Below are 67,180 nucleotides of genomic sequence, written 5' to 3' on the forward strand. Positions count from 1 at the left end.
CAGAGAGCAATAGAAAAAGTTGCCTTGAAACCTTAAAAACACCTTCCAAGCTTTAACATGTGTTCAATAATTACACAGATACTATAGTTTAATGATCACATGATATGTAAAAGATAGCCTATGCAGAGTTGCTAACCCATACTAGAAGAGGAGTTTAAAGCACCTGACAATTTCATGTTCTGTATACGTTTAGTCCACAGACATATTGGGGCAGACATTTTGTGAAGCATGTATTTCTTAAGCAGATGACAGTATCAGCAAAATTTTAAAAACTCCTCATATTCTGGGTGTCTTCACCTCAGAAAATCCTTCATTACTGGCAAAGCAAAAAGGCTTAAAGAGATCAAATGGCACCACAGCCACCTAAACTTCAAGCATTTCTCTTCCCAAGACAACTAGCTGTGACACTGTCCATAGGTCAAGAGTTACACACTCAATATACTCCAACACCAAAGGACTCAAACAGTACCTTTTCTTTTCTTGTTCTTCTTTCTCTATCTTGTGGGAAGTGACATACGTTGAAAACAAGTGGCAGCACCTATTCAGGAGCTTAACAAATTCTGTCATAGCTTTTTGCTTTGACATGTTTCCAAGGGCAGCCCATTCCTTCCTGAGAGAGAGAAATCAGCTGAAATAACAGAAGACTTGACTCTTTTCAAGTCAGTAGTGAACCCTGAGAACCCAGCAAAGAAAAAAGTTGGGAGACCAGGGACCAAACTTTATCACATGCAGTTTCAGAGAACCAACAACTTTTTCCCAAAGACAGTACAGTGCTCTCTTCTGCCTGCAACAGAAAAACTCTGTTTCAAACAGAAATAACCGAGTGCTTCTATGAAACCTCATACATCCTGTCGACCCTACTTCAAATTCTGAGCTATGTCCAAAAACTTCCTAGCTACAAATGAACCTGAAATATTTTTTACCCTTCTTCCACTCTAGTTTGTGGAAAAAAATGCATACATTTTCCTGGATGAACAAACATAGTAATGACCATCAATTATAGTACTTCTGTTAACTGAATGCAACAGCCTGGTTCTTCCTAAACGAAAGCTACATCCATCTGGGCAAAAGCAGCACACTGGGTCCAGCTCAGAGAAGCCAGTACTGTGTTGCACATTGCCTTCACACTAGGAGTCTCAGCAAGGAACATTAGAAGTGCAGCCTGAACTGCGAGCAATAAGAGACATGCCTGAGACTGCCCAGGTCGCATAAAAATTTACTGAGTTTGAATGTATCAGGTATCTGATTTCAGAAGTTCTTTGGTATTAGCGAAAGCTATGGTGAATGCTGCTGCCATTGGCCAAAGGCTTGGCCTGCTCTAACCATGGTGTGGTGTGGAGTTAGGATGAAACACGAGCCTGCACATTAATGCGCAGCTAACCAAGTCAAACTGCCAGGAGAAGCTGGACTGTCAGCACAGCAACTTTTCCTAATGTGGTTGAAAAACCCAGTAATCTTCTGTTAGTCTCCCCAAACCCAAAAGTCTCCTTTACTGAACTGTGACTCAGACTTCCAAGATGTATTTGAAGAGGCCACTCTCACTTTCCACTGCCATACACACATATTGAGGTAACCCACATACTTGTCTTCTTACTGCAGAAATTGGATGATGTTATCTTCAGACAGGAAAAGCAGAGTTAAGACCAACAAGAGCACCAGCCCTTTTACCTTCTGTCATTCCCCAGCACATCAAAGAATCCAACTTCAGGGCAAGTGTCAGGGTTGTAAGGTCCCAGCAGAACCTGCTTATGCAGTGCCACAAGTTTGAGTTTTTCTTCATATGTTGGATGAAAGGCTTTGCCATCTTTTTCTGTAGGGAAGAAAAAGAAAATAAAATCTCACTGTTGTGATTAACTGATTAAGTACAGGACAGCCAAGAGCATTTTGTATAACCACTACCATGATACGATTTCCTCAGTAAAAGAGGAATAAGATAGATAAGTCACAAAAGGTTAGACAAATTAAGTCAGTTCCATTCAAACAAAATAGAGATCTGTCCAGAAGAAACACACCTACTTCAGCTGCTGAAACTTAACTGTGAAGTATTTTTCATCATACCATCTCGAGTCAATCTTAGCTAGTAAGTTATCACATAAATATTTATGTTAATTAGTTGAACATCGTACCATATGGATCTATATCTCTGAAATATTTAAAAACTTCAACTTGAATTCGAAAGTGTCTGCCAAGTCTATTGCAGTGGATAGAAAGGATTTTCCCCAAAGAAATATGTGACGTTAACTTCATAGATTGCTCTCCTTTCATGCTCTTCATATTAATGAAAGTGGAACAAGCAAGGTTTAAGGCAAGAAAGACTGCAGAGAGGAAAAATTAGAATTAAGGGAGAATTTTCCCTGAGGGAATTTGATTGCTGCACTTTGTCAAGGCAGCTGGAATAACCCCTCACAATTAAAAGTCTCAGAGGTGACTCCAGCAGCACCAACATGTACAGAGAGCTCTGGATGTAAGACGTAGGCAACGTAAGCCTGGATACAATCGGAACTCCAACGGCTCCACACCAACATCTTCTGAAGCAGTCCCAGTTAGATCCTGCCACGCATTTACTGGTAAGCACTTGCACGGATTTAAAATTATATATGAATTAGCTAGGACTCATCTAAGCACATTTAAACTGTCAAAACAAATCAAAGACACAGGCTATATGTAATTACACTGCTAATTAAGAAAAGACCTTTTTCTTCAACAGGAAAACAAATAAGAATAATCCCCTTTTGGAAAGGCTGAAATGAGGAAGCTATTACCAGAGGTAAACAATAGCCATTTCACACGACTGTACTACTAACTGCTCTCCATGTAGTCAGGAACTGCAGGCAGAGCTGCCACTAGTTTCCAGCTCTCCTTTGGAGTAAGTTGTTTAAAGCCCCAAACTGAACAGTCCAATTCACACCCAAATTTTACGGCTAACATTTACATATTGCAAAATTTCTTGGCTGATGCTTCTTATTAACAGGAAAAGAAAGAAATGTCAGAACAAAAGAGGAGGGGATATACCTCTACCATGGCTTATTGAGAAACTCGGAACAAATTCTTCTGAAAACTGGAAACAACCCCAGAGGGAAAGCATTTGCAGGTCACAGCAAGAAGCTGTATTTTTGACAGACTAAGTTCAGTGTGTTACTGGCCACACTTAGTTACAACATCACAAGGAACCACTACGTGCATGCCATTTGTTTTGAAGCCAGAATCAAAGAATTATGAAGGTAAACATTTAATTACTTATTATCCATTCCTAGAGGTCCGTGTCACTCTTCCAGAATCTCAAATACTCGCTCTTCTCAGTCACACAGCGTTACAGCAAATACAGCTTCCAGCTTCAAAAAACAGAGCCTTTCTTCACAAAAATATCTATTTCCAAAAATACCTGGTGCAATGGAGAAGAGGGGAAATGTAAAGACGGAACCAGAGTCTACTCAGCAGCACCCAGTGAAAGGACAAGAGGCAGCAGACAAATCAAAATACAGGAAATTCCACTTAAGCATAAGAGGTGGCTTTTTTTTTTTCTTCAACTGTGAGAGTGATCAAGCACTAGAATCAGTTGCCCAGAGATGTTTTGAAGCCTCCATCCTTGGAGATATTCAAAACCCAAATGGACACAGTCCCAAGAAGCCTGCTCTGAACAGGAGGGCTAAACTTGACAATCCTCAGAGGTCCCTCCCCACCCCAACAAGTCTGTGTGTGATCCTTAAGAGATTCAAATCACCACATCCAGGTAAGCTCTCTCCCTGGGTCTCAAGTCTCCTGCTCTCAGGCCACCCAAGTAGCCCTTTGGCTCTTCCTCAACTCTTCACACTTCACATTTAACTCAGAATTTGTTTATTATGCAGCAAGTGCTTCCATTAGCCTCAATAAACGGTACACACTTTGAAATCATACTTAATATCCTGGGGCGGCATGCTTAAAAGCAAGTCAATTGATAAGGGTACTACACTGAAATTTTGCCAGGCTTCTGAGTGAAGTATGCTTCTCAAGGGGGCCCCTATGGCATAGTTTACCTTGCACAACCTGTGTACCTACAGTTGTCTGCCAAAAACCATAGCTATTTGCTGTACGAGACTCCTACTTAAGCCAGCCAACACCACCAGTATTTGAACTCACTTCTGAAGAGAGTTAAAGGGAAAATACATCATTTCCCATGCTATACACAGCACATCTGCATTTTCACAGAACAGAGATCAGACCTCAAGCCCTAACTATCAAGAGAAGCCAAAATCTGCTTTTACGAAGAATGGTGACCCAAGGGAAGAACAAACAAGCTAATTAAGAGAGGAAAACAGACAGATGAGAAAAATACAAGACAGGCATTCAGTGACTTGTAGATAATGCAGATTAGAAGCAAACTCTCAGCAAAATATTTGGAGCCAGTCAAGACAGTGAAGTTGTATACTAGCTATTTTTCAGCTGAGTTCTTCAGCATGAACCACACTGTATAATTATCCCAAAGATTTGGAACTGTTGCTGTTAAACTGAACCAGAGGACCTGAAGCCATCTGCAGAGTCAAATACGCCAAAAAATGAGCATTAGCAAGTCCAGACTAGCAGGAATGCCGAATTTGTCCAAGCATCCGTGAACGTACCATTTAAGTAGGTATTACCCACACATCTAATACAGCTGTCAGGAAGCTGAAGAACATCAAAGAGCTCTAGGAACACACTGAGAAGCCAAAGGATGCGCACAGCAGTAGTACAGCAACTACACAACCCTCCCTACGCCGCTGGTATGCCTGACCCAACAGGGACAGAGAAAGACTCAGCTTTCTTACAGAAGATTAAGAGATTTCTTTCCTGACAATACTTCAAACCATCATTAACCAGAAATGGCATCTTCTCCAGCTGACTAAACTCCATGCTCTAAGCAGCGGCCACTACCAGACCAAACTCAGGCAGTGATTAAGGGCATGGTTACGCGAACAAGGCAGGCTAGGCATCTACAGGCTTCGGGCATTCTGCAGTGAGGGCCCATTGCACACACACATACGCGTACTTCACTAATGACATAAAGTAGCTCACCCAGAACACAGAGGAAGCCTGGCTCCCACTTACTGCAAGCTCAGGCCTCACTGATGCATGCCATGAAACCCACCGTGCTGTTACTTGTCACGAAAGGGAAATCCCCGCATACCCAGTATCAGCCCTTCATACCACTGTCCTCCAAAGCAGCTACTCTGTTTAGATGCCTGCAAAACTGAGATCCACCGAGGGCAACTCAGCTGAATACTCCAGAAAACCAGTCCTTAAACCGCTAACGAACCTCCTTGCGTTACAGGCAATTAACCGTACACTTTGAAGACCACCGTTGGTGTCGGCATGCAAACACAACAGAAAGATGAGTATCACTAGTAATGAAAAGCAGGTAACAGAGGCTTATGGCACTGTACCATTGACTTGAACTGGTATAAAATCTCAAATTCAGACTCAAGGGAGTTTAAGAAATATGCTTCAGAGACTGCATCATGCAAGATACTGTTACTCCTATGTAACTTCAGGTTTATTTTTTCCTGTAAAAAACATGGCACAACACGCCACAGCTTCCACTCCTACCTCACCTACTGCACTCACTCTAAATGCCTGATTCCCACGAGATGGCATTTGGTTGAGTCATCTAGAAGCAGCTACAAACCACTAGTGAAGTGTGATTTTTTTCACCTCATAGCTTTTAAAAGCAGAAGTCACATACGTTAATGTTATTCATTTGCAAAGTTTTAATGAGTGAGACCAAAGCTGAGGAGCAAAAGACCTGAATTGCTGCCTGCAGATCCCAGTACACACTTGTACGCTCCTAACTCTCTCCTCCTGAAGATGTTCTGCATCGGAAGAGTTACCAACTGGCCCTTCCAATTAAACATGATGAAAGCTCAACTTCACATCAAATGTAGACACATTATAGGGGTTTTCATATTCTTGAAAATGAGAGTCTACCCCAAACTTATGAATTACAATCATTCCATTAAATTAGGCCACAAAAAAAACCAAACAGGTCAAACAATTAATTTAGAATGATGTATTGCTGAGGTTGAAGATGCATTCTTGTTAGAATAAGAGGAAATAACTTGGAGCAGTCAAACAAAACGAGAGTACTTAACATACCAGGAGAGCTTTTAGATACCAAAATGATATGGTTTGCATACTGTCTACTCAGATAGGCTGCGCTGCAAATCCCTTTAGACAGCGCATGAACACTTCAGGGACTGTCCTATATTGAAGGTTGGGTGCGATGGTATTTCAATGACAGGATGTGGAAAACCATAAAGCCAGGCTGATACTGGAAGAGATTCGGTGGCAGAGCTACTGCAGGACACAGCTTACACCTTGAACAAGTCACCCTCACTGGCATAGCTCGTACCAGCTCAACGAGCAGAAGTCGGTCAGAAACACTTCCACTCTGCCAGCTGCCCCAGGGCACACAATTATAGACAGCCCAATAAGTGTACCCATTCCAGTAACCCGACTGTGTTCTCCACTGTACACTGGATCCAGCACAGCGGAGCAGCTTCTTAATGGCAGCCAAAATACTGGTCGACCTGAACTAGGCTCGACAGAGCAGTAAGGGGAAGTGTGCATATTGTAAGGAAGGCTCTTGGTTCTCACAGAAAAATGGACCGGAACACTATTAACCATCTATTTTCTATGCCTCTGTTATTCTGAAAAGCTTTCTTCACAAGCCATTATGGATGCTAAAAAAAGGTAGCACACATCTCCTGCACAGCCTAAGGCCTGACAGTTGCAGTGACCCACGGTCAAGCATTTTACATCTGCTTCTGTCTTTTATCAGACAGAATAAAGTAGCTTTTGACTCTCTTGAATATCCTAGCCTAGTTTCAGTTGTGTTTTTCACATTGTTTATATGCACTCCCACCCTGTCTTATCTTCAAGCAATTCTGTTACATGCAATATGCCACCACAGACAAGTGTTAGCAGCCATTGTAATGAGCAAGTCTGAAGTATTTTGATCAGATTCAACTTTTCCAGGAAGAAAGTACATCACGAGTTACAATCAGACAACCCTGTCTGCACATTGAAGCAGCAAGGAAGCTGCTTAACTAGTGACTGCTGCCTACCCTTTGACCTCACACAGGGACTCCTCTAGCAACCCGACCCGAGCTCCTTCCCTCCCAGTCACCACAGTTAAGCCAGATACCATCATTCTACCAAACGAGTGCTGCCCCGAGTCACTTGTTTCTTCCACAGTAGCTGTGGGAGCCGGGAATATCATGCACCGAGGCATGGATAACAACCAGCTTTAAGACAAAGTTTTTCAAAGACACCACCCATCTCCAAATCAGTAGAGTTTTTAGAAGAATGATCAGAAACAGGATCTCAGCATTGACCTATTAACACGGGTCAACCTTCAGATCCCTCATGTCTTGCTTCTTGAAGGAGAAATCCGTATTTGTTCCTTGGCATCTACAAGGCTGCTAAACAACTCCCACCGTTGTTTTGACAGCGGATGCATGAAAAGCATTTGGAAACGAGACCAATTATTTTCGGAGCCACACAGATAGAGAACAAGCTGGCAGAATCGGTAATCCAAGTATTACAAGGTCCTGTAACTCACCATCACATCTATAAATAGAATTTCTTGTGTCATGTCACTTTCAGCAAAAAACTACAGGTGAAAATACAGGGAATGACTTCATGGGACTTATTCCAGCCGTAACGATAGAGGAACAAGGTCTTCATTCAGAAAGTCTGACAACTCCATACAATGTGGAAAATTTTCCTCTTATGAGCAAAACCAAATTGCAGAAGGTTAAAAAAAGAGCAGCAGTAAGTTAAACATGTTGAAATTAAGCTTTTAATAAGAGGAAGGCAACAAAAAATACACTGTTGAGACAACACAACACAAGGAACTGGAACCTAGACGCAAGTAACACTACACTGACTTTTCACCATCCAAGAGGAGATAAAGGTAGAACATAAATGTCATGAAAACATGAGATAACAGACGTAGGATAGCAATAATTTAGATAAGCTCATTCACAGTGTGTAATTTTCACACTGTAAATACAGGTTCCAGTAGAATATTAAATCCAAGACAAAGTAAGACCACAGTTGATTGAGACCAGAAATTTGCTACTACAGAGGCATTTCTTTCTGCATCTTGTTTTAAGAACAAAGCAGCTCGTTTTACAGAAAGGAGAAAGAGACAGAAGTCACAATGCTAAAGGAGGCCTACAGGAAAGGTGGGGAGGGACTCTTGATCAGGGAGGGTAGTGATAGGACAAGGGGTAACAGTTTCAAACTGAAAGAGGGGAGATTTAGGTTAGACATTAGGAAGAAGTTCTTCACTGTGAGGGTGGTGAGGCACTGGCACAGGTTGCCCAGAGAAGCTGTGGCTGCCCCTCCCTGGCAGTGTTCAAGGCCAGGTTGGATGTGGCTTGGAGCAACTTGGTCTGGTGGAAGGTGTCCCTGCCCATGGCGGTGGGGGGTGGAACTAGATGGTCTCTAAGGTCCCTTCCAAACCAAACTGTTCTGTGGTTCTATGATACCCAGTTGCAGCAGCTTCTAACACAGGAAAAAAGGAAAAGAAAAGAAAAAAATCAAAACCCTTATGATCTTTTATGGTTCTTACAGGGTTTTTTTTAAAAAAAAAGTATCTCCGTATGTTAGCATGCTAACAAAAACATTGCTTTATGGAAGGGCATCAGAACTGGGCCAACGAACCAGGGCTCAAGAAAACTGCTTAGAGCCTTACATGCTCCTAACAACTATCAGGGCACAGGTCAGCCAAAGTGAAGAAAACAGACAACTCTGTCCTTCTAGCACAGTCTCCACCTGCCAGCACGCTTGCCCTCAGAAGACACAGCTTTCCCAGGAGGTCATCTAACAACGGCCTGCCACAAGACTGACCTTTCCAAGAACAGTCGCACCTTCCCTAGCGCAGCCAGGCTACTAGACTCCCTGCTCTGTGCCCCACGTTAAGCAGCAGCCGCCTGAAAGCTAGCAGAGCGACACATTGCTGCGAGGTGCTCAAATGCTCTAGCACAACGTAACGCCACAGTGAAAGCGGCTCTTCCTCCAAAACCACAAAGTCCATTTCCTCCTCTTGACAAAAGCGAGCGTGGCAAGGTACCTCCAGCTTCCTGCAGAAGCAAACCTGGCTACAGAGGACCCTAAGACAAACGCTCCAGGTCTGCACCCGGGTATTTCATGGCTCCCTCACACAGCTGCCAGCTGAAATCACGACGGCACACGAAGCAGCAAAGCCAGACTTGAAGCTGGCATCCTGAGGAGACAGCATGACATCTCACACCAGGATCCGGGCTGTCAGCAGACCCAACACTCAAAGAGAGCACTCTTCGCCTACATTTGCAAGGTTTTTCTTCACACGCCACCAGCAAGGATTTTTTTTTTTTTTGCTCCGTTTTCAGGTCGGGTGGTGCAAACCCTCGGAAATGCCTTCCCGGCCCCGCGGAGCAGGCACACCGCAGCCCGGGATAACCTTCCAGCTCTTCTCCCGGCCCCCCGCCTCGGCTCACCGCTCGCACCAGGAAAAGCGCATCCCCACAAGCCATCTCCGACCGCCGTGATACGATGCCCGCCCCGGCTCACCGCCACGCCCGGCACACCGACCCCCGGGGGGCTGCGGACGGTGCCGCCCCCCGCGGCTCTCGGGGGATCTCCGCTGGCGCCCCGGAGCCCGGCTCGGCGGGGAAGCGGGCGATGCCGCCACCCGGGGGTTCCCGGGACGCGGCGGCTCCCGCCTCACCGCCCCGGTCCCGGCGGGGGGGCTATGCGGGCCACGTCGCCGGGCGGCCTCACCTTTGAAGAAGCGCAGCGCCAGGCCGTACAGCTCCTCCAGCGCGAAGCCCCATCGCCGCTCCGGGCTCAGCGCCGCCTCCTCCGCTGCCTCCCCGCCGGCCTCCGCCTGGCCCGGGGAACCGGGGCCCGCTCGGCTCCGCCCCGCCGCGGGCTCCCCCTGCCCCGGCCGCGCTTCGCAGTGCGGCACCTCGGCGTTGGGGCTCAACGTCAGCCCGTCCACCGAGACCTCGAGCCGATCCGAGCTCAGCACCACCGCCATCCTCCGCCGCCTCCCTCCCACCCGCCCTCCGCCTCCTGCTCCGCTGCGGCGGCCACGTCCCGACTTCCTGTCCCCTCCGACCCGGAACTTCCGGCCCCGCCCACGTCCCTCGCCACCGGCCGGCCCCGCCCCCTCGCCGGCGGGCGGCCCGGGCGTGGCGGCGGTCCCGGTGGGCGGGCGGGAGGGGGTCGTGGCGCCCTGACCCCGCCGGAGCCCGCGAGGTGCCCCGCAGCGTGCCCCGCAGCGCCCTCCTCCCGCCTTGCCTTCCGCCCGGGGCCTTGCGCTCGGCTCCCCGGGCGACGGGTTACGGCCGCCTGTGGCGGCCTGCCCCGGCCAGCCCCTCGGGGATGGGGCTGAATATAAACTCGGCCCCTTCCCCCGGACCGGGGGGGTACGGCCGGGGGAGCTGCCCCGGGGCAGCAGCGCTGCTTTGGCCGGAAGCGGTTGGGCTGCCCGCCCCCGAGCCCCCTCGGCAGCCCTCGGGTCCCAGGGTGCGGGAGGCTACAGTAGCGTTTGGGGGAGCTGCCCCTGCACGCTGCGCGTGTGCTTTTCGGTTGCTTTGTAGAAGGGAATAACGATTTTCCAACAGCTTTGTGTCACAGATTGAAAGCCTTTTGCTCCAGCTGGAAGGCACTGTGCGGTCTGCCACTGACCTCTCCTGCTCCTCTCTCAGGAAACGTGCTTCAGGCCTCACACGGGAAAGGAAAGAAATGAGCCAGAGAAAGAAAAAAAGAGTACAAGGCAATTACTTCTCCAAGAGCTATATCTGCAATCAGCTCACTCTCTTGTGACCATGAAACACCGTTCACAATAATGCTGTTATGTGCTACGCAAGGGGAGAGAGTCGCTCCGGCGCACGGCCGAGGAGGTTTATTTCCAGTGCAAGTGATCCTCCTCCAGCAATTCGGGAAGGCCTGCGTTAGCTTGAAGTGTTTTTGGCCACATTTCTCACCCAAACTGAGATGCAGACTGCCCGCCTGGGATGCGGGGTGTCCCTGTCTGGTGGGTCACAAAGACCAGGCAAAGGAAGAGAGCCACCCAGCTCTACAGCTTCCTGAAACTCAGGGGTGCGTCAGTCCCCCCGTCCCCAGTCCTTCGCTGAAGCCTGCTGCCCATTTCTGGGGTTGTCCCCTGAAGTCGGTCACACTGCCTAGGAGTTTTATCTACCATTTAAGGTAGTTTTAGATCCACCTGCTGATCTCTCAGCAATGCTGAAGAGATTTTATTGTCACACTTCCAAAGTGCTTTGAAGCCTTTGGGTGAAACGGAGGAGAAATGTAAAGCTTTAAATTGAAGTACTTCAATTACTTCCAGTTAGTATTTCTTGCGAGACTGAATGCCACACAGGGCACTGTTTACTGCAAATGGGGCAGAATTCGATTGAGATGATGAGTCATCTAAGCTTCAAAAGAAGTTTTACAACCAATTGGAAATCCTTTGTACCTTCAATAGCACTTTGGTTTTGGGTTTTTTGATTGAGGATCAAACGTAACACCATATTGTTTGCTTTTTCCTGACAAAGACTGCAGAATAAGGGTGTACCGTCTTCTTTTGACGGTTGGAGCTCTCCAGGGCACACAGTTCTCCATACTGACTATTTGGAGTCAGTATCTCATGGACAAGGCTAACAGCAGAACAGATGATTTTATCTCATCAAACAAGCCTGCACCCTGCTTTACAAATCTGTCACTTCAGCATCGGCTCCAAATTCACTTTAAGATTTGTTAGTTCATTTATAAAATCACTTGTATTAAAATGTCTGTTTTCAGACTTTTGATCTGACACATTTCTTGCTTGGCTTGGGGAGTTTGTGCTTCATAAATATTCTCTTATGGCATCAGTTCTACAGTTTAATCCATAGGGAGATTAATCTTCAAGTTCCCACTTTAAGAAACTCTAAATTCTTTATCCTAAAATGCATCCTTAGAGTATAGGAAACTGAAGTTTTGACTGATCCCTATGGATTTGCTATGTTTCACCCAAATGGAAGGAAATACTCACTTCATTTTATATACTAGCAAAACCAGATGTATTTCTGCTTCATGGTAGGAGACTGGCCCAAAACCAAGCAGCCCTTAGTTTGCCTTGTGTTTGGAAGCCAAGCTAAATCCAAGATGCTCCACAAGCATCTTGCTTGACAGGCTGATTTTGGGAATAATGACCGAAAACTGATTTATCTCCTGACAGGTTCTCTCCTGTAACAAATGTTTGGTATGTTTAGCAAATGTGAGACTATTCCTCTCTTCTCGTGCCAGCTTTGCTATGCCATGCAACAGGCATGTGAGCTGGCGCCAGCAGAGCAGGTTTCTCCACGAAGTGCAGCGTCGTCTCTTGGAGAGGCCCCAGCTGGAGAGTCGAAGCAAGACGTCTCTGGTAGCGCTGCGTCCGATCAAGGCACGGTGCCGCAGCCTGCTCCGCCTCCGTTTGGAGGGACACCGGGCAGCACTGGGCTGCCCTCAGTGGCTCTCTGCCTGCCTTCCCCACAGCACAGCTGTCTGGGGAGCACAGAATGGACATGTTACATCGACTCCTCCGTTTCACGGTGCTTCCAAGTTGGATTTATAGATACGGAAACTTGCTGTCACAGTGTGGTGTCAGTGAATGCTGTGATGTGCAACTGGTGGACAAGCTAGGTATAGGAAGAGGAATAACTGTGAGGTGATATTTTAGAAAAAAAAAAAGGAGGTTCAAATTTTGAGAGGAGTCAGGAAGTCCTGGTTTGGGATAATGTAATAACAAACAAAAACACATTTTTCCAGAAGAAAATTTTGAATTTGCAGAGATGGTTATTTAAGCTACAGCATGGAATCCTGGCTCATCTGGTATAAAATAAGAGATGAACCCCAAGCTACATGCCCAGGCAGGCGCAGGGCCCTAAGCACCCTCCCCACTGCTGGAGGTCTGGCTGCCGGGGCTCAGGGCCCGCTCGCGGCTCCCGGGCAGCATGGCAGGGAGGCCACTGCGGGCACCGAGCCCTGGCCCTCAGGAGCTGCTTCAGCTAAGGCTCCTTGGCCTTCATCTGGGCTATGGCCATGGGCCCCCAGATCCTCACCTGCACCCTGACCCGCTGGCTCACACTCCCGGCCCCCTTGGCTTCCCGGCCCTCAGGAAGCAGCTGGCCCTGCCTGTCCCCTGGCATGCAGCCAGCGTGACTTCTACACCTTCAGTGAATTGCTCGTGAATCCTGTAAATGAAGAAGTATTTCCCAAATGATTATGACAAAGAATTCCCAATAGTTTATGTATTTGAGAAAACCCTTAGCTTAATTCACAGGTAAGATGAAAATGCTAAGTTCAGCCAGTAAATTACTCATTTATGTATTGTAACAGCTGGTTCTAGATGGGAAAAGAAACATTGAAGAAATTCAAGTCCCGGAGAGTTAGTCCATTCCAGCAACAGTGCCCTCCACTAAGAAATGTAAACCTAGAAACATTATATAGAATAAATAAATTATTTAATTCAAGCTGGTGAATGTTTAACAGTTAAAAATACCAACCTACTCATTGCAATTATACAGTGAACCATTAAAATGTTCATAGAGCACTAGTCTCACTTAAAACAAACAGCTCTTCTACTCTTCCTGGTGTTTGCAGGTACCGGCCTGCCAGCCCTTCCACCCAGGCACCCATGGGTGAAACTCGCGTGCTTCTTGTGTTGGGGTCTGTCTGTCGGAAGAGTTCCACTTGCGCAGTGGTGGCTAACGGAGGAAGGAGCCTGGCTTTGTAAGATGTGGCCTAATGTGGTGTTTGCTGGAGCAACGGCTGCTAACTATTTGATTATCTCAAATGAACATCTCTGAGCAGCTGGGTCTGGCACTGTGCTATGGGCTCGGAAATCCAAATCATGCACTATGAAAATATTGCTGTCAGCTTCTTAGGAATGGCTACGTTGAACAAACCGGGTGTGAACATCACTCCCAGGCCTAGTGTTATCGTAACAGCCCAGAGCTCCTGGAGGTGGGAGAGAGGAGAGTGGACTGCCTGGAGGGAAAGGCTGTGTGTATCTCAGGGAGGGTGGCCAGTGTAATGGAAGAATTACGTTCCCCAAGGTTTGACAATTGAATTGCATTTGTGAGTAGTAACAGGATTTACTTTTTTTCCATAACATGACAGTTCTATTCCTCTTTTTACTGTCTTCATTTTGCATTCATGAGAGTTGTACTGACTGGAACAGACCAGGAGCAGAAGGAAGAAAGTGTTCAAGTTCTTTCACTTTAAATTACAGGTTTTCTCTTTGTCTGTCTGCCTTTCCTTAAAGGATGGATACGAGCTGTTTGGTTGGGAGCTGATCTTACACTGTAAAACCGCCCATGGAGGCACTGTTACAGTGTAGTGGACTCCCAGCTCTGCTAGCAACACGAAGGAAAACAAATTTGATTTGTGCTTATGTCTCTACATTGCTCTGGCTGATAGAATCTAGACTAAAGACTATATGTAAATATTTTTGTTTTCCCCTTATAGCTCTCGATCACAGTAATTTTCTAGAATTTGTTTTGTTTTGTTTTGTTTTTTGGAAGCCTGTTGGAAAATATCTTTGTCCCAGGAGCTATAGTGAATCTGCCAGTCTTGCCCATTTTGGTGACTGCTCGACCTCATCTACCACCAAACTGCTTTTTTTGTAGCTGCATATTGGTTTTCCTGAAGTTTAGGAGCTCAGGGTGACCCTACTGTAAGTATGACAAACAGCAGATCTTCTCAGTAACTCTTTAGATGTTCAGGACACATTAAACTCAAGGATCACACTCCCACTATTTGTGCATGTGCAGTAAATTGAGTTTGGACCTACTGGGATTGGCAGATCTGGGCCAACAAAGTGGATAATGGCACCACAGGATTCATTGAAAGTTCTCTTAAGTAATTTAAGTCTGTCCTTTTTCATTACCACTTGTTTATTCAAACGTTGTATGTCTGTGGAGAAAAATAAAAGAGCTCAAGAGTTTATGTTTCTACTTTCCAGTTAAGCAAGAGAGCACTTTGAATCCACTTCTGCAAGACCTCCATCGCAGTCTCCTCCGGATTGAATAGCTTCCGTTTTTCTAAGAACTAATGAAAGCTCCAAAAACCGAGAAAGGAGTGGGGGGAAAAAAAAGAGAGAAAGGTAATTTTCCAAGTAGAAACCTGTATGCAATTTGGGTCAGTGCCTGAAAATAACCACAATTCCATTTGCTCTTTCCTTCAAGAGGTCTCCTTTAAAGCATGGTCTAATCTTGCCTGGCAGCCAAGAGCAAATGCTGCCGCGTGCTTCACGTCCTGTTGGACAACTCTGAAAGACAGCAGTAGAGTTGCAATTTTGTAAACGACTTGCGGTAACTTCTGGGACCTCTCTATAGCGGGGCAGGTAATAGTTGTCTCTGCTTTGAAGCTAACACTGTTCACTGCGCCGCTGCCGTGTGTTTATGTCGTATTTTATGGTGACATTCACACTGACTTCTCTAAATTATTACACGAGGTGCAGAATAACAGTTAATCAGATGTAGGTTCTGGCAATACCTTTTTAGCCATGTCAGCAAACACTGCTGAAATAAGGTTTATTGACAGAGTGCTAGAGAGACTCCTGAGGAAACACACATGTGATAAAGTCCATCTTCACTAAATATTCCCATTTTGACATACAGCAAACATCCCATAGCGTGGATGCAGTTATACTAGCTACAGGTGATCATAAAAGAACAGTTCGGTCTAACAAAATAAGTGACACCAGTTTAGTTATCTCACACTGATAGGATTGCATCTGCAGCAGCGTAACTGTAAACAATCACGCCTTTTACAGACACATGAGCTGAGAGACGTAGTACAGCACTGTTATCAAGAAGTCTTTGCTAAACAAGATACGTCTGGGAATTTGAGCATTTCCTGAATTTAACCAACTCCTCTAATAAAGTGATTTTACGGAAGAAAGAACATGGAAATTGACGCAATTAGCAAGTGCATTTTTGGCTATCTGCCCAGAAAAAACTGTGAATCAACAGCCAGATGAATGATTTGCATCCATGTAAATTCAGAGCACCTATGGATGCTCTTTTAAAACACCTCCAGAAGGGAGTGGTACCTCTGGATCAGGGTCTGACCCCAACTAGCATATGTCCCCAAAGGGGACAGAGATGGCACACCCTTCCCCCTGAGCTGTGATGTTCCAGACACATCCTCCTCTGTGCTGTGCTACATACCAGCTTCTTCCCTCCTTTCCTTTTGGCTTTATTTTCAAATGATCTGTATCCACCTTTGGGCCTCCAAGCTGCCCAATGGCATGGGAAATGACAGGCAGGGAGGGGACTTTGCTGCAAAACTGTTTGCAGACCCTTGGGAAGAGCAAGGCTCTGTGTGCAATATCTGGTGCTATTCATGTCACTCCTTCCGTTCAGCAAACAAGGATAACATACCTTTCAAAAGCACATATTAAACCTGTCCCTCTCCATCTAATTATCAAATGCATTCTTTTGATTGGAGAGCATGCAGCTGATTCCCATCTGCTCAGCTGTGGCTCACTTTTTATGTCATTTGAGGTTTTGGTTTTTTTCCTGCCTTGGGTTAATTGAGAATGAGGTTTCGTGAAATGGGTGCTGTCAGAAGGAGCCACCCTGGTCTACTCCCAGCCACACACCACACACTCCCATCAGCATCCTTGTTGCCAGCTCTCATGCTCTTCGGACCTCTCAGCAATCCCCTTCACCTTATCAAGCAGGCAGAAAACTATTCACTTCCTAGGTAAGTTCTCTGCTGGCTCAGAGAGCAGGCCCGGTTCACCAAGGGGTCAGGAGAGCACTGGCAGCAGCAGCAACATGCTGCCAGGAGCAGGGAAGGAAGGATGGGAGCAGGTTGTCCTTTTGGGGGCACCTTGCAGTTAGAGCCACGGGCTAGTGCCAAATAGCGGTGGTCGCACTCCACTGCTGCTCCCAGCTGCGTTCTCCTGGCCTTGCCTTTGTGCTGAGTCTAACGATGCAGTGACTTCAGGGTGAATGGATTCAGCTGGCTGATCTGGCTGAGAACTACTCATTTTTATGGCACGGTTAGTTTGCCACTGTTATCAGCCAGATGAACAGATTCACCCTGTGGCCACACAGCCACTCGATGCAATACAAGGAAAGCAACGTGAACAGGAAACATGGATAACAACTAGCTTGTAGATCAGCGCAGCTGTGGTACCAGACTGCACCCTAAGAAGTACCCACGCCAATCCAGCCACCCCGCTGTTACTGGATTAGTCAGATCATCAGATAGTTCGCCTCCCTACCTGTGCTCTTCTCCTCTAATGAACATATTTGCAGTGCAGGAAGTGGAGTTTTATCTCCCTTATTCTTTGCGAGTAGAATTGCACTCCAGCAGGCAATTTCAGCCTCTTCTGATTCGTGGACTGCTAGTGGAGAGGCAGATCCTGCACAGTGGGACTAAATCTATTGACTTCCATTCCTTTGTCACTTTTGTGGACCTTGGAAGTTGTTCACAGTGACAACAACTGCAGGCTGAAATCCGCTGCGCAGCAGAACTGCCGAGAATCACACAGGTCCCCCATCAGACTGGCAATAGTGTTTTGACATAATTTTCTTCTCTCATTTTTTTTTTTCTTTCTCATCAAGGATAATAAAATCAGAGCACATTATGGTGTGCAAGGCTGGTGAACCTCGATGGAAACTTTGAGCTAAAACCTCTTCACTCCAGTTTCCTAATAGACAGCACAGGACAAATTACTGAGACAGGACTTCCCATTCTCTTTATCTGTGAGTAGGCTGTCCTCAAAGGAGATAAGCAGTAACATCCTTCCTTACAAAAGTAATGCAAGCTCCTTTGTTGCAAGGCAGAGTCACAAATCTACGTTTGTGTACGGGCCGCACTGGTAGCCGTGCCTTTTCTTGGCTTGCAGATGTTCCTCTTGGAGACACTGTGGCTCCTCTCCCCACCACTGCAGAAGGCTGTGTTTTGGTACAATGGGGTTTCAGTGGCAATACTGTCTCATAGCAAAACGCAGCCTCGTCCCTTTTATCCCACGCGCGTGCTCTCTCTCTCTCTCTCTCAAACTGGCTTTCTTCCCAGATCTGGTTCACAGCCCAGCCCCATAAACAACTGAGTCAGTACAATCGTCAGGGTGAAAGGCTGCAAGGAGAGGAGTGTGAATGAGGGAGATGGCAAAGAGAGTGGCAGGCAGGATCTCCTTAAGGTGCGAAACCCTCATTTTTCAACAAGTCAGAGTTCAAGACTGGTATGTTTAGTACATCCATAATCTGACCCAACCCCTTTGGTTTGAAATGTCTATGGTTTATTTACACACCTTCTGGTCCGTATCTTGATGATGTTTGAGAGGAATTGCTGCTGAACAGTTCTTATGTTTTTCCTCTTAAATATAGGTAGACATGAATCTGTTCCCTTTCACATGCTTTCCTGCAAGATAATGAAATATTTGGATGAGCAGAGGAACAACATATTAACATATAATTTAAAGTAGTCATGGAGTCATCCACTGGGGACCTCAGTGTCTATCATGTAAAACAGAGTCCGGGATGGCTGGCATGTGAGGGAGTTTCATCAGGAAAAAACAGGGCAAGAGTTCTCAGAGGAAAAGCTTAACCAAGGTGATTACACCTCACCAGCCAGATTTCTGAACTGTATTCCCAGGACAGAAGTATCTGAATGCCTGATTCAGTGGTGATGCGCTCCTACACACCAGTCCTAAAATAGCAGAGGTTAACAACACTCAAAATGTTAGCGCTAGACCCCGAGATAAAACACCATCATGATGAAAGGAGCAATTCTATGGCTTCCTTCCGTCTGCAGAATCTGTATAAGCTGGCCTCCACTTAAGGAGCCTTACCAGCACAATTATGAGGTAAGAGCTGGGTCTTTTGCTGACATAGTTATGCTGATAAAAGCCCTCATTTAGATGCAGCTATACAGACACCGGCAGGAAGAGTGTGTTGTTAACCTCACTGAGATACAGTAAAAAAAAAAAAAATCTAGTATAGACAAGCCCTTAGGCTCAAAAACATGTGGATGTAATATCTCCTTTTGCGTGTGGCTTTTATTGCAGGCCTCCACAGAGTGCCCTTCATGGTACGCGTTGACTAGCATTTATATATCAGCAAAACAACCGTATTTTCCAGCTAGAGAAGAGGCTCTGATATTCACAACAGCAACTGACATTTCTTTCCAGATCAAAACCTCGGGAAGGATATTGCTTGCCAGGTGGAGTCCCAAACATCACTAGTACTGCGCCCAGCACCTCCCAGTAACCTGTTTGCCAGACAGAAGGTTCTTGCTAATCCTCTCTATTCAAAAAGAGGGCAGCAGCAATCTTTGCTGGTCGAACCTTATCACTGTGTTGCGAATTGCCACATTCAGGTTAGTGGGTATTCGTTACTACCCCCTCACTACATTTTGTGTGCAAAAAGTAATTATCTCACTGCTGATCACTTTAACAGAACAACCAAGTCCCTAGGCTCTAGTGGTCAGGTCAGGAAGGCGCTGGTCCTGATTAGGACTCCCAAACCCCACAAAAACAAGTCAGAGTATCCAATATGACTGGTTTGTTGAAAATAATACTTATTTAGAAGCAAGTCATTTAATGCACTACAAAATATGTAATAATTTTTATCTTTTTAACAGTCATCTAGGAGTCAGAAGAAAAATCCTTCAGGAGGACTAGAAAGTCCTGAAGATATGAAGAAGAAAATTTCTCTAACCACAAGTGAAAGAAACAAGATGTCAGCTTTGGCATCATGTTCATTGCAAAAGGATCCAAGTTTTCAATTAATTCTCTTTTTTGAAAGAGATTGATTTCCTCAACTTGTAAAATATATTAGAGGGAAAACATCTGTTTTGAAAAAGTTCTTTTTTTTCCCCCAGTGACACATTACAAGATCTTGCCTTCCAATGCCTTGCAGTAGTTTGATGATTCCTTCTGACACTCTAGAGCTCCAAGACTACAAAGAGGTAGTGAAAAGATTAAATAAATTACTTGGTGACTGTGGAAAATCATAGCCAGGGAGTCAGAGCAACAGGAGCCTGAGGTTTCTACGACTATTGTATGAGACAGACAGCTTCATCTTGTCACCTGTGTAGGATTGCAGTACTATTTTCTTTTCTTCTTTGAACAAACGGGCTCATGGCCAATGATTTACCAGTCTCACTTCTAGAAGTGTGGAAGCCACTTAGTTGTCACAAAGCCTCAGACAAAGGTAGACAAAAGCTTTGCAAAAAGCCTCAGCCGTCCCTATTTAGAATGGAGGCTGCTCAGTATCTAAAGAACTGAGCTCTTAGTTATCAAGAGATACAGTAAAGTCTTAAATAATCTTAAATAACCTGCAGACTATTAGAGGACAAATAAAGGCTCTGGCTGGGAAGTTATTGAATGTTCAAGGATTGTCAGTATCCTGTTTCCTAGGTGTCATTAAAAAACCCATGACCTTAAATTCCACAGCAGCTCAGCTCCCCCTGTGATACCATTATGTATACATGGCTGGACGCAAAAAATGCGCCAGCTCTTACCTGACAGCATATTGCTACGTGCTGTAGCATGTAAATTCATGTCTGTCTGCTGACACAAGTCACCCTTCTTCAGCATCACTGTATTTAAACAACCATACGCTGTGTGTTTGCACGTGTATTTGTACAGAGAAGAAACTAGCTCCCCGAGTCAGCTCCTCATCCTGCTAATGCTGCTCCTGCCCACAGCACAGCAAACAGCCGAGCGCCCTGGCAAAGTGGGGGAGCCCGCGGGGTTTCCAGAGAGCTGGCAGGGAAGGATGGGCCTGCACCCACAGCACCGTGCCTGGGCACCAAGGCTGCTCCCTGGCTCCCTCCCAAGCTCCCCGTGTGACTGGGGGCCACTTGCTTTCATTTCTGGGTGCCTCTGATTTCCTCGGAAATGAAACATCCCTGCTTGGGAGCTGGGTGCAGCCAGTACTCAGACACAGCCAAACCCATCCCACGGTGCGCACGTTTCCATCCCATTGGCTTTGTCTGATGCCAAATCGTTCCTCACGTTGCCAAACTGTCCTGTCGCCTTTGGTAACAGCCGCGTTTGGCAGCCGACCATTTCCTCGCAAACTGCTGAGCTCACCACCACTTCAAACCTGTGTCAGAGAAGTTCCCATAACAGGCTGTTCTTCACCCACACTACAATGGCCCTGTCTGCACTACAAAACAAACAAACTCAACGTGCCTACAACACTGCAGCCACTTTGCGCTGTTTAGTGTTGTTGAGCACGCAGAAGGGACCTGGAGCTCGGGCTGACCCGCTCAGCTCTGCGAGGCAGGAGGGGGCTGTCCCGCAGCCTGGCTCAGCCCAGACGGACTTCAAGCGACAACTGCAGCAAAGGTTGCTCAACGCCCTAGGGCCAGGCTGGATGGGGCATTAGGCAACCTGGTCTAGTGCAAGGTGTCCCTGCCCATGGTGTGGGGGTTGGAGCTAAATGATCTTTAGGGTCCCTTCCAACCTAAACCATTCTGTGATTCTATGAAACTCGGCACTAGTGAGATTTTTCCTGAAACTTTTCCTTGTCCTTTTTATGTAGCTGTTGCTTCCTGGACTCACATTGTGCAAGCTGTCTCATTTGGTTGCAGAAATTTGAATGGGATGGACCACTAGTAGTGTCAGCTCATCAGAGAGCAGGCCCAGTGACTGAAGGGAAGGGATGGAAAGGGGAAAGCAGCACCAGAGCAGCCAGGCTCCCCTTCTCGATCCATCACTCACTGGCTTTCGCATAACTGCAGGCAGGTCACTCAACCTTCCCATGTTCTAGTAAAACGGAGACACACCCCTGGAAAACATATCAAGGTCCTCAACAGAAGGAAGTCCACAGAGTGAAATCCAGGTATTACTTACTCCTAAATGTTTAATGTTCAGATTTTAGAAAATAATTTGCTTTACTACAGCATCCACAGTTTCAGGGCTGTCCTTAACAGAGACCCAGTCTCCAGTGCTGTGGCGGTGTGTAGTGCTAGCACAATTTCACAGTCACTCAATTCTCTCTGTTCACTCTAGATTAATAAATTACGTTTCCTTAAACCATCCAGCTTTTACGGGAAATTTTGGCTTGGTTAGAGTGTTTTCATGTGCCACATCCAGTTAAGGACAAAAATAGGTTTCATATGTTGGACGATACATTGCTGGACTTGCCCCACACAAGAGCCCAGTTATAACTGTATGTGAACAGCATCCAGCAAAACTGCCCAAATGAAAGGTTTGCTGCTCTGTTGTCACTGTGTAGGGATCACTGATAGCACATAGTCAAGTGCTAGGTAAAAGTCAGGCTACATTGCAAAGCCAGATAAAATTACTTTTCTGATAACAAACTGTGTAAAATTACCCAGTTTGTCTAACCTTGAATTCCTCCTGGTTTCTGGGGAGTTTATGTCCCAAATTCCTTGAACTATATAATAAGATGATTGCTATAATATTTTATTTTGGTTGTGTGCACATGAAATAGGGCGGACTGGTAATACACAAGAGACTGTGTAGAGCAGCAGCTGTTACACTTTCAAAGAGCATTACTGAGCTTTTTATAGTTGGCTGCAGTTGACATCACAGCTAAATAGAGTCTCGCTCTAAAATATATTCCACCCAGCCTATGGAACCTTAAAGCCATGCCTTGCTGGGAGGAGAGAGGGTCATGGGAAGCAATGCAGTGCCAGCATGGAAGTAAAAGCCTGGGGATGTGTTTTCTTCTTCGTCCTGCGTCCATTAGAAATGATCTTGAAAGACTTCTTCAGGAAGAGCAGCTGCCTCTGGGAAGAATGACAGGGTGAAACCTCTTGTCTCAGGACTCAGCGTTCAAATCTGGCCCAGGTCAGCAGTGACTGACAACTGTAGTGTCCTAGCGAGTGGGTAGCTTGCTTAGTGCCTCACAGATGACTGTCCACACCAAAAGAGTCTAAGTGCTTTTACAGTTACCACTGGTGCCACTGTGATGCTGCTGGAACCTGGGTAAAAGCAGCTGCACAGTAAAAACCATTGGTGAGGAGCATAACACACCCAAGCTCCTTTACGGACTGGACCAGCATCTCCCAGAGCCTTCAGCAGAGTGCTTTGCACCATACTCACTACTGAGAAAATAACGATGACGAGTTTGGGGGAAGCTTATCCAGAACTCGAGGGTACTGAGGATAATGGTCCCTGAGGATTATCTGCTTCAGCACAGACCTCCTGAACAAAAACTCTGCATTGCTTTAAATCCTCGCAGTATGGCACACCACTGCCCTGAGGACCTTCTGCAGTAGCACGAGGTAGAAGTTTGGGAACAAGTCCCATAAACCTGAAGATGCGGACTCACCACACCAATTCAGAGCAACTCCTGCCTGTACTCTGCAATCTCTGTAGCTGACACAAGGGGATTAGGGACTAAGGAAAGAGTTTGGGCTAGGATGGCTCTCCACGCTGCAATGGTCTATGGACTCACCTGGGCTACTATAGCATGTAAAACACCACATACTTCCCCTGCCTGCCAGAGAGATATGACATGAGATACATGATGTGCTTCTTCCCTATGCCTGCGTGGCATTTCTGTCCAGCTAGCAATGATGCCAGCCCGTGTAGCTGAAATCACACATACTAATCAAGTATTTTTCCCCAAAGTATCCAAATTGTTGCCCAGGTTCCTTCCAGGATCCCTTTTCTCTTTCCATCATCGTATCTGTCGGCTGACAACAGACATGATGATACAAGAATAGGAGCAGCTGCCGTGACTGCTGTATGTAACTGGTTCTCTTCCACATGGGATATTCAGAAGACACTTTTGGTTCCATTTCTTTCAAGGGTACTGCTCAGACGACTGCCCGTGTGATACAAGACATGCAAACTAGGTTACAATAAAATAGAGGAGGCTGAAACACTGTCAAATAAAGTTTAGTGCAGAGGTTTCACCAGTGCTGATTGTATGAGGCCTAGCCTGCAACTTCTAAATCCACCCTCTGCTTGCGTGTGTCTGAATAGCTATACTACTATATCGCCAGACATACTCCATGTGAATGGCCTGGGTTTCCTGAGATAACTTTCACAGCTTTACATGCGCTGCACCTCCCGTCTTGAATTTGTGACTGAAGACAGTTTGGTTTTCAGTTATGGTTCCTTCTGAGATCCTAAAAGAACTCATAGGAAAATGTCAATGTCTTACTCTTTCCCTGACCTGCTCTCTTTCATCTTGCAGGGACCCACTGTCCTGGCAAGAAATCCATTTAAAAGGCCAAGCCAGGGATGTCTAGCCTACCTTCACCGGGAAAGGCTGCAAAATGTGAGGAGACAGTGCATCACCACAGTCTGAGAGCCTTCCTTGGGTGTTGGTTAGATGGTGTGCCAAAAACGTCATGCATAAGAGTTACTGGTACAGCCCCTTTCACAACTTGCCACTGTTTACTGTCTCAAGAGTGTGATGGCAAAATTTGACCTTAAAACTGCATGGACACAAGCCTCCTCTATGCTGGAAAATGCACCATCTTCGGGCGTCAGCAGGTACCCAGCGCAGCAGTCAGGAATGATCAGCACTGCCTTCCACCTACCAAACTGTCAAATTAATTGCTGCTTAAATCTGTGACAGCAGCCACCACAGAAGTCCTCTCCAGCCTCACCCCAAGGTTGTTGCTGCCCCCTTTACGCTGTGCTCCCACCTAGCACTACACAAGGGGACCACCAGGGAGATTGAAAATCTTCTGCAGCTCTTTGTGCATACGCATGCTACATGGTCCTAAGTAAAATTCCCATCTGAAACCAGCTTTTCCACTTTGGTTAGCCAAAGGAATCTGGTGAAGCTGCATTGCTGCAAGATTAGATAAAGGCCTGAAGAGCAGGATCCTGCTCTGGAACAGGGATCTTCTAGGAACAGCCCTGTGTGTCTCTGCCAGTGTGATGTGCTCTTCCTTTCAGCAATGGAGCCGCTTGCAAGTTACAGTGGCATTTGATGTATACATTTGGACAGCCCAGCTACCACTGTTAATACTAACCTGCTGCTGTGGAAAGCTGAAACACAAAGACCTGTTTGAGATGAAGGTCAGTGCTCACACACATTCTGGACACTTTGTTAAGATGGGGAAAGAGTGCAACATACAGCAGTTTGCTTGTGTGGGCACCTGTATGGCTTTTCTCATCTCACAGCTATAAATTATGCTGGTTCCTCAAGCAGGAGCCTGCTCCATGCAGCCAGTGAAAAGATCACCATTTGTTTGAAGAGATGCAAAATCAAGCTCTGTGGGCAGGGAGGATCAGTCTTCTGTCTGTCAGGATTTTCAGTGTCAGCAGGTTCCCTGGTTCTCCTGGACTGCTCTGTACATGCCAGGACTCCTGCTGCCTTATCTGATAAGAAATACAAAACATTGAGGAAGGACAGTTCAACCAAGAGAGATTAATTGAAGGAAGCTCCTTATCGTCTCACTTTTGCCCTTTGAAGACCATTAACTTTTTCTATCCTGGCAAGATTTGAGAGAAATACAGCCTTTTTTGGAATGCTTAAAAACCATGAACGCTGCTATGCTGGCACTGATCAAGACACACATGATGCAAAACACCCAGGTGATAATGTGATTGACGTGATATTGTGCCCAGTTTTGCAATTTCCAGCCACCGTCATAAAGATTTTGTCTACAGTCAAGCTTCAGGCACGGACAGTGAGCCCAAGGGTGGTAACAAAACAGGACAGCAGTGGTAGAACTGCAAATAGAAACATATGCTATGACACTGCTCCTCCCTTTTTTGATCACTCAGCCTTGCAGCAATCTTTCGCCACTCCTTTATACCTTCTCTTACCTCAAAGACCGTAAGACAGCCTCCCAGATGTGAAGATATGACAGCAAAAGAGAAAAAGTGTGGTCTCATAACGATGCTGGGGATGGCTAAGATGGCAGTAGAGCGCCGCTGCAATCACTGCCGCCTGGAGTCACTCTCGATCTGGGATTGCAGTCGTCTCATTTGGAGTAATAAATGCATTTGCTCTTTGGCATGTGTCCAGCGGCACGGAGAAACTTCCAGGGGGCGGGGAAGAAAAGCTGTCGAGGAGAAAAGTCTTAAATCCCCCCAAGTAATATGTGTAAGGCAAGCTTGGTCAAATGCAAAAGAGAGGGAAAAGAATCAAGCAGACTAGAAGATAATAGAGAAAGAGATAAAAGTACCAACAAAAGGAAAGAGAGGAAGACCTTTAGACAACAAAGGAGAGGATTAGACTAAGGAGGTGACCAGGGTGCGCCCTTGACAAACACAGCCAAAGTCAAATAGAAAAATAACCCTGCCAGAAATAAAAGCAGAGGAGCTGAGCTTGAATAATAGAGGAAGAAAACCAGCTGTCATACAAAATGGGGACGAGAGAACAAGAGGCATTTGGAAGGTCTGGGGCAAGAGCTGCCTGAGCAGGGCAGCCCGGGGGAGGGGCGCGGGCCCGGGGTGGAGGGCAGGGACTTGCCCTAGAGAGTGTGTTTGTAGAGAGGAGTGAGTCAACATGTGGGAAGGTATGGGACAGCTTATCTGGGATGGCTGGGGCAGGGACAGGGGGGGAGGAAGACGCAGGTACTTTTCTATGCAAATGCGTGGCGCTTCTGTGTGAGTCAGACATTGTGCCGTGGGCTTACAAAAATCAGGATAACCCACAGGAATAATGCCTACGGGATTCGTTGCGTGGTATTTTCTTTCTTTTCCTTTTCTTCAGTGTGATTTTAAATAGCAAAGAAATATGAGTCAATTCATGCATGGAAGAGAATTACTTCATCAAATGGCATAGTAACTGCTGCACTCCCCAGCTATGATCACCCAAAACTGCTGATTTAATGATCAACTGCAAACCCCCAACTCAGGTGGAACTTCCCACCTTCCATCTACATGTTAAAGCTGAAAATCTTCCAAACTGTACACAGATCTGAATGTATTTGAAATGAAATACCCCAGAAAAAAATGCTAGAGCAAACCAAAATGGTTTTGCTGCAAATGCCATGATACAGGAGAGACCAACAGTCCCTGTCTCCAAAAGTAGTAAAAACAGAAATTGGGAAACATTTAGAACGAATGATAAGACTCAAGCCAGAGCATCAGCCTGGGCACGTGCCTGAGCAGCAGCAGGGAAGCAGAGGGAAGCTAGCTGAAGAAATCCCCAGACAATACCACTCAGAGGGAAGACTTGTAGGGTTTAATAGCCCCAGAGCAGCCAGGGGCAGAGAAAGGTAGTGGATCTGTGTTGACATTGTAACAGGCAACCTTCCTTACTGGGAAAGTTCTAGCTCTATGTATTGCCTTCTGGTTTTGAACCACTGGAGCAAAATTTGCTTCGCATTTGGATTGTTTTCTCAATAACCATGAGACATAAAAAAAAAGAAGAAAAAAGTGAAATTCTCATAAAAATCTATTAATTTCAGCAACTCATGCACTCAGATACCAAACACTGCAAGAGAGAAACAGAGAATCTCGTGACTGTCATATGCTAAGCTGGGGTAGAAGGAAGACCTCACCACGTGCAGGGGATGATGATAAGGGTTTAGGAGTCTGCCAGGAAAACGTACAAAACAATGCCTTAAGGCTGCTTGCTAAGGCCAAGGAGCCTGCAAAAGGAAGAGAGGGGACTGTTCAGAGCTTTTTGGTCTGTTACTCAGTGCTATTAAAAGAGGATGTGGCCTTTCTGCTATATATCACCCGGCCTTCCCCTGCCAGCCCTGCTGTGCATGCGTATTCTGGCTGCACCCTGGAAGGCTGCCTCTCCTAAGTATGTGCTGTATGAAAAGGAGGTAAACAGGGTCCTGTCTTTTTCCTTAGCTCTTCCATTCTTATCTTCTTCCTCTGGATTTTTTTTTGGTTCATCTGCAGAGATAAGAGTTTCTTCCTTTGCTTGTACAGTGAATTAATTAAACATTACTGGGAGTTCAGATAACCAATAATTTTAAATATGCAACCACATGCATCGACAGTTGTTATAAAAGTCTTCATTAAGGAAAATATCTCTAAGAATGGAGTATGACCTTGTTCAGAGCATGCAAGCAAGCAAAGCAACACAATGATCTCTGTTAAATAAAGGTTCTCTCACAGTACCACATGGTATAAAATCAGAGAGGGCAAACGGATAAACTGCAATAAGGAATTGTTTAAGCCTAGAGCTTGCTGACACAGCAATCTTTGTGAGATGGCCCACTCACTGCAGAAGCAACAGTGAAAGGCAGGTACACGCATCCTGCCATTCTCAGGGTATCCCAAAACTCAAGGGTGGTCTGAGGTTTAACAGTGTCTGAATTCAACCTCAAATATCCCCTGCCCTTTCAACCAGCCTCTCCTATCTCCAGGTAGCTTTCTCCATCTTGCCCTTTCCTTTCCCTCTTCCCACCCCCACCATTTGCTCTTATCTCCCTCCCACTCCTAAATCCTTGATCTTCCTCTCCCTCCGAAGGTAGGGAGCCAGCTGCCAGCCATCAGACATAGTCTGCTTTTGCCCCTTTGCTACGTCTGGGTCCCCTCTGAACCTGGGCATCTTGCCCCAAATCTGTTCCTGTTAGGATTTAGCAAATGCAGCCCCTTGATCTTTTCATATGCATTTGCTAGGTTCTTACGCCTCCCCCATGGCCGCTTTCTTCAAGGCTTTCTGTGTGTCTGAAGCTCTTATCAACTCCTCCGAACAGAATACACGAATGGCACCACCAGGTCTTGAAGTCCCGTCTCACACCTCTTAGGAAATGGCTTACCCCACCAAGTCACATCCCCCTCCTAAGCACAAGGCTAAAGTCACAAGATACTATTAGTTCCTTGTTGCCAAAAACAAAGAGACAGCAGTTTAATTTTCAAAGGAAAATAGATCATGCATATATAGATGTAATCAGATTCTAGTCGAGCAAGACAGTCATCTTTCAGGGAGAACACAACCGCTTGTCACATTGCATTTATTTTAACCCTGTGAAGATCTGTGCATAGAGCTTGGGCAAGGCTGGCCCTCTACTCTGTGATCCAAAATAACGGGTGGCACTGCAGCAGGGCTAGGCTGCACGAGCAGTGTCCCGCGTTGGGGACTGACATCACCAGGGTCTGACATCGTTCCGGTTCTCCAGTGTGATGGGCTCCATCACATATTTCTTACCTGTAGGTACAAAAGCCCTGAAAGGGGTTCAGCCCAGCCCCTTGGCCACAGGTCAGTGCTCAGGATACTGTGGCCGCACCGCTGTGGGTCACGCTGTCAGCCGCACCACAGGGACAGCACCGCTCTCTCTTTCACTCCCCAGCCCCAGTGCCCAGGCACCTGCTGCCAACTGGGGCAGCCTGGAGCGTGGCCAAGTCACGCTTCTGACCTTGTAGTAAGACACTGGATCCACCTCACTGTCTCATAGGTGGAGGCCAACCCGAGGGTCAGAGGCAAATACAGCTATTTCAGTTTTACCGATGGTGAAGCCGAGGCACAGAAGTCAGCATTTTGCCGGGGACCACACAAGGGACCAGAGACGGAGCTGTGAATGCAACCCTCAGCCCACGGCGCTTTTCAAACAAGTCACCGTACTGATCACACCCACCACCCACGTGCAATGGGAACGGCACAGCCCTAAGCATGAGCGTGCCATCATCCATCCTTCCGAGAGGCAGGAGGAGCCCTCTACATCAAACGCACTGCCTGGGCTGACTAGGAAGGCAAACACCCTCCTCTCTATAAAGCGCTGGTCCCTGTCTTCAGGGAGGCTGGAATCTGTTCTGGGACTCCCCTAGGAGCAGAGGATGATGTGCAGGGTGAGGCAGTGAGACCTCCTCGGCATCCTGCTGGGGCTCTGGCAAGGAGGAGCTCTCAGGACACAGATGAACATCCAAGATGGGCAGGCAGCTCAGGTCTCTCAAGAATATGCTTCAAGACATCTGCAAACTACGCCAAAGTGAGGACGATATACAGCCCACCTTCTCAAGCTCTTACTTGTTATAGCCATAAGGGCTAAAACACAAACCCTATGAAATTACAACTTTAAATTAAAAACATGACATCACTGTGAGATCTCAGAACTCCACCTAAAAGCCTGGATGTGCCTCAATATATAGATCTCGGTATATGTACATTGGGAAGACCTGATAAACCTCTAAAGCATTTGGAGGCTATAAAGAGCTTTGTTACATCGACAAGAAGCAATCAGAGGGAAATTAAGTATTCATCTACAGATTTCCTCTTAGGCAGAATGAAAAAACCCTCAAAACCTAAGCTTAGTGTGCATTAATTATTTTTGCTATCAGGGCCCTACTAGAGAATCTGGAAATTATACGGCATTTTCATGCCAGCCGAAGCTCTGGAGCAAATGTAGTTATGTATGCAACCATAAAAATGAGTCTGGTCTACAATTAATTTTATTTGGGAGATAGTTATGCAGACATTGCTTCTTCCAATATAGCTTAAACTTAAGCTAAGTCTTAACAGCAAAAATGTGGGTTTGTTTTATTTTTTAAACTGTCTCTAAGTTAATGAAAGCAGGTTTGTGTGACCACTGTTCCTTTTTTGGTCAGTGTCCTAATACAAGCTTTTGAACCTGTTGGCCAGTTTCAATTAAAACCAATGTAGAAATTGAGATCTCCAACACACCAAGTTTTTGCAGGTTTAGTCAGGGAGACAAGAGACCACTCAATTAGCACTACTAAAAGCTTCACTCTTGGGTTTAGGGACCAGAGAATTCATGTTAAAGCCACACACCAAAAAAGTAATAAGCTTTACTGGAATGAAAAAGTGCAGTGCAAGAGCTGTCTCCCTGCAGAGTCCCAGAAGGACCAAAGCACTGTGACAAGCCAGAGGAGTTTGAACACAGCAAAGGCTGTACTAGTGGTTACAAACCACTGCACGGCAAAACCCATCGCGTCTCATCCCCTCCAGGACTGAGCAGCAGAACTGCTCGTGTGTGTTAGTTATCTCAAGGGGTGCGTTTGTTTTGGCAGCGAAGACATGACTGAGTGTCACACTGCCGCCTACTCTTGCCGTGCGTTCTGGGATGCTTCCCAAGCCTCAGCTCCTCAAGTCACGTAAGGCGGGATCTTAATCTGCATGTTTAATGACTTTGTGGCCCTCAACAGCCTGAGAGAACCTCCCTAGCTTGACATGCAAAAGGCTGAAAAGCCAGCAGGCCAGCAAACCCTGCACAGCTCCCACCTCCCCCTTCTTCTCTAAAATCTGTGTTTCAGAGCTTGCCATATCCTTGCTGGACACTTGGAGCTGGCAGCAGTTTCATTGCAGGCACAGGTGCATTTTGTATTGTGAGAGTCCCCTCGGCGCAGGTACCTCAGTGCAGAGGCACTCCCAGCACAGACAAAAGCATAAGGAGTTTCTCTCTTGACAAACATAGTGAAGATCAATGTAATCAGCCAGTGAAGCAGACTGTAATCCCTGTTATCTACACAAGGTAGTCTGCTCTTCCCTTAGAGATAGCTATCTCAATTTTAGCCATCTGAATTTCAAAAACCAAGCCACTTCTGGACTTATGTCATAGCTTCTGTGTCTTGAGGAAGTAAAATCCCCCTTGTGCCTAGACAGGACACAAAGAAAAGCAAGTATGCAGGACAGAAGGGACAAAAATCTGAATGTCTTCCTAAAATGCTTCCAGCCCTTACCTAGGTATAACTCCGTGCAGATGCCGGCACCTACAAGGCATTGGAAACCTCCTCGTCAGACTAAAAGGGGCACAGCAGGATGCAAAACTTCTTGTCGGGGGAAGGAAACTGCCGAATCCAGACACAGTGCTTTTTTCTTGCTGCAGGAGGCACACCGCACTACCTCACAGGCGTTGCTTTTAGCACATCGGTGGGATGACACTCTGTGGGAGCTGCGGAGAGGTGTGCCAATGTTGGGAGGGGAGAGAACTGGCAGAAGAAAGCAAAGGGCTGTTTTTCACGCCGTCCTGCTTGCCAAGGAGGAGGCAGCAGCCTCCTACTCTGATCTCCACCTAACAGCACACTCAGTTACAATTAGAGCACTGTCCCCTTTGCCTTTCTTCAATCCTAGATCCCTTTAAAACCAAGCCAATGCAGAAGGGTGGCCACCAGGATCCCACAGAGGAAATTTGTGTGTAATGCTTTGAGCAACGGGAAAGGGAAAATATGATTCCTGGGCTCTGGTCTTGCCCCAGAATTGCTGTGCTCTTGCGTCCAGCACATACCACTGGTACGCAGAAGAGGACTCGTCACCAAGATATATCAACATGCTGGTATCAGCCAGCAAGCCAGCCCAGAAAAGGAAACTGAGGCAGAGAGAGTGGAATGAAATGGAGGTCAACACCAAAGGTGTGCAGCCAGGCAGTGCAGCCCAGCCTGACTACAGCGGCCTCAGCTGCTCACGGGTAAACTGCGGGAACACCTGCAGAGGGGTAATTCAGTGACTGACCATGAAGCCCATACCCTGGAGCCTCTGTGGGTACTTCTGGGCTGCATTCGAGGCACCGACCGTTTTGCCCACACGATTCAGTCACAGCAGCACAGATGTCCCCAGCCTGATTTATGGAGCTGCAAAACACAGGCTTCCTATTCTGTACTGCAGAACTAGTGGTCCAACCGCACTCCTATACAAGATCTGTTGCAACAAATTTACTATACAGAAGTTATTTTTCTTCCACTGTAACAAAGGGGACTTTTTTTTTTTAATGGTCTATAATGTGTGTCTGGGTCTGGGAAACGTCTCTGTTCATTCCCTCATGAGGAGAAGGATTTTGGCTGCTGTTACAAGACAGCTATTGGAACACCTCTGGTACTGTAAAGTGCAAGGGAACCAAGGAGGCTTTTGGCCTGAAGGATGTCACAGCAGTCAGAGATCAAAGAGTCAGCCCATTTCCAGATTTATGAGTTGGGAATAGGTCCATTAGCTCCCAGTACTCACTCTTTCCTGAGTATGTATTCAATATACATTGATAAAGTAGTCGCCTTAGTGGGAAGTCTGACACTGAAAACCGCCACACTTCTGGGTAGTCCATCACAGTTTTGTCCTTTTCTAGCTTAGCATTGGATCCAGGTGGTGGCAGTCCTCGAAGCACCCCCAGATGGGATATGGGATCCCCTCACTTCCCCTCTGCTCCACCTGGCAGCCGTCCCAGGGCTGCTGGTGACCCACGGGCAGGGAATCCCAGATCTGCATACACCTCCCCTCCCTGCTATTACTGTATAGTTAATTTAACTTGGATTAGTTCCCTGATCTCCCTGTGTGGACCCACATACAGCTTAGCAACCCATTCAGCTGAAGGGAAAGCAGCAGGACGGGGGTGAACAGTTGGGGGCTGTGGTGCCAGCAGCTACTTGAGCCTGGGCTGCTGCTGCTGAAAGAAAAACACACATACATGTGTGAGAAAACACATTTCCCTGAAAAAGGTGTTCTCTCTGTCTGGTGTACTTAGCTCACCTTAACCAAATCCTAGAAATGAAAGTCAATATCCCTATAAGGGCATAACTCAAAGCAGCATTAAATCCTTCAGAAACCTACAGGATGTCACATCTCTATTCTGCATTACACAGGAAAGAAACCTCTGCTTACGTTTTTCAGCAAACGTTATTTGATGTAATAGAGTAAAATATTCACCATGTAAATGTAAAATGGAGTAATTTCCTTGTAGTGCCACCTGTAGCATCTTCTAAATCTGCACAGAATCTGCAGAGTGATTCAACCCTCCCCAAGTCTTTTATTAAAAAGCTAAAATAATGCTGCCCATGCTTTCTGGATCACCACTCACTACTGGCCATTCTCACTACCCTGCCCTCTCTTAATTGCTGCTAATAGAGAAGGCTGTACAAGTCTCATGTTTCTGACCGCCATGTGGACTACAGGCCATGATTTCGGGAACAACCAACCTAGAAACTTCATTAGTGAAAGCACACGGATCGCTGCACGTGTAAAAACACAAAGGTACTAACGCTTTAGGAACAGAAGTTTCAAAAACGTCTTTCAATGCTCAAAATGCCATTCTTGCGTACAAAGTCCCTTTTCATAGAAGACTGTCCTGTAAATCAAAACGAGGGCGAATCTTTTATAAAGTGCCTTGGTGATGATCAGGCACGGCCTGTTGGATCACGTGGGCAAGGTTTCGTCGTGAGACTCTCTCCATCTGGGAGATGGTTATGGCAGAAGTGCCTGGGCTGCACGAGGGCGAGCGGGATCACGCAGGCATTGGCAAATGGGTGGAAAAGGTGATGACATCAGCGTCTGTCTCTGCCCCATCTGAGCTGCTAGGGCTCTCCAGGTGCGTTTAACTTGCATCTTAAAAAGTAAAGAGATGTTTTGGCAGCAGGCGGCCATACGCTGTCCGGACAGGGCGCAGCAAAGCACTGCAAACAGGGCAGCAGCGGGAAGAGAGAGCTTTTGTTTACTTTGAGTCTCGCACTATGCGAGATCCCTCGCTCGCCAAAGCAGGCAGCTGCTGGAAAACACCCGCCTCCACACCAGTAGCTGGAAGGAGCAAACTCTGTAACGGTATCAGCCCAGATGTTGTACCAGAAATAACCCAGCGACGGGACCGGGCCCTACCCGGGGTGCCAGCTGCCCAACAGCGAGTTGCTTTGCCCACGGAAGACTGGGTGCAAACCCCGCTCTCCCCCCCCTAGTGCTGCCCATAGTTCGTGCAGGAGGGATCGAGGGCCGCCGGCCATCACCCGCCCCCTCGAGCACGCATGGGGCTGCGGTGCCCCGGCCGCCGCTGAGGCCTCCGGGCTGAGCAAGGCAGGGGACGCCCCAGGCGGGCACCCCACCGGCAAGCCCGGCGTGCGGAGCCAGGCGGCTCGGCGGGGTGCCCGGACCTCCTCGCCCACCTTCCCCGTGGGGCCGTGCCACCTCCCTTCGAACCCCCGCCCCTGCCGAGCCCCCTCCCCGGCTATAAAGGGCGGCGGGACGGCCCGGGACCCCTCCTCGCCCGCTGCCATGGCCGCGCTGCGCTTCGGGGAGCCGCCGGCGGAGCCGCCCGCCTTCCCCGCAGGCAGGTGGGCAGGGGGCGGCGGGCCCGGCCTGGCCTCACCCGCCCTCAGGGCGCTTCCCCCGGCGGGCCGGGCCGGGCCGGGGGCGGCGGCGGCGGAGCCATCGGAGGGGGCGCCGGCGGCCTCGCAGCGTCGGAAGCGGACCAGCTTCACGGCGGCGCAGCTGGAGACGCTGGAGCTGGTCTTCCAGAACACCATGTACCCCGACATCTACCTGCGGGAGAAGCTGGCCGACGCCACGCAGATCCCCGAGTCCCGCATCCAGGTGAGGGGCGCCGCCTGCGCCCCGCCGCGCCGGGGCGGCCGCAGCTACCCCCACCCCCACCCCCGTCTTCACCGCCGCCCTCTCTTCCCCAGGTCTGGTTCCAGAACCGGCGCGCCAAGTCCCGCCGCCAGCGGGGTTCTCCCCGCCCCGGCCCCGCCGCGCCGCCGCCCGCCGAGCCGCCGCCAGGCTACCCGCGGCCGCCCCGCTTCGCCACCCTGCGCGCCCCAGAGCCGCCCCGCTACGCCGTCTCCGGCGTGGCCCAGATAGTCCAGCTCAAGGAGGAGGGCTCGGCCCCCTACGAGTGGCCGCCGGCCGCCGCCTTTCCCCCCGGCCCCGGCTTCGAGGGCTTCCCGCCCAGCCAGCCCGGCGGCGCCGAGGCCGCCTCCTTCGCGGGGCCGCCAGCCGCTGGCCCCTTCCAGCCGGCCCGCGCCTTTTGCGGGCAGTACTCGCCCGTGTCGGACGCCGAGGACACCAGCGGCTACTCGGAGTCGGGCTCGGAGTGGGAGGAAAACGCCCTCGGCGCCTTCCGAGCCCTCTGAGCGCCGCCCCGGGCGGGAGCCGGCCCTGGGGGGGGGTTCAAACGGCATTCCCCGGCCTTGGTGCGAAGTCCTCCCCTGCCAAACCCAGTCCTGGGGGTATGCTGCTCGGGCGGGGGGCAGTCACATACCGCCCTACCTCACCCCTGCTCCGCAACTGTTGCACTTTATCCGGTGGTAACTGATTTTACCTATTTATTTAAGAATGATACGGGTCAGTGCCATCAGCTGAGGGCATCTTTTTACACTGTATTTAAAGACTTCCATTAGCATGTTTTGTATTTCTATTTAACCGCCTTCTTTAGCCAAAAAGCTAACCAAATCCACTGTGTTTTAGGGGTGGGGGCTAGTCTTGGAAAAGTGGAAGAGTGGGATGGTCTGTTGGGATTTTTTGACTGAGGAAAAAAAAAAAAAAAATAAAGGTTTACATTTTTGCTCTACTTGTGTATATGCCTGGGGCTGGGACAGGGTTTCTTACCTTGGCTGATGTGGGGTAGAGAACAGAGGTGGTGGATATCCTAGCTGCAGGTTCTCTTCCCAGGTCCTGGAGAGCCACAGCTGCGGTTTAGGTGCGAGTAAGTCCAAAGGGGCCTGAAGGACAGGTTACAAAAACTTAAACTTTCTCTGTCAGTATTTGCTTTAGATCTGCTCTAAACAACCACCCCATCCCTGAACAAAAATGCAAATTTATGGCCTAAGTAATACAAAACACAAACCCTTAAATCATTGTCTTGCTCAGACAAAAGCTGTAACTCCGCCACTTAAGTCAAGGTTAATGTTAAACTACAGGAAAAACAAGAGTAGTTTGTGAGCACTGTAAAGGTGGTTTAGCTTTGAATGCCAGGGTCTATACAGAAGCTGTTTATGTGGATTCGTAGTGGGCTGAATGGCTCTGACTGAGAACACAAAATTAGTAGTAACAGAGGCCTCTCCTGTAATTCAGTCAGGTTACTGAGGAAGGCTATATTACTATATGTGTATTTCCAGGATAAGGCAAATCTTCTGGCCACAAAGCTGCACTTCAGCGCCAGTTGTAAGACTCCAGTTGTGGAAGAGCACCTGAATACCATGAGGCATTAGTGGTTTGGAAGCGCAGAAGAAGTAGTGACCCAGCTACTGGTGGCAGAAATACCTTATATCAGGAGTCAAGCCCCACAGAACGAGGTTCCCAATGCACAAAATCCCTCAGTGTCACCCCATAACATACCTGTGCTTGCAAGATCCGGGGCAGCTGAACTGTGGTTGAACTGCAAGCTTGTAAGGCTAAGTGGCATAGCAGGACTGCTGATTAATTTTCTCCCTCCAAAAAACAGCTGTCATTGAAAAAAAAACAAACATGAAGCAAAAAACAACCAAACAATCAAATTCAGATGCTGTCCACCCCAAGTGGACTTGGGTGCCTGAGGAGCAGTTACTTTAGGGGTTGGGAAGACCCCTGAAGAGAAGTACTTAGAGGAGGAGATGGAAAAGGAGACAATAACTTCTTGGGGGTGCAGGGTGAATTCAAGTTTACTGACTGCAAGAAACCAAACTCCCTTGTTCTAGTCCTGCAGACTTAAATTAGAGTTGTTGTAGTGAGTCCTTGAGATTCCTACTTGGCCATGTTCAGCAGAAAGTCGTATTTGTTACTGTATTTCACCAACACTCAACAACATTAACTCTGACCCAGCATATCATCAATGGAGGGGAAACACAGCCTCCTGAAGAGATGCAGCGTGCATATTCACATTGCCTGCGTGTGCTGGCCAAAGGACTTGTGAAAGTACATGGACACTTATCACAAATTACGTATCTTCCCATTATGCTACATTATCCTGAAACAATTAAAAAACCCACTTCAATACAAAACATGTTGGGAAGAGCACATTTAAGAACCCACATGTAAAAAACATCATACCTACGGAAACGGAGTTAAGACTGGAGTGCGATGGCTGTTACAATGTATTCTGTATCCAGAAAGAAAGGAGTTTGTCATGACAAGCAGGTTCCCAAATCCTCTTTGCTGAACACCAGTTCTTGGTAGCGGTATGTACCAGTGTCTACAGCTTCTCCCTCCCTCAGTTTGGGGTGCTTGCTGTCAACGGGGCAAAGTGAGCCAGCCTCCTGATGCTTCCTATTGGGAAGTCCTATTCCACGAAAGCATTCATGCATATGCTTCACCTGTAAGTACACAGGCAGAGCCCCGACAGAGCCATAAGGGTTCGTAGCGTTAGCCAGCGAGCTGCTGCTGGAAAAGGCAGTCCTTGCTGTTTCCTTGCGCTGACACCCGTGGCCCGGCAGCGAGCCAGTTCAGTGCCCGGCACAGGCAGCAAACCCGCCAAGGAAGGAGCGCTGTCCCGCAGCCGCACGGCTCCCCGGCCCAGCACGCTAGCTGCTCCTATGAGCGGCAGACAGCAAGGACGGGCTGCGAGGGGACAGTTCCTTGCTCCCGAGTTAGCTGTAGATCACATGAGGTACTCTCAGACTAAAGCTAGGTGCCTTAAGTTAGGCTTTGGCACCTTTCTGTTCAAATGGAACAGGTGGTTCCATGGGTAACTCAGCAAAATTAGTTTTGCATTATTTCACAATATACCTTGTAAAGTCTCCAAATACCTTTTAAAACAGCTACTCACATCGTCCTCGTAACATTTCATTTTCAGCAATTAACTTCTCTTAAAAAAAATGACCCGAGACCATCTGCAAAAGAGTTCGCATTTTTGTGAAATATATCAACTCTCATAGGTCAATTTATTCAGTTACAAATTGCATTGGGAATAAAAGATTTATGCATTTCTTTTAATTAACAGAACAAATTTAGCTAAATATAAACTCTGCACTAAAGTTTTGCAGTGGCACAATACCAACACAGAATACAGAAGCATCTTTAAACTATACAAAATTTTAAAATTGAAAATAATCCTGTTTACATATTCTTTGTACATTAACATACAAAAGACCTCATTTAATGAGGCATCTAAAAGAATCAAAAACATCTCTACAGCTATCTGAAAATTTGTATCTGGAAACAATTCATTACACAGAAGCTTTACAAGACTATTTAAACAAACCAATACACACTTTTTACAAGATTAACATTCCAAAAGGTACTCCTAGGCAGGTTGTCACTTTTTATTTTTGCAGTTTACCTCACTGGTTATCTTTAATTATAAAAATCTTCATATTTATACATGTTGTGTATTGTCAGATAACCAGTAATCTAATTTAAGAGTTGTGCAAAACAAACAAAATGTTGGAAAAACAATATGTTTAACCAGTCATTTATATAAAATACCAACTAAAGCACTTTTGCCCAGTGTGAAGGGAAAAAGCCATAACCAATCTCTTTCTGGAAAGTTACCAGTTACATTTTTATATTCCTTCATTAGACTCCTTCTATAAGTTACGATAAATTAAAAGTTGCAACAAGACGCTGACTGATCGATAGCCCTGCCCAACACCCTCGAGTTTACAGCTTCTGTGTGCTGTCCGTAACCTGCTGCTGCTGCTGCTGCTGCTGCTTCAGACCGGGCACCCTCGGCCTGCGCTGCCCCCGCGCTCCACCAAGGCTGGAATCGCTCCTCTCCGCGCCCACACAGAGGCGTAGCTTTACACAACAAAGACCTGCCTTGGGGCTACTAATTTGAGCCATTTCCTCTCCATCACTTCTAACATACCAGGAGAGCCAACAGCAAGAGGTGTGCAGAATTCATCTGAACTTTTAAAAACTAAGTTCAAATTAACTGAAAGTATGTTTTCAAGTTTATTATAACAAATGCAATTACTAAGAGATTACCAGTTAGCAAAACTACTGTATGTGAATAGCAAACGGAGAAATCTAATGTAACGCTGGCCAGTAATGCTGGTTTTCTTAAGAAGCAGATATAATATATTTAAAAGGGTCTTTTCTGAGAGGTTTTCTTTTCCCTTTTCTTCTGGCAGTTAGGATATTTGGTGAAGCGTATATAAAGGGAGAGGGTTTTCCAGAACTACTTGCTGTACACTTGAAAGAAAATTTTCAGTCTCTGTTGGTGTTATTCGCTGCAAAAGCATGTAAGTTTCCCATCTGGCTCAGACCACTCTGAATATGTGCAACATGGATTTCAACGTTATTCTGAAAACAACTACAGGAAGGAAAGAAGAAGAAGAAGAAGAAGAAGAAGAAGAAGAAGAAGGAGAAAAAGAAGGAGAAGTGTTAAACCCCATACTTAAGAGCTCTGTCTGAATATCTCTACAGTGAAAGTCAAGGTACGAACACAGCCAATACAAAAATTCAGATGAATCAGAGATTAGTACCTACTAATGCAACTCGATAGAGACATACATGAAAATAGCATTTGCACAAACAGCTACATGAAATCAAGAGTTACTGACTTGGGTACTTTGAAGAAGGCTTTAACATGACCAGAGTTAATGAAATAAAAATACTATGAAGAGATGCTAAAATGCCCCAAACAAGCACAGTGAAATGAAAACATCATCACCTACTTTGCAGTGTACATCACCCTTTAGCTGAATCCATTCCAAAGTGTGATTTGCAGTGTCGACTATAGAGAAGTTTCACTAATGTTTGGGGTTTATTTTTGTTTTTACTAAGGAAAAATGCTATAAAACAGCATTTCTCAATAATTATTTTTAAATCAAAAGGCCATCCTTTTGATTTAAAAAGAAGTTCATATGTGCAGCCTCTCATTATTACGTAGCAATATGAGTATGGAGGGTATTAAAGAACTAGCATTTAGGTGTATTTTCTAAATTATGTAATTTAGCAGCATTATAATTAAAAAAAAAAACCTGGTCACAAATTGCTGGAGGCTGCAGCATACTCTACACAAGTATCACCACATTCTTTCTATTTTTATAACGCTTCCTTAGGCACTTGCTTGTGACAACTGTTGAAAAATGGCCTCTCTAGACTAGATGTGCCTTTGATCTGGCACAATACGGCTGCTCGTTTGTTTCTTGGTTTAAAATATTGTTAATAGAAGCTGCTCAGAAGCTACAATTGTCTCACATGCCAGCTTTTGATATTTACAGACAAGAGGTTGAGTAACTATGCAAAAAGAATACTGAAATCGTATTGTTCTGGTGGTTTAAAGAACTTCTATTTACTAGTGGGATTTCAAAGTCTGAAAATATTCTAAAATAACTTATGAGTTGTTATAAATGACTGAAGAGCAAGAAAGTCTAATTGTTGCTGCATCAATTTAGCGCCTTTTTTTTAAATTCAGGTTACTTCACTGATAGGTTCAAACAGAAAACTGCTAATTTCACCCTCTCTTTAAGAAACCCTCATTTAAATGGGACCATTCCTATAAGTAAAAGTTACCAAATTAAAACCCTTAATTATAATCAATGTTCATCTCTAAAATACAGTACAAATTGCTTGCTGGCACAAAATGTGTAATTAAGAATTAAATATTCAAAAAGTAATACCTGATATTTGAGGAGTCTATTGAATTCTTAATGTCATTTAATGAATCTGTTAGTGATTTAAATTCAAAGGAATTCAGATCACCTCCTTCTGCTAGACACTGTAGAAGGAAAAAAAAAATGTTCTCACAGTTCAGCACAAAGAAACTGACAGAGCTTTAATACTACATATTTTATGGGCGAAACTATTTCTTGAAAACATTTTACCTTAATTTGCAGTAATATTGCTGTAAGTCTAGAGATAAGATCAGTTAAATGTTCACTCTCAACACAAAGCTGTCCTGTTGTTGAGGAATTTGCTTGCCTGACAATCTCCTGAGCCTCCTCTTCACACCTACGCCGCAGATCTGTCGGTTGGTCAGCAGGCTGGAGGCCTTGGTCAGGAGCAAGCTGCACAGATATAGTGAAGAGAAATTAAAGATCTCCTTTGCATTTGGTATCTATGCAAAATGCAAATGATTTCAAAGAGAGTTCACAAGTACATAGCACACAGTGTTTTTTCTCCACTTATGTACACGTGTGTCTATTTCAAAACTGGCCACTGGCATCAGCAAAAGTGTCTGTGTTCTGGTAAAAGAAAGAGAGAGACAACGGCAGAGAGAGGGAAGGAATCCAATACACCTACTACTACTTTCACTTCGAAGTAACCCCCACCTACACTCTATTCCCAGGCAATTTTTCTTTTTTTTTTTTTGTACTTAGGTAAAGCAAAACCAACAAGTACACACAGATTCCAGGAAAACCTTACCTCATAACAATACTGTTGAACTTTATGCAAAACTTTATTTAAGTCTTTGTTTAGTTGTTCCAGATCTAGAACAATAGTTGCGTATCTCCTCTGAAACTCAATGCCTATTGGCATAGAATAGGATTTCTGTGGAAAAGAAAGCATATTAAAGTTAATGCAATACTGTACATTTATATCTTTCAAACTCATCAAAAGGAATTTTCACTTGAAATAATACTGAGATATTTGGAATCCCAGTATCTAATAGAAAAACATTAACATACAAAATATTGAAATTAAAAAATGCTATTTAAAACTCCAAGTGACAACTGTGTAGTCACTACCATGCTTTTACTCTCCTCATAAAATGCCATGGTAATCTGTGGTGGTAAATGCTACAGAAGACAACTGTGGTCTGACCTGCTTATTTCCCCAGTAGTTGGCTATGGCTTCTCTCTACTGTATGAACAGAAAACTATCCTGTCAGTAGGAGAACAGTATAGGACAATATGGCTACGACCACCTCTCTCCTGCAGGGTGGGAGGCACGGTTTTCTAGCAGTTTTCTTACACTGTTTTCAGAATGTCTCTCAACACTGTTTGGGTGATATTTAAGAAACTGAAACAAAACATACAACATATTATAAAATTTGCTCAACAAATGGCCTCTGGCAAGATAAGCTGGATATATTTCCACTGCTTCTCCACCACAAGTCTGAGATACAGGTACATCATACAATCAAACCTGTAGCTATAGATTTTGCACCACGAGATAAAGCAAATTGCAAAGTCAAGAGTCTTCATCAGGAGGATCCAGGCCAAAAACTCAAAATCAACGTTTCAGTTATCAGTTCAGTTCAAAGGTCCCCGTTAAACTTAATCACCGAAATGACCTCCAGGGATTTACAAGTCTGAATACCAAATTAATAGGGCTTTAAACTAACACCATAACTTCAGAATTCACCTAACAGCAATCTGGAAACCAGCATAAATTTGACGCTTCCTGCAGCTCTGGAACGGAAGGAAAAAATTGTAACTTTCAGACCTTCTGTAATGACCAGCCCCCCTAGAGCAGACTGGGCTACTCCAGGTTAGCTGTGAAAGCCACAGACAGTTGTGAATTCCCTGCCAGAGAGGAAAGGCTAAGGGCACTCTATGCTAGTGACGACAAAAGCAATCAGTCCTCAGCACCAGCACTATTTCTGATCCAGGAGCAATGCAAGATCTGGGAACACTGACGAAACAGGTGAACTAGCAGACGAAAGACAGATGCCTTTCAGTGGATGGAAGCAGGTAACATCTCTGCCACTGAGCGTCTACATGCTTCTCTGGAACAACCAGCATCACCTTTACCTTGTCTTTATTGCAGGTCAAGTGAAAAAATGGACCAGCCATCCTTTTTATTTAGATTTGTTTATCCAAATGGCTATCAGAAAAGTTTTACTGTTTTATGTACACAGTAACTTGTTTATAGCCTGCAACCAAGACTATTGTAGTGATGTCAGGATGCTTAACTATTAATAAAGCTGTCCTTTCAGAAAAATGAAATAGAAAATGTGCAGTTGTATGTCTTAATAGTGCTTCTGAAGGCATCCCCTGCCTTATGTAAATTTATTATTATTGCCAGTCCCAGTTCTGATTTTGGTCAGTTCTGTTTATTTCTGTATTGGATCAGTCATTAAAAGAAAAGTCTCCATAAAAGGATTACTTTAAACCAAACAGTGGTGTCACCCTAACAATCATCAAATCACAATTGTATGAATTATAATCAAAGTCTGACTATTAATTAAACTGTACCTGAATGAACTCAAAGGATTCTATTTTATTCATGTTCAGGTATGTTATTGACGTTCAAGTAGATTGGTGCTGGAAAAAGACTCTTGTTCAAAGAAAATACATTTTAAAGGAGAAACAACACATGCTCAGCAGCACAAACGTAGATGGGATTGCCAAGGGACAAAGAGGATTAGAAGACAGGCTAAGAATATGGCCCAATAGGAAGGTATCACGTCCTCTATTTTTATCAGGATAGCCTTGAATAGTAACGGAGGTTGCCTTCCGACTGCTGGTTTACAAAGGAAACAGGGCAAGGGAACAATTTCAAAAGTATCTCAAAGTCCTTATCTAGGCTACAAATGAGATAAAATATATCAAATTTAATGTTTATTTCTAGATCGCCTTCTTCCCTGTTGCTTTTTTGATCTTTCAATTTTGTAGAATAAGAATATAAAGAAAATAACAAAACAGTTAATTTATTACTTAGTAGCTGAGTGACAATATCTGGATTGTTGTCAGAGGAAGGCTACCGTCATTCCTATGGATTTCCTTATCTATGCAAAAGTACTAATATCTCAGTAAACAGAAAAAGGTTTTTTAGCTTGTTTTAAGAAGAGTTGGTAGTGATCAGTATGACAGTTACAGGTTGCAATGGTATGTTTTAATCTTGCTTAGTTTTGCAACTATTTTAATGCGCAAAATTAAAAGAGAAAACATTTGATGCACAGGAAAAGATAATGTAGTAACTGAAATGGTGACAAGGTTTTGAAGAGCAGCATCACAGCACAAAAGAAGAAAATTGCAGAGACATAGGGATGGGGCAGTAGGAAGCAGAACACACGTGTGCACATGATCACTGAAGGGACAAAGAGGGAAATCTTACCATCATAAATCAAATCCTTCAACATTCAAATATTTTACATGAAAAAAAAAATCAGCTTTTTGGTTTCGAGAAATAAAAAGGAGTCCTCTTCGTCTCCACAAACCTTTAGCCTTTTGTCTGTACGTTGTAGCGACAGCTGTCTGAACGGATGCTAGCAGAAGGTTGAGACTTAGAGCTTTCCACTTTCAAGTTGATTGATAGCCATGGGTAGTAGAAGAGGCATTCTTATCATTTTGATTTACTGGCTGATGATTAGATAAAGCCTAGCAAGAAAAACTATTCTGCTGCTGCTAATTATGCTGTAGCTGCTTTCGTACTGTAATTTAAATGCTGGTCAAGGGCACTCAGAGCTTTATATAGAAAATCTCTGAACTGAGTTATTGTTTTAGCCAGAAAGCTAAATAAATAAGTACCTACCATCCGCAAAATAAAGTTAAGATGAATGTCTTACCATATAAACTTGTACCCAAGATTCTCAAAGTATGTACTATCTCCTCACTGTATGTGTCAACTGACATATGCTATCCCGCTGTTAACGTTAATCAGTTTCCAAAGCATAATGCTTTCAAAGGAAAATCATATTTCAAACAATTGACCTGTCTAACTTGTCTTTAAAAAAAGACAATTAAAAAAATTCACATTATAGATTTTATCTAGACTCTAGTTTTAATCGTATCTATTTGTATTAGTTTTTAAAGCATATCCTGTTTTAAGAATTGAAAAAAAAACATTCTCACCAGCTTTTCTGCTTCTGTATTCATCTCTCTCAATTGTTTGATGTGTTCCTTCTTGATCATAAGGATTTTCGATAATCTGGTCTAAAACAAAGGAACTATTTTTAGAATGAATAGGTCCTTAAGCAGTTTTGAAATGCCATAGAAAATCCAAGACAATAAAATGTGTTTCTTTCATCATATTAAAATACATTTCTCAGTTGTTCATCAAGATGCAGAAATAAAAATTAATTAAAATTAAACGATGGATTTTCCAGAGATTTTTTTTAAAAGCACTTTCAAGTGCCTGAGATTGGAGAATGCTAAAATCCATCAGCTGAAATTCCCTCTAGGAAGACTAATATAATTTATGGCCAGCTAGAGGCTGAAGAATGAAGAATCTTCTTTTTTTTTCTTTTTTTGCAGCCTGAAGGAAAGCAAAGGGCGTTATCACCATGTACTACAATTAATATCACTCACCTTACCATCCCTTTTTTCACACAGCTCTCAGCTGTGCCCTCGACCAAGCACCAGCCCTTTGTGTACACTCCTGCAGTAAAACTTGGTATAGAGACTGCATCTATTTTGTACAGAACAGCTCTGGGCTTTCCATTTCCCTCTTTCCTAACGGGAATACCCTGCTTCTGCTGCCCTTGGGATCTAGCAGGCTGAAGTGGAAATCACTGGGAATGCTATCAACCCACGTATCACTCCTAAAACTATTCATATTCTCAGGCCCCCAAGAGAAATCCTAGCTCCACTACACCCAGCAACAGTTTTATTACTGATGTAAACAGAGTCAAGATTTCAGGTTTCATAAATTTCAAAGGAGTTAACTGCATCCTAGTAGTGGAGCATGGGACTGGGAGAAATAGGAACTCCTACTTCAACATCCATCTGCTTATATATAATCCCCTTTGTTGAATTTCAAGTTCAGGCTTAACGCAGCCAGGTTTCTTGCCCTCACAAATCTTAATGGAAAATTGTTCCAGAAGCTCTTTTGGCTAATTATGAATCTTCTTGGAATTGCCATGTTAAATGCATTCTTGTTCACTTCATAGTAATTTGTTCTGCCAAAGCTTTTTTTTTTTCAGCTAAGTATAGGCTCTCCCTCCTTGTATTTATGCCTGTTTATTCAGAGACAGTAAAAGCACCTCTTCTCCAGTGTTCTTTCACTAGACTAATCACAACCCAAGCTTTTTCAGCCTCCTCTCCCATAAAGGGCTCTTTATCTCCTAAATTTTTGTGGCCCTTTCTGTATCTTTTTCCCATTTTTCCTGAATGTAAGCAACAGGAAGCCTGTACCAGTATGCCAAGTGACAGACCTGTAAACTAGACTTGTAAAACAGCATCAATACTTCTCTCTTTCTGCCACAAAGACTTTGCCAGACGCACCTTATGAACGGATGGCAAGCCATGGTCAGATGCACAGCGGCAATACTGCATAGGTTATCGCTCTTCCAATTCTAGCTGCTCATTTCTGTCCTTGTGCTGTCCCTCAATGCCCAGCACTCGCATTTTTGCAGCTACGTGAAGAACCCAATCGTGGAACAGGTAATGACAAAACAATAAATTCAGAAAAGGCAAGAAAAAAAGGTTTTGATCTAGTTTCTAACACACCACAAAAATGCTTGTGTTGGCAAAAAAACACCTGGGAGGAAGGAAAGGATTGTACACCACCTGCCACTGCTGCCAAAAAGTTCTTGTCAAGCTCTGCCATCGTCACCATCCGGCAACTGCCTAACACGTCTAAGTCCTTCTCCCTCATGAAGCAGGTGAGTCCTCAACTTAATGCATAATATATTACTTGTCACTAAAACTTTCAATGTGTTTGTGCTTAACTTCTACTTTCATGCCCAGACCTATTTGAGGATGTGGGGGCCTAGTTCTCCAGTTCATGAGCTTGATTTTACATTATATTCATCCTATTCCCGGATATACTCCAGTGATCAAGATAATCGGATTCTTTCTGCAAGGAACTCTGACCTTTCACTGTATCTATGATGTTTGCCAGCTTCCTCTCATTGGTACCTTTTAATAAACAGGCTTCCATTTTCATTTGCCAGTGTCATCAGTGAATGCTTTAACTCAGTTGAGCCCTATTTTCCTTGAGCAATTCTTGCCTAACGGCTCTGTTTTCTGCATAACTCATCCTGCTTACTGTTATAATTTATATTTCTCATTAAACTGGAAACGAGTTTTTAGTACAATGCTTTTCCACGTTAAAAGACATTAAGGAACAACCAAATCAGTATGTATAGATTTGTACTTTAGATTACATTTTTTAGTCGAATATTTATAAGAACACAAGCATTTCCAAGTAAAGTGTGCAATAACTTACTACGGAATATTTTCAAAATTTTCATAAGCAGAAAATAGTAAAAAAATCACATATCCATTCTCAGATTTTTCCTCCTGCATTTAAGTTGAGCTGATGACTGCGTTTTCCACACCAATTCACTTCTCTGAACTTCACGTGCTGCATTAACACGCTCCCTCTACTGGACATGCAGCAACCCTGCAAACAGTCTGTTTTGTCCTACATTGTTTCCTTCCCAACGTAATTTTTTTCCACAAACAAAACGAGAAGGGGCGGGGGGGGGAGTACGAAAAAAGCTGCAGCTGAGTGCTTGGAAAAACATCCTCCAAATTTTAATACTGACTAGAATGTAATCTGTCGATTTTGACTTGCAGTATAGCCTACGAAATATTTAAGGATACATTACATATTGCATGAAAGACTTTTTGTTTTAATTTATTACTTGTTTATTGTTGACTTTATTCCTAATATCATAACGTTAACTTTCGAGCCCTTTTTCTCCTAATACGCATATGTTTGTTCACAGCAAAACCCAGAAAGAATAGCACTCTCTGATGCCAAAAAAGTAAACGCATAGAAATTAATATAATAGAAAAACTAAGGCTCACCAGTGTAGAACTATGATTAAAATAGTTGTCACAATCCCCGTGTTTGCTTACAACTGCAAGTTATATGTAGAGAGAATATCCCAACATTTATTTGTCAGTGTCTGCACATGATTTTGGCTACACTTCCTTTTGTTCTAGAACCCGTAGAAGAGAACTAAGGGGCTGGGTTGAAACCTTAATCAAGGTGTGCTCCATTTTTTCTGTTTTGTCCAAAACAAAGTTTTCCCATGAAGTTGTTTATTCATGATATCATAAACAATTGCCTGGCAATAGTTCTTCAGAATGTTTTCTTTGAATCAAAGATTTTCTGATCATTTACTTCCTGAATCACCATTAAATCAGAATTAGGGCTTTGACCTTTTTACTGTATCAGCGTATAAGAAAGGCCACATCATCTTTAATGGTCACCTTTAACATAAAAGTACATCTGGACTGGTGAATGCAGTACAATCAATAATCAGTATTTGTCAATCTCACATATTTCACAACACCAAATTTCAGTACCATCCTTAAACTTCTAATAAAAAAGTTGATGCTTAAAATGCCTAAGATGCTAGGCTTAGAAATAGTTTAGTCCTTCAATAAATGTTCTTTTAAGCGTCACGATTCTTTATCAAAAACCTGGAGAAAGTATTAAGTTTGTCACATAATCAAATGCCAAAAATCTGTGCCTTGATTTTGTTCGACAATCTTCAAGCAAAAATACATATTAATGCAGTATTTTTGTAAAATGCCATCATTTGTAATATGAGCAAGAAGCCTATACTTTTAAAATTAAAATTTCCTTATAACAAGTAATACTATACCACCAAATGTGACTGAGAAATCACACATTTTCAGATTTAAAATACAGAAACAGTATCATAAACAGATCACTTGACGCACTAGTTGTAAACCTCAACATATCTTAGTTACCCAGTTTCACTGATCATGCTCAGTGACTCGAGTAGGAGGATAGCTGCAGATGCAGTTCAGCAGCATAAACAAAGGCCACCTCTTTTCTGTATTTCAACTTTTAACATCATTATCAACTACATCTATTTTAATTTTTCTTAGCTAAGCTAGATGTCAGGCCACCTTTTTCAAAATTAGCTTCATACAATAAGTTTCCCCTAAAAAACCGAACAGATCATTCTGTCAAACAAAATTCATGACATTGAGTGACCAAAATATTAGTGTCTCGTGTGAGCTACAGACACAACTTGAGTCTTTTGACCAGTGATATACACTTTAAAATTTGAGAAGCATTTAGCAGCATTATTTCTCAGTTCTTAATAGTTTAAACACAGATCATTCCAATCTCCTTTAGCATGTGCAAAACAGGTTTCATTGTTAAAAATTCAATCACAAATCTTAAGCTAAACCAACACGAGCAATTGCATTCTTCCATCATCCTGAAGAGTAACTTGCTTTGATGAGTTTTGATATTCAATGAATCTCAGCTTCCTAACATTTCTTGTCTGTGCTCTTCTGAAGTGGTGTACAAAAAAATCACACAAGAATTATTTCATAAAGATGAAGACAAAAAGTAGTTTTCTTATCTAGAACATGTATGTTTGCTTTCAGGGAAAAGAGCACTTCTTTTCCTCTCCAAGAGGGTAGGACATTACATACGGTAAAATACAATATTACACAATATAGGATAACGCACATGGGCAAATGCTCTTTGCACATGCAAGTATATTTTAAATAAGAAAAAAAGTCTTCACAGAGTACACTGTTTGCAGGTAGAAACAATATCTTTTTTAGACTAACTGGTAGACCTGGAAAAAATAAGACATACTTTTGGAGACATAAGCCCCTCCTGTGGTCTGAAAAGCAGCATATTTCAAAGCTTATGAACAAGTGAGAAACTTAACAAGGGGCGGGGGGTGTAAAAGTAAGTATTATTAACATCTTTTCAAAAGTTAATTTGGATATTACCTTACCTGCCACAAATCAACAGAAGGTCATTTAACTGCAGAAGAATTGGCAGATAAACATAAAAGAATAATACACAACAAAATTAAGAGTTGCAGTTAACACTTACCACTTGAATGAGGAATTCTACTGGAAAGCCGCCTAGCGTTTCACTATCTGTGCCTGAAATTTTGTTTTTCCACGAAGATTGTCCTAATAAAGGATCATTGTCCTATACAAGAAAGAACATTTCATTTAATAGCTTATTTTTAGAAGGATTTGCTAAAATTTTTACCTTACTGAATAACGTTAGAAAATTAATCTCAAAAATCGTTAAGGTAACGGCTTCAACATGTATTGGAAAATATTTCAATGATTAATATTACATGAAAAAAGTAACTTACTGTAATTGGAGACTGAAGTGAAGGCGTGTAAGGCAATCGCGGAGGGGTCATGAAGAACCGAGAAGGCCGTTGTTTCTGTCCAAAGGCAGCAATTGGCATGGTTTCATGAGGCTCGTTACTCTGTAAGGCAGGGAAAGGAAGGATATGCTGCAGCTGTCAGATTAAGTAATTTTACACACCTTTTGGAATACATAGTTTATTTATGGAATCTGGACTAGCCATGCCCATCCATGCCCCAACCCAACAATGTTAAAGATTAGCGTTTTGCTTTTGGGCTAGCGGGAGCTTCAAAATCATATTCCATTGCTGGAGTTTTCAAAGTGTTATGCCATCACATCAAACAAAACCTTTCCAAAAATGCTATTGGCAAGTTGCAGATAAATCATGATTGAACAGGAGTTCATCAGAGGCTCCAAAGTCAGATCATGACAAAGACTAGACAAATTAAGGGCCCTTAGCAGATGCAACATTACACAAGATACAAAAGACCATGAGGTCCCCTGAAAAGCTTGCAGTCTAGGTCAGACTGTTTGGCAGGAACATTTCCTGGAGCTCATAAATTAGTACAAAACCCTATGAACTAGGAAATAATCCCAAATTGTTTGGCCAAAGCAACATCCCCACAGGTAGCTTCATTACCATAAGAAGTTTCAAAATGAGGTGCAATCAACTCATAATACTTGCAACTAGCACAGGCTTTTCCAGACTTTGCAATGTGCCAAATGGCCAGTTTTTCTTGATAGTTTTCCGCAAATCCTGTCAGGATCCCATAGCAGAATTTTCTTTGGGATCTTACACTGCTCGTTATATTTCTTCATATTAAACTCAGGCTATTATAATAACCTGTAATAGTAGGTCTAGTAAATTATTGCAGCCTAAGCCATTATGTTTTTATCATAGAGGGTTATCCTGTTTTATAAAACCATAAACAGTAGAAGCTCATTCCCCTGGAATTACCCATGCATCTGTTATGCTTGCTTCTACTTTATTACAATACCACCCAGATGTAATATTTTGAATTTTCTTCTTTTTGATTAAAGCATACAGTTGTAGATTTTTTTTTAATTTTACATTACAGCTATTTTAAGAATGTGTCATTAATACTTACAAGAACTTCATAATCTGGGACTGTGTGTGTTCCAAGACCTGCTCTGTCAAAAGTCACTCTGTACGTAGCATTAAGAGTGTCTACAGCGTCTATTTGTCCAGTGAATAGTCCATCATGAACACCTCGCAAACGTGCTTTAAAGAAATTTAAAAAAAACCAACCCAAACATTGTAATGTTCCGATACCATTGTAGAAAATAGACTTAATACATCTTTTGCAAGTAACTCTTTATATATATATTTAAAACCCATAGATTAAATTAAAAAAAAAGTAAACCCAGAAAAAGAATTGTATGCAATAGAAATACTACCCAAATGTTTGTCAAATTAATCTTGCAAGTCAAGTATTTCCCAAATCTAATCCTTCGCACTAAACATGTCTAAATAAAACGCTATTTAATACCCAATACCTTCTGACAGACAGATTTTGCAGGCAAAAGTCAATTTCCAGATGATTTTGCATACCATTTCTCTTTGATCACTTCCACTGATGACTGCATATTTAGCAAAAGACAATGAAGAACGCAGCTCAAGGATACCGCTCTAGGAGAGTGAGGAGAGGCAGTGTTGTGCATGCCTGCTCTTCAGCAAGAATTAAGGGTAGTGTTGCTGAAGAACGCAAAAAGCAATGAACAGTAGTGGGCTTGAGTGGGATATACCATGCTTAAGTAAAAAGCATCTGGATCACAAATAGACAAAATAGAGAAATTCAGGTTCTCATAAAATTAGACAAAACTTGTGGAATGTTTTTAACAATATTCCTTCTTCAGTATGTGTAAGTTTTTTCAGTAAGACAATGTCATGTTTAGTGTACATGTCCAACTACACTGCAATAGCAATTATCTGTTTAAAACCAGTTATTTTTGTATTCATGGAAAAGTGAAGCTCAAGTTCTAAATTAGGTTAGATTTTAAACTTTCAGATAGCACTCAGCTCTTTGCATTTAAGCATCTCTCCAAGATTTGTTAGATATACTAGACATAAAAAAAAATCTACAATTTGAACAGCAGAAATAATAAACCATACTAAGTTTGTACATCAAAACTGTACCACTATTTGAAAAACACTAGCTAATCCTCACAAGCACCTTCTCAATAGGCTAACAATAAAAACATAAGATTTTTGATGCTTTAAATTTGTTTTAACTATATGTGCTAAGTATATTATGGTTTACTAAAATCTTTGCAAAACACTTGGCTGTGTTTTTTGTTTGTTTATTTGTTTTAAGAGATCACCTGTAACTTTTGTTCCTATTACAAGCGGTAATGGAATCTCTTCTGGAAGATCTTTGAACTGTGAAATATCTGCAACTTTCCGCTGCTGTAAAAGTCTTATTTTCTGACGTTTCTGTTTTAACGCCGATCTCTCTTCCTCAAAGAAAGCAGAGGAACACCTGGAATACAATTAGGTAAAAGTATTCCTAAATTCGGCACTGAAAACATATGTATGTGAAGGTACATCAAATAAGCAGGCATAGTATACAAAACAGTGAGGGAAAACAAAAAAGCTTGGGGTGAAATGTTCAAGAGAAAAGGATTTCATCGAGCGCATTTAGACAGTCTTAGTCCCCAGAATCATCACTCCTAAAATAAATTTTAAAATAATACTCAGAAATGCTAGCTGCTGGCACTAGTATATCAGAAGAGTACAACTTTTTAGGACTTTTTCTGCTTATAGGGATGCACCTGGTGTCACAACAAAGCTAAAGCAGGTCTCACATCCAGTCTACTTTGAATACCAGCTCAAACCATGTAAGGACTTACTGTGAGGTCCCTGGCTGTCCTCACTTAGTGATACATAGTAGATCCCTTTCACATGTGTTCATTGGCTCAATGAAACTAACTTAGTATGAAAGGGGACCAGACTCAGAACATACGAGGGCACTTCAGTTTCATCTCCTCCCATCTGTGCAGAGTACAACTCAGCCACAAAATCTCTATTATGCAGATGAATTGATCTGAGATTGATCATAGTAAAAGTACAGATTTGTCTGAACTTGGGCTATTATCTAAAATCAGATAATCTCCCCTCCTCCATTTTGAGGTGGGTGTGTGTCTTAAAATGTAATCTAAAAGATGGAAGGCTTACTCCTAAGGCCCTTACTTCATTTAATTCATTTTCACTTTCAACCTACTGAACAGGCATGATGCACGAGGGAGATACCGAAAGCATAAAGATGTTAAGGACTTGGTCCTATCTCTCATTCCTTATTAAAAAAAAAAAAAAGTTTATTCATTCTTGTGTCAATGAAAGAAGAAATTTAAAAAAGGAGTACAGATGCTATTGTAGGTCTGGTTAATTGCAGCAGCAGTTATTTATCAAATAATTTACTACCTTTGTTAACTGCTTTACTGCAGTCAAATGCAATTTAAACATTTTCTGTGGAACTCATACAGTTATACAGTGATTACTAATCATTAAAAACTCCTATTTTACAAGGTTATTTTAGAAGACACTGACAACTCCTTTTCTGGTTCCTCCTTTTACACTGCAAATTATTTTCTGTTTTAAATCCCTTCAAGATTTTCCTCAGTTAGTTATCTCTCACTCAGTACTGAGCAGTCAGTTCCTATGTCCAAGTCTGCTTCTACTACTCTATTATCATATGCAGAAATAAAAATTCTTATGTTTTCTTCCATACACCACTCACTCAGAGAGTTCCACAAAGCAATTTCACTATTCTCCAAAATTTCTCTTCCTTGCAATGTGTATGAGAAGATCATAAGACCTAAGGTGCCAGGATGTTGAGACCACTTTCTGAAAGCAGTTTCACACTCGTTTGTCTATATGCCTACATCATTTCCCTTTTATCTTATGCGTAGTTTCTACGTTATATGGGTCATGGAGCATCTGTTTTGTCCAGTGTGTACAGTGTTGACACAATGAGATCTCAGTTCTAAGCAAGATAAAAAAAACCACCAAAAAAACAAACAGGAATGAAATGAGGCTATGATTTACTTCTGCCGGGTACCTGCAGCAATGCACTGCCCTGAAGGCTCCTTGACTAGGCTTTCCAATCGCTATCACCACAAAAGTCGTCACTAGTCTTTGTATAGTCTAGAAACTGTGTTGTAGACTAAGCAACTGCAGGTGCATGTCCCACTCACCAGTTTGCCACTGAAGAGCAGAGTGTGTTTACCTGGAGTTGTGTACTGCCTAACTACCCTCATTAGGAATCCAAAATATCCGGAAAGGGATAGGCAGACAGAGACTGATGGCGGCTGAGAGACTTACGCAAAGCTTATTTGGATATTCTCATTTAGATATGCTATTTGCTTCATAGTTACTACTGGGGAGGAACAAGAATGAAATAATGCTTGCCATGGCCTGTGAATATGAGATAGCAAAATGCAGGTCAGAGCTTTTCAATTCCATTGAGGAGAACAGAGCAGCTAATCACCGCAAGACAAGGAAAAAAAATAGCAACATAGACTTTAATATTAGTTCTTCAAATCATGTCCAGGGTCTTGCAACAGGAACATCAGATATGGTCTGAGGTTCTTTGACCTGTGCTCTTAGAAATACAAATTCAAATGCTGACATATTAATCACCGACCTTGGAAGGTCCCTACAACAGCAACTACTGTTACTGCTAGCTCAGGTGTTCTTAGAAAGTCTCTGTTCCAAATGCTGTAGGTCATGGATGTAGAAAGTATTTGCAACATATTTCTGGCTTCTGTTAAAGAAGATCTCCAACCCTACATCCTCCAAATACATTTAATAAAGGTTATCCCACCTTTGTGCCATTCCTATGAAAAAATTAAGATGAAAACTGTGGTACAGATCACTTTGAAACCTCATTCGTTTTTCTGTACAGACTTTTTGAGAGGTTGACCACTCTTCCACCTCCATCACGAGAATTTGAACTAACAGAGGAATCATAACCATCATATAGTGGCAGGACAAGCATATCTGACCTCAATTCATATCCATTGCTATTTCACAACCCCAATTAAGTTTATACAGAGTACACAAGACTAACTATTACCTCTTCCTTTTCTTGGAGCATATCTTTCCCCACAGTCTACTGGAATCTTACAAGCTTTGCAGGCTCCCATGAAGAATACTGTTGTGTCAACCAACCACACTGTTGATGGTGTGATAGGACATTTAAAGTAGCAGCAGACATAAGAAAATATTACAATATATTTAAAACAAAATTAAAAAGAGACGACAACCACGTGCACAGCTATCACACAGAGATACTATTATCCTCTGCCATCAACACTGTGGATGAAAAAAGTCTTATTTTTTTCCTTCCCTCATAGGGAGAGATCAGTATTGACATGTTATTTATCTTTCTTGCGTTACTTACGTAGAACTAAGGCAAATGACCACTCTGGATATCTTGAAAAAGACTACCAATATATTATTTTTTAAATTATTACAGAAATGAAAAGCAAACAGGAATGCTTATTTTATGTTGATAAAAACCAAGAACTTGTCAGGTTTTGGTTACCAAACAAAATGAGACTCTATATCCAGTCAAATACTTGTGCTTCAGAATTCAGATAAAACAACTTTCTGCCCTTTTAGACCTATAGTTCTTCAGGCTTGAGGCTCTCTTTTTAAAAAACTAACTGTATGATAGCTTAACAAAAAAACCCAAACCCAAACCAACAACACTCTCCCCCCACCTCCCAAAAAACCCACAAATACAGAAGTTTTGTCAGTGATCCAACAGACTGCTGAATGAGGCAAGCTGATCTCTTATGATGGTAGCCACTCTTGGCAAAAGTCAAATGAATAAGTGATGATTTAACCTCCAAATACACCATTTCCCTCTCTGTGTGAAACATGATGATAGAGGAATGAAAAGCTATGCCAGTTAAGCTCAAATGATATTAACACCTTTCCAAAATGAACTATTTTTAAGCTGGCTCTGCTGCCTTCCCTTGACTGACGATTTTTAGTTAGTAAAGTTGTTTATAGGTACAGGAGATGAAATAGCCTCCATCAGACAAAATGTAACCTGACTCAGTACAGTGATCTATGGAATGGATCCAGTGCTCTAGTGTTTGTATTTTCATAAATAAACAAGTCTCTTATTTCTGCAACACTGCTTACACGTTTTTCTCCTGATCTCACACAATGACAGGATGGTTGAGTTTGGCAGGGACCTCTGGAGGTCATCTGAGGCAAAGTCACCTACAGGAGGCTGCCCAGAACCATGTCCAGATGGCCTTTGTGTGCACGAAGGATGGAGATTCCACCATCTCTCTGGGCAACCTGTGCCTGTGCTCAGTCACCCTCACTGTAAAAAGAAGCGTTTCCATAAGACTGAACCTCCTGTGTTTCAGCTTGCGCCCATTGCCTCTTGACCTATTTCCAGACAACACTGAAAAAAAGCCTGGCCTCGTCTTCTCTATGCCTTCCCTTCAGATACTTATACAAAGAGGTGAGATCCTCCCTGAGCCTTCTCTTCTCTAGGCTAAATTGTATAGGTTCTGTGAAAAGAATGAATTGAATCACTAGGGTTTAAGAATTAAGAATTCTAAATTAGAGAAGAAACTATGCCCTTCATTAAATTCTGGCTGCTTCTCCACAATGTGAAAAATTGGCCCATCTTCCATGCCAGGAAGTGCTGCAGCATAGAAGATACAATAATAATTTCAATATAACCCAGCTTGGACATTCAGTTATCTAGAGTGGGAAGAGAACATTTAAAGTATAGGCTCATGAGAACTACATGGACATCAGGTGCATGTAAGAAACAGGGTGTGGGGAGTTGCAGGGTGTGTGCTCAGAGAACACCTTTTCAATAAATGTTTTTCTACACTCAGCTATTATTTTGCTTTACTACCCGCATGCAAAATTATTTTAGAAGGAACAATTCCAGTAACATCAAAACTACATGGAGTTATTAGTTGAAAAGAAAGAAAGAAAGAAAGAAAAAATTACCTCCGTGGTTTTCCCATTAATCGTCTGATTTTCCCCCACTCTACTCTTGTCAATTTTCTGGTTTTCAAATTTGGAAAAGACTCTTTCAGGCATATACAGAAGTCATTATCTCCTTCAAATAGTGGTCTGTTGAAACATAATTGGTCCTCTGTTAGCTACATGTAGTAAACTCATGACAAGAGATTCCAAAATCATCCATCATAAGAAACACATTGAAAACAAAAAGTATCAATTAGTCATATAAACAAGACACTCCTATTCAATGGACAAATTTAACCTGAAATAAAGTCAACTGAAAACAAAGGAAGTTTCTAGGACCATTGTTCTGTTTGAGCCTTACTATCAGTGATGATTAAAAACGTTTCTCTCTCTTGTTACTACGGGGACATATGTATTGATCCTGCTTTGTAATGTATACAAAGGCACCAAACGAAACTTCAGCAAAGCCAATGCAGCGTCATGAGGATACTGCAACACACTGAAGGAAATCATAAAGATACGGCAAGGTATTGAGAATAAAGGAAGGGACAGTGTGATACTGAGAAATGGAAAGACAGTACCTTTCTCATAAATTCATTGAATTGTAAGTCAGATTCTCAACAGAGGGTTCTGAAATACAGGAAATTGAGCCAACTTGTCCTTCTCTATGGCTACACAGGTGAGAGTTTTATTGTATCATACCACGACCCCATGATGAAGCAGAGGATCAGTATTACAGAAGTGACAGTATACAGAACCTACCTACACAACTTACAAATTTCTCTTTGATGCTATGACCTGTCTGTATCTCTATGTTTTATGACTGCCTTTTACTTTGTAGTACCACATCCTTCTTGGGCTGAAGAGACAAGGGAGCAGCAATGGATATGCCTGTCCAATAGCAGATTAATCATTAAAGTCTATGTGCAACTGAAATAGATCTCACCTGGTGAGAACAAAAGAGCAACTGCATCCTAGATAAAGCCACTTTTCTCCACTCTCTGCAGGGTGCTGGGGTTTAGAGGGGAATATCCCCAACCTCAGAACAAAGAGGATCTTGGAAGCAACACTGCTTTCAAGCGAGCGTGTGGGGTGCGGGAGAGAGGAAAGGTGGATGGAGACAAGGAGACTCAAGCAAGAATGGAAGAGACTGCTTCTGCAATAGAAGCATCTCCAGCTGTGGCACGAAGTGAAAAAGAAAACACAAAGAATGATCAATGAGGCTCAGGAAACAGACAAGGAGGTCTAAAAAGGAGTTTTATTTTATCCAGATTTACTGTTGCTAAAGTAAGATAAAGAACAACTGTTTGGTGGTTGGGTTTTTTTGTTTGTTTGTTTTTGGAGAAAGAGAATACTTATTTGATTGTTTTTACTATGACTTGTCCCTAAGCAGGCAAGCTGTAAACCCACAGCATCCACAAGACTTGCAGCTCTGGGAAACGGTGTAAGCAAGCTACAGCTGCATCTGGTTCTGAAGGCCTGTGATCACTGTAGTAGTAAGTAGCTCTCTAGGAGTCTCTGCATGTCAGAAGTCCTCTGCAGCAGCATAGGGAGAACCCAACTGAAACATTTTCAATAATTTAATAATCACAGATGATAGTTGTAGAGATGAAAATATTTCAAAAACTTAGAGCAGACATGGCATTTAAATTGATGATTTCAATTTTGGACGAGACAATTCAATTAAAATATTTTGAGACTTGTACAGTGAGCCATATTTTGTCAGCTGACAGTTGGGTCTATGCTTTAAACATTTTTAAGCTTCTCATTAAGTCTAGATCACATCACTCAAACCAACATATATCAAGGTTTTCCTTCCAAAGATACGTAGTTTCTTAGTAAACTATGTTATAACACCTTAACATGAACATATCTTGCTAGCATTATGAGCATACATTGATAACTACCAAAGAGGTTTCAGAATTACCTGCTAAACTAAAATTCTAGTCTACCAATAGACCTAAATTTCCACGGAAAATTATTTGAGAATAAAATAAAAGTTCTTGGACTGTTGTAAAAACCATAATTATAAATGTCACATACTAAAATTACTACTAGGAATAAGCAGCGTTTGGGGTTTTTGGTTTTGTTTCTGGTTTGTTTTGGGTTTGTGTTTTTTGTTTTTTTTTTGTTTTTTTTTCCCAAATCGGGGGGGGGGGGGGGGGGCAAAAAAAAGTATGTAAAGACTACATCTTTCAAAAAAATTAAATCCTACTGATGAAAAATTTAAAACTAAAATGGACATGTAATTTTTCTACTTGTGATGAACATATCCTAAAATGTTTTTCTGTTGCTATGACTGCATTCTCAATTAAGGAAAACAGCCACCAATTGTGATTAAAATAGGAAGGAAAAAGAGGAATTATTTTGTTATGATTAAATTCTGGAAAAGAATGCTTGTTAACTCTTTAGAATATTAAATACTGGTGTTTCATCTATTAGTCAATCAGTGTAGATTTGAAGATTCCATCCATCAATAGTGATTTTTACATTTTAGAATTTTTAGGTTTTTATTATTAGTGACTAAATTAAAACGGTTCTTTTAAACAATTCACACCACCTTGATAGAGGCGTTAAGAGAACAAGTGCCAAAGACTCAGGCACAAATTGCAGCAACAGTCTAGGAGATAGGAGATCCAAGGAGGATGCTGATATCTAGACAGCAGCTGAACAGTCACAACCCGGAGCTCTGTTAGTGATCACAGTAAAAATGACGATGGGGAAGAAATATTCTAAATCAACATTTACACCTTCTAGGGAAGCAGCACCTTATGAAGCAGCAGTCTCCTTCCCATCCCCCACATGTAACACTGATCCAAGGGTTCAAAAAAAGTCTAAGTGTTCTGATAACTTCATGCCTAAGATGCTAAAAACATTATGATTAAAATCTTGTATCTGGTAGAGGCAGAGGTGATAAAAAGAAAATTACTTCAATGAAGGAAGGCTTTCCACAGAAGACTCCTCAAGGAACTACCCAAGTAGGTTGCTCATTATAAAAAACCAGCAAAAACAAACCAATGAAATAATTTTCAATAACTAATAATTTAAGAACAGACCTTGCAGTATCTAATGAATATATGGAAATTCACAGCTCAACTTCAGAAAATTACTTGTTTCTATACCAATAAGAGATAATTATATAATGTAAACTTACTTATCTATATTTGAATAGAACCATTCGTATATGCACCACTTGTGAGCTTTGGGAAGTTTGAGCAGGTTACGAAGCCGTAAACCAATCTTCTGTGACGCTTTCTTGTCTGGTGTTGGCATTGTTGTATTAAACTTCTATGTAGTAAAATAAAGGAAACAGTTAAACACAGTCTAACATTCTTCAATATCTAAATAATTAAACTAGATTTTATTGATAAAAGTTTGCATACTAAAACTTACATTTTAATCACAAATACTGTTTCATGACAATGTTTTTGTTGCAGGTCTATAATAATCCTTACTGTGTTATATCAGCAATGCAATCAAACATAACAGACGGCAAACTTTAGCAGGATCAATACAACAAATTACCTGTACACAAAGCTCTTCTAATAGAAACTTTTTCCAACACTGACACTATGTTATTGGTAACAATAGCATGTCACTAAAGTACAAACAGACTTCAGAAGTTTGAGGCACCACTGAACATTGTCTCAAGCAAGCATATGTGGTGCTGTGGCTCCGATGCCAGCAACATCAACTGCCTCATTTGCACTAATGCTTCTACTCTTGCTAACTCTTCTTAAACCGAGAATGAAGCTAGCACAGGAACGCAACACAGCCAAAGCTTTGAGCAGAAAACTGCAAGAGAAACTATCATGGACAAAAGCTATCAAGTTTTAACTACATGTGAAACCTATTTTATAATTGCAGAGAAGACGCTGTCTTAGACTGCATGCATCATACATAGATCTGCATTTAAACAAGACCGTAGAAAAGTCATTCCCTAATTTTGTTTCAGATGGCTGTCTTAACTGACAGAAAGAAAGCCTTATTTGCAGAAAATAACAGCTTTCTGAGAATATTACTTTAACTGAGTCCCCATGCCATAAACAATTGTCATCCTTCCCCAAACGCTCAAAAGTATTTTGCCCTTTACTAGCAGCAATAATAGTATAAAGCATAAGGCAGGCACCTTGCTGGCTCCTGCTGCATTTAACCACTACCTTCAAGATACGGGTCCCCTTTCTCCCATTGGAACTCCAGGAAACAAAGCCTCGCACGACAGCAAGATCTGTGAGCTACAGCAGCTGCACTCCCTCACAAGTGTTTATCTAGCAATCACTGGACCTTACGAACCAGACATTTAAGTACAAACCAACTGGGCTTAGAACATTATCCAGGCCTTTCTACTGTTAAGAAATCATGGTAATGAACACAGAGAAATGTCATGGTCCTCATCTCTGACAAAATGGACCCAGCAAAATGGCAACCGTTAAGTCTTTCCCATTCAACACTGCACAGTACAGTTCAGAAGGCAAGTAAGACCAGTATTCAAATTGCACTCTTTCAGTGTGGCATATTCAAGCTCATAGGTGATGGTACAGAGAAATTATTTGGATGACAAAGGTACTAGAGAGACAATTCTTTGAGACTAAGAGATGTTGCCCTGTCTAACATAGCAAATAAAGGCTGAGAGAAAATACAGCTGCTCTTTCATGCTATATCAAGAAGACAGTCAAGTGGAGGAGCAGAAAAACAAGCTGTTTGAACTGGACGACATTATCACTACAGAATCAAGAAGGTATAGAAGGTACACATGGCCATGAGTACATTTAGGCAATGTAGAATCTAGAGCAAGTTCCTAACTGTTGGAATATGTTAAGTTCTATACCAGCCTTCTAAATGATATAGTCAGTGCAAGAAACCTAGTCAGTTTTTAGCTGAAGCTGAACAAATTTATGCAGACTATAGGATATGATTGTTTGTGGGAGCAAGACGGGCAATTAGTCTGGAATCCTTTCTAGCTCTCTATGCTTATGTCCAGGATCAAAAAGAACAGGTACTCACACAAACAAACTGAGGAACCCAGTTGTGAGGAAGGAAAATATAAACCTGTTTTGAATTGTGACTTACTCCTAGCAACAGCTTTCCTCACAAGAATATTCATAAACTGATAATGCAACTTGAAAAGCAAATGTATTCTAATTTTCAACTAACACAGACAGGGTTGTTCCCCTTTTTGGTAAAAATATCTGCATACATGTAGGTACCTGTGGAACCATCGCAACCTTCTGATTTCTTTTGGGTGACCTTGTGTTTATTTGTCTGTCATCTTCTTCACAGAAGAGTCGACTCCGCTTTGAATTTCTGAAGGGCTGCATGTATCAAAATTAAGAATGAATTACAAGAAAAAAATAATAATCCAATTTCTCTGTTCATGCACAGAATTCACCGTGAGAAACGGAGTGCCTTTTCTCTTGCCACCTATTGGTTTTAAGGCACATGGTACACAATAAATAGTGCCTCCTAGCAGTTAGAGATCTAAGGGCTGAGAGAAGAGAAGAAGGAATTTAAAATTCCAGGCTTTCCAATGCTAACTATAACCCATTACTATACTGCTGGCCCAGTTCCACGGAAGTATTTAGAACTTAACTCCCACTTGTTTCCAGAGGAGTTAGGTGTCTAAACACTTGTGTATCTAAGCTTAAAATAGGCCCTGCTTTGGTTATAAGCACATCTGTTAAAGAGTTTGTTCTGAATTTTGGGTCAAAAAAAAAGTTTATTCAAACAGCGTATTTGTTTTGGTACGTTCTCAGTAAAAATATTAGCTGGATATGATTTTTTTGCAAGGATTTCTTATGAGTCTAATAAAGTGTTGTGGGTTTGTTGTTTTTTAACTCACTGAAAGTGCCTACACTGCAAAATGCTAAGAAGCTGAAGTCTGAAGAAATTAAAGCTTGAATAAGTTATGTAAAAATATCAGAAAAGAGAAGAATTTAGAATTTATGCTAACTGAAATTTACTTATCTGCTAAGATGTTATAGCTCAAAGAATTAGAAGGCTGATTGAAAACAAGAAAAGATATTGCAAATGTGTGTCATGAAAAAAATACTTCTATTTAGTTATTCCTCAACATTTCACCCTATGACAAAAACCTTGTGCTTTCAATGAGGACAAGAGTAACCTACACTTGGCTGTTAGTGCTGAGAGCAAGCAGCTTTTCCTGCTGTGAAGACTTTGTGGCCCAGCACAGGAGCCAGCCACAACTGAAAAGTGTCTCCTTTACAGAACTCCAAGACTGCACCCTGTAGCGTTCCTTGTACTTCAGACTATTTACAAAGGTGACGAGTAAAGGCAGAACAAAGGCAGATTTCACTTTTTTCAGTACAGATGGTGGAAATGCTACAAATTGATATGGGTATGAAATCTTTAACACCCACAATGTAAAGAATACTGATGACAAAGATAAGCCCTTAATAGGAGTTAGAAACAAAATAAATCAACAAAGTGAAATAAAACTTTACTAATAAGTATTTACACTTAAGAAAGGTATTTAATAAGTTTGTGATCGATTAAAGTATCTGTTTGAAAAGAGATGTTCTCTATCAAATAAATTAGCAGTAGCAAAATGTCCGTCTGTCCCATGCCATGAGAGTAGCTGGAGCTTTCCCAGGGAAATGTGTCTTTCTTACTCTAAATTATATATAATTTTATAAATATAACTCCACAAGTGTATTTAAATAGCAGTAGTGCCTGTATGTGCTAGACACTTAAGCACATTCAGCACACAGAAGAAAACGTACATTCCTTGTTACAAATCAGGAAAGAGACACACACTGAACAGAGGAACTGTATCTTGGCAAGGTAACCAAAGGGAGCCCACATCATATTAATGTGACAGTTAATATGATAAACTAATTACTATGGATGCTGGTTTTCTCTTCACCTAGATACATCAAGTTGTTTTCTTCACATCTTCCAATTCACTAAACTGTAAGAACATTCTTAAATATCAATTACAATGTTTTTATGTTCTTTCGTAACATCTCTGCTGCCTTGACAAAACATCACTCTAAAAAAGAAAGGTCAGAACTATTCAAACTTTTGAGCAAGAAAACAAATCCACAATCCTGTTCCAACAATAAAAACTCTTACACTGCAGAACTCCAGGACTTTTTTTATCACAGCATTCTGCCATAGGATGAAGAGCCAGGTTCCTATTGAATATTCGCAATTTTATTTTAGTCTTGACATTTGAGATGCTGGTTCCAGAACAACATTTTTCTCCCAAATGTCTATATAGTTGTTCTCAATTTTATGACACTATACCAGATGAAAGCATGTGTCAACACAAGAGCACAAATGCTAAAACAATCTAGGCAAAACTTAAAAGAGTTCCTTCAACCTTATGCTAAGGCTATGATCCAGATCAAGAGAACAGTTTACAACCCTCAACAGAAGCTGCCAAATTCTATTCCAAGGAACTATCCAAAATTGTAAGAGTGCTTCACCAGTCTGGATTGCCAGCACCTCACATGAGAATAAAATAACAAACACCGCAAAGAGGTATCATCCACATTAGCTAAATAGGTCAGTCATTTTTGGAAAGATTTTTCAACCAATAGTATGACATATCTGCAAAACTTCCAGTGTTCAGGGAACTCAAACTAGTACAGATGACTACATCACATCTCAGCAACATGGGCCACTGCTAACACAGGAGACTATCCTCTGATCTTTCTCCCAGCTTTCTACAGAATACTGAGCTACATTCAAAGTTTGACTCCTCCTTTTTAATACCTACAGCCAGCATACCTAAACGTTGACAAAGTTTTCATACAAATGTTATGGCTAGTGACTCTGGTTCTTCAGCACATGTGATGATCTAAGTCACTGGTAAGGCTTGTTTCTCTGAGAAGATGAGCATTCCTGGGGAGCAGTTGAAAACTGTGACATGAACTCCTGCAGGAACTAAGGGCCATCACAAAGTTTTGGTCCCTGTCTGGAACTGCATTTTGTAGGGCTTATGTTCTCTAGCATAAACACATAGCAACACGCTGGTATATATACACATATATCTGCATGAACCCTACCAAAATAAATACCTTCTCTGTGTAAGTTTCCCTCAACAGGGAGAAGATCACAGAACAAGCTACATATGACAGATGTTAGTCACGTTGCTTAACGCAATACTGGATGCTGCTCAGATATTTTGATTACGTGCAAGGCAGGCAAGTGTGGTAGTTTTCAAACATAATATTTCCCTTTCAATAAAGAAACAGGTCACAAAAAAAATTATTTGAGTAAAAAACAGGTGGTAGTCGGCGAGTTGGTCACAATTACTATAGAAGAAGGTGGCATCAGAAGAGTATGGGAGAAAGATCCACCTAACAACTGAGACAGTATTTCATGTACTCCCCAGGGTGTATAAAAAGAGCACACAGTGTTAAAGATGTGGACAAACAAGGCACTGAGTGCAATACAGCTGGTGCCAAAACCAAACCAAAAATCACATCATTTGGTAAGGTAGAGGAAGTTGAGAATAGTCAAGCAAAGCTTGAATGTGATACAATGAGGAAAGAAACAATGGAATATTTCAAAAAGAGAGGGAAACGGTCAACCCAAACACGAGAACACGCTCTTGGAGGCTGCAGGCTCATTAGCTTTCATTCCCCCACCCCAAGGGTGTTCTTTAACTCTCCTATGAGACCTCTCACAATACTACATGACATTTCACTGACATTCCTTCATTTTTATTAAAATCTGCCCCCAGAAGGCACAATGATGGAAGCACATTATTGCATTTTCCCTTCCTTCTCTTTACGCATCAGTTCTCAGCCATAATTAGAAGTGAGGTATTTCATGAGATAAACCAAATGGTTGATCAGAAATGGCGATTCCTGTGTTCAGGGTGGTAGATACAGTACAAACATTTCAAACCACACTTGCTTTACAAAAAAAAGAGAGAAAATGATTACGAGCTATCTGGAACAAGGTCAGCGATTTAATTGTTTGATTATTCATTTATAAAATACGCTTTCATCTCATATTCAAACTGTGTAGACTGCTTGTGAAGGACATAGTTCAACATTCGGAAATTATGAAACTATAAGTCTCAGCCAACTTTTTTGATCCTTACATTTGATTCATTTGACCAGTCCTGAAGTGGTCATTTTATTGGTTCTTACCATTTCCACTGCAGAACCAGCATTCTTGCTTTTCCAAATTGGTGTTTTCTGCAGAGAATTATACTTTTCATTCCATGAGCTAGATAAACTTCCCTCTGTTGTGGAGAAATCATGTCATTAATACACATATAGCTATGTTTTAACATAACTACTATCCAAAAGCTAGTATAACATCATCAGCTACTAATATATTTTTGTCACTTGCAACATCTTTGGATTCAACTACAAATGGATTTTAGATTTCTGTAGTTTTATTATATTGTTCTGAACGCTAATTAAAAAAAATTGAAAGAGATTTTCAGTACAAGGGGAAACATGGACAAAACATTTTTACTCCTTACACCATTTAGATTTCTTGAAACCTCCTTTGCTGGAATCAGTTACTTCTACTGCCAGGCTGACACACATCTAGACAGCTATACCATGGCTGTAACTGAAATGGGGAGAAGGTAAAGCTCTACAAGACCTGACCTTCTCCTAGTTCTAAAGATTAAGTGGGTGCACACCAACAAGTAAACCAAATTTTATTGAAATAAACCTCTATTAGTGAGGAATACACCATATTCAACAGATCATGTCTTCTTCCTTGTGCAAAAGAAGCCTTGTAATATATAAAGAAACTTTTATGGTTGGGCAGGTTATAAGTATTCAAA

At 42.9% G+C, this 67,180-nt stretch overlaps 3 protein-coding genes across 3 annotated transcripts in view; 1 reads left to right on the forward strand and 2 right to left on the reverse strand.

The window, feature by feature from the left end:
* ACBD3 (acyl-CoA binding domain containing 3) overlaps window positions 1-10,039 on the reverse strand; it is a 19,003-nt gene extending 8,964 nt beyond the window's left edge. Inside the window, exons 1-3 of the mRNA XM_086460652.1 lie at window positions 9,781-10,039; window positions 1,669-1,810; window positions 470-610 (exon numbers count right to left, since the gene is read on the reverse strand). Of these exons, the coding sequence (XP_086316778.1) occupies window positions 470-610; window positions 1,669-1,810; window positions 9,781-10,039 (542 nt within the window). The remainder of the gene's footprint in view (window positions 1-469; window positions 611-1,668; window positions 1,811-9,780) is intronic.
* Window positions 10,040-34,823: 24,784 nt separating this feature from the next.
* MIXL1 (Mix paired-like homeobox) lies at window positions 34,824-35,680 on the forward strand. The gene is made up of 2 exons (XM_086460921.1): window positions 34,824-35,141; window positions 35,234-35,680. Exons 1-2 carry the CDS (start codon window positions 34,824-34,826, stop codon window positions 35,678-35,680), a joined length of 765 nt encoding a protein of 254 aa, XP_086317047.1.
* A 3,944-nt stretch (window positions 35,681-39,624) lies between these two features.
* On the reverse strand, window positions 39,625-60,690 carry LIN9 (lin-9 DREAM MuvB core complex component). The gene is made up of 11 exons (XM_009960038.2): window positions 60,557-60,690; window positions 57,424-57,549; window positions 52,758-52,915; window positions 51,524-51,657; window positions 50,416-50,535; window positions 50,142-50,243; window positions 45,209-45,289; window positions 41,835-41,960; window positions 41,294-41,476; window positions 41,090-41,187; window positions 39,625-39,777 (listed from the first exon to the last, which is right to left on the reverse strand). The coding sequence occupies exons 1-11, from the start codon at window positions 60,673-60,675 to the stop codon at window positions 39,672-39,674; spliced, it is 1,353 nt and encodes a 450-aa protein (XP_009958340.2). The 5' UTR covers window positions 60,676-60,690; the 3' UTR covers window positions 39,625-39,671.
* Between the last annotated feature and the right edge of the window lie 6,490 nt (window positions 60,691-67,180).

The sequence above is a fragment of the Leptosomus discolor genome, chromosome 2 (assembly GCF_034619465.1).
Source record: "Leptosomus discolor isolate bLepDis1 chromosome 2, bLepDis1.hap2, whole genome shotgun sequence".
NCBI classification, from domain to species: domain Eukaryota; kingdom Metazoa; phylum Chordata; class Aves; order Leptosomiformes; family Leptosomidae; genus Leptosomus; species Leptosomus discolor.

Bases quoted from the DNA above. Each gene is read 5' to 3' on its own strand.
- MIXL1 (XM_086460921.1), top strand. From the start codon at position 34,824: ATGGCCGCGCTGCGCTTCGGGGAGCCGCCGGCGGAGCCGCCCGCCTTC. The intron at 35,142-35,233 runs GTGAGGGGCGCC...TCTCTTCCCCAG, and splicing joins TCCCCGAGTCCCGCATCCAG to GTCTGGTTCCAGAACCGGCG.
- LIN9 (XM_009960038.2), bottom strand. From the start codon at position 60,675: ATGCCAACACCAGACAAGAAAGCGTCACAGAAGATTGGTTTACGGCTT. The intron at 51,658-52,757 runs GTGATCTCTTAA...ATTTCTTTAAAG, and splicing joins AATAGGAACAAAAGTTACAG to CACGTTTGCGAGGTGTTCAT. The intron at 41,188-41,293 runs GTAAAATGTTTT...TTCCTTCTACAG, and splicing joins CAATATTACTGCAAATTAAG to TGTCTAGCAGAAGGAGGTGA.